This window comes from Pan troglodytes, chromosome 4 (genome assembly GCF_028858775.2).
Source record: "Pan troglodytes isolate AG18354 chromosome 4, NHGRI_mPanTro3-v2.0_pri, whole genome shotgun sequence".
Lineage (NCBI taxonomy): Eukaryota > Metazoa > Chordata > Mammalia > Primates > Hominidae > Pan > Pan troglodytes.
In genome coordinates this window covers 57,918,828-57,990,916 of record NC_072402.2, presented here as the reverse complement: position 1 = coordinate 57,990,916, position 72,089 = coordinate 57,918,828, and positions in this window count along the sequence as shown.

Sequence of the window (72,089 nt, the reverse complement as noted above, 5' to 3'; positions counted from 1 at the left end):
AGCTATGCATGTGTGGGGGCAGGAGGTATACGGGAATTCTCTGTACCTTCCTCTCAAAAAAAGCATTTTATGTGATAATAGATTATGATTAATGAATGCTTGTTCTATGCTAAATTTTCGAAAAACTAATTCTGACCCTCGGCATTGGTACGGCATCCCTCAGGAGGCAGGACAGTGATGTGTGCTCATCTTCTACCTGCTACCTACAGCCTGGGTCACGTTTCACCCTGAACTGGGCTTTTCAGGGCTTGGCCAGGTTCCACCTGGAATTTCACCCTTAAAAAGTGAAGGGTGGATGAAGAGGGGGTTCACTTTTTACTCCACATATATTTATAACTTGGAATTTTACAAGAATACCTCCATGTATTTCTTCTATAAAAGTAAAATAAAATAAAATAAATAGAACTTTGCAATATTAGTTAAGCCTCTGATTTCAACTATAAACCAGATGTCTGCTTGAACATTTCCACTGTCGTGGATCCCTTATACTTGGTCTGTACCCCGCATATGATGCCTAAGATGGATGAATCCCCTCCTTGTGATTTTCCTGCCTTTATTCCTCTTCGTCCTCTGCCTTGGCCCTGCTGCCTCAATGGAGCCCTGTACCAGTGTGTTGCAGACTCCATCCCCTTCTCTGTTTCTACAGGAAACCCAGGCTCACTCAGCTTTTCATGAGTTTGGTAACTCCATGGGGAGTTGTGAGAAGGCATCGCAGGACTCCATCCCCAGCTCCTGCTGCCCCTATCTCAGCCCCTTGGGGAGTAAACTCCACACCCTCCCACTGCCTGCCTTCCTTGACACCCCCACCGGAACTCTCATGAATCCATTCCTTTCAATCTTCTTCCAAAGTAACAGAAGCTAACTCTAGCTAACTTAAACCAAAAGGGGAAATATGTTAGGATGAGAGGGTCTCAGGAAATCCAGATGGACCATAAGAAGATCTGTAGAGCCCTGGCATCTCTGGGCCTCTCCTCTCTATGAAATGGAGATGGCTGCCATCCACAGGGTGGCTGTGGGTAGGGGATGCTCTCTTTACCTGAAGCATCCAGTTTGCAGTGGGTTCTCAGGAAATATTGATTCTCTTCTTCCCTTACGTAGGCCCTTGACCCCATGAGAGTGATCTTTCTACAACACCATGTGGCCATGCCACTTCCTTGCTTAAAACCCTCTGTGCCTCCCCAGATCCCTCAGCATAAAGTCCTAGCTCCTTCATCTGCAGTGTTTTCTCTCTGCAGTTATCTATCTCTGCTTCTCCATCCATGCAGTGGGCTGTAGCTGTCCCTTAGCACCCAAGTGTCCAGCTACACAGAAAGAAAACTGGCTCCTCAGTTTCAGACTGGAAAGGAGTATCAGACTGGCCCTTGTCTAACAATCTCAACCAGGAGGAAAGGGGTCGTAGAACAATGGGTCACACGAAAGGGGAACGATCCACAGCTAGGCATGCTCAGGCGTGATCACAATCTTGCAGATGGCTAAGTAAAATTCCTCTGAAGATTTGATATTTGGGTATAGTTTCAGAAAGGGGATTTGTTTTGTTTTGTTTTCATTGAAGGGAAACAAAGCACAGATTTTGAAATCAAATCCATTTGGTTTTGAATCTCTGCTTGGTCACTTAATAATAACTGGGCAGTGTTGAGAAAGCCACTTAACCCCTCCGGTCCTCAATGTCCTCATGTATGAAGTAGAGATGGCTGCTGATCACAGGGTGGCCATGGGTGTGGGATGCTCTCCCTCTTACCTGAAGTTTGTGGTGGGTTCTCAGGAAATATTGATTCTCTTCTTCCTTTACATAGGTCCTTGATGCCATGAAAGTGATCCTTCTACAACACCATGTGGCCATGCCACTCCCTTGCTTAAAACCCTTCTGGGGCTCCTCATATCCCTCAGCATAAAGTCCTAGCTCCTCAAGATAATATAAAAAGCCCTGAAAGCACTCTCTGCCCTCCTCTCCACTCATTCCCCACCACTTCTGTGCCCCTGCCATGGAAACAACTTACCGTTCCCAACACCCCTCGTGCCCTCTCTCCTTCCCTTTTCCTCTTTCCCCCACTGACTCCCCAATCTTGTCTGTCTAATGTCTACTCCTTTCTGGGGTCTATTTACTCAGGAAAATCTTCTTTGGCCATCACTTCCATCCATAATGCTGTACTGAGTCTCTTCCAGATGCTCCTGGTTAGAACCCTCCTCAGTGTTCCTGAGAACCAGCCTAGACAGTGAGAATGGCCTCAGAAACTCTACTTTGCAAGGCAGTCCAGTCCACTGCTATCTCCTAGAAGGTTCTACCACTCCCATCCTAACTGGCAATAGAGCCAAAAATGCCTCTCCATAATTTTCATCCAATGATCTTAGATTTTACCCTGGAACAGCGTTCAAATTACTTGGAGCTTGAATCTTACTACCCCTAATCTATCTTTCCACTCCTTTTACTGGACCTCAAGAGACGTGGTCCAGTGAACATCTATCATCCTGTAATATTCTTTAATTTGTCAGTATTCTTCTCAAACCCTGGCGCTCTTAGGTGAGTCCAACCACCACCTCCTTCATTATGGATCCTACAGACCTATGCAGCCTCAGACTTAGGGGCCTTTTTATCCAGGTAAGCCACCCTGCCTAGGTCCTGTGAGCTTCTGGTTAACCACGCCCCCTCCAAGCCCTTAGCATATGACCTGCTGCAGTGCCATGTCCAATCTCTCCCCACTCCCAGGCTCATGGAAGTGCCTAAAGTTACACAACAAGCCAAGGGCAGAGACTAGGAGATATCTCAAGATTTATAATCTCTAGTCTAGCATGGTTTAGCAATTCACTTGTCCACAATTCTTTGAGCTGATGGCCTTATATATGTTAATAATAATAAGTATGGCTAATACATATTGAAGGTTTACTCTGTGCCAGGATAGGCTAAGAAATATATGTGAGTTTTCTCATTTAAGCCTCACGACAAGTCCTTAGGAATTTTACAGATGAGGAAACTAAAGTTTAGGGAGATTAAGAAATGTAATCCACTAGCTTAATAGAATGAAGGCTTAGGTTAGACATCAAAGCAATAAGATCTCAGAGCATATTAAATATGACAGCTGTGAACTCCCATATTTATTTTCTAAAATTAGGAATTTCCTAATTTAAGCCCTCCCAATGACCAGACTTGATTTCAATTAAACACAGAGGAAGATAACTCACATCAATCAAGTGAAGTCTGGGGGTACAGAGTACTAGCACAGCCCCCAGGGCACAGTCCTCTCAAGTGTTCTTCTAGGCATGGACAGGCCCCTCCTTACAAAATGTTCAGAAGTCCTAGAGCTTTTGCCTCATCCACTCACCCTGTTTCTAACCCCGAATGTGGTGTGAGAACAGGTCTTGCAGCCTTGCAAAGCTTCTGTAGACATCTGCTGTCTCTCTTACATTTACATAACAAGGCTCATCTCTGATTAATTAATTTGATGACCTCCAGTCAATCTGGTGTCCGAACTTCAAACTGTGGTAAAACCTTATTTATCTATTTAACACAATTCCAAGCGTTCCTTATATTCCATTTTTAAAGCCAGTAATAACTTCTTTTTATAGCTAAACCATGAAATGAGAAACTGGCATTGCGTTAGATTGGTTCCTAGGTAAAAGAGTGCTCATAAGGCTAGTGGCTTTCTGGTAACACTGATCCACCTGGGACTGGTGGGTAAAGATGTCCTCAATCACATCCCATCCCTTGTAATCCCTGTACAATGAAGACAGCTTTGTCCACCAAACCTTTCACCCACTCCTGGAGCTCAGGAGGATGAGAGGCTGTCAGCCAATGTTCTGGACAAATGCTCCCCATGGAAATTTCTGCTAATTGAACTCAGATCTTGCCTTGCTTGCTCTGAAGCAGGATCAGAGATCTGACTGCTGACTGTGTGGGTTCCCAGAAGATTTAGAAACATGCTTGATGTGGGTATGGGATAGGGACAGGGGAATTCTTGTGGCCTGGGGGCAGAGGAGGGCTCCAAACACAACATCAGGGCTTGGCAAAACCCAAGAACACTATGCCAAGACCTTTTCCCTTCACTTGTAAGCCCATATGCATTTGAAAGGGAACTTAGTCCTCATTTCAGGAGTGAGTACACATTAGTCATCAGTGCACAGTGATAGTAGCACTGGGGACTCATACCTAGAATGCCCCCCCCTTTTTTTCCTATCCAATTTCTTCTTATCCACCAGAATCCAGTTTATTTTTACCAGGACTTCTCCATCAAGTCTAGCTCACAGTAACTACTAGCCTATGACAACATAACTCTTGTTGCTAGAAAGATATCTCTTGACATGTTCAGCCTTAAGGCATCTTTTGAAATTTTTAGACTATGTGTATTTATACACATATACATGCATGTGCATATTACAATTTTTCATGCACTTACTCAAAAACTGTTTACTGACAACCTACTGCTGCCAGACACTGAGCTGGGTACTAGGGACATGATGGAGAACAAGATAAGCAAGGTCTTGACCCTTACAGACCTCACAGTGGGGAACTCTATGGCTCGATGACTATATCCACAGGATTTTAATTTATGGAGGTGACCAAGTGATGACACAAAGAGCCTGATGCTATTAAAAGAAGATATTTATCACTTACATTTCCCCCAGAGAAGGCACACAACACCATGCAAGGCTACCTAGGGAGCACCCGGTTTTGGTCAGGAGGCAGAAGCAGGAGCAAGGAGGGGAAAGTCTAGGCTGGAGTTTTCATTGGGGTTTCTGCAGGAGAACTAAAACTGGGTAGAGTAAACAGTTTCAGGTTGGCTAGTTTGAATCATTCTGGCAGGCTTTGGGCTCTAGGAGTGTTCTCTAGTTGTCTGATACCTGGCCCTGGAATGAATTAGGGCAGATAAATACCGGACTGGTATATGAGAGTTAAAGGGGGTTACTGAAGGTATAGACTCTGTTGCTCTATTGGTTTGTTTGCCTATGAAAGGCGAGCCTTTTGTTATCTGTAAGACAGACCCTAGGAGGGTCAGTCTCTCCCCGAACAGCAAAATTTTCAAGATGTCAAAACATCATAAAATTCAAAACATTTTTAAAAACACTATTAATACACTGTATCCATCAGGGCTCAGAATGGACAACAGAACATACTCTAGATATTTGAAACAAAAAGGATTTAGTGCAGGAACAGAGTGTTTATGAAATTACTGAAAGGGCTGAAGAGGAAGTCAGGGTCCACCAGTGGATAATGTATTTTAATGGCATACGGTTCTAACTTGGATCTGGAAGTAGCAAAGATGCTGCTGCTACCAATACTGCTGTCCCCTCCAGAGTGACATATCCCCACAAAGCTGGTGACTAGACATGGAATGCTGGTACATCTGCCACAATTGACTCAACCATCTATATAACCTTGCTTAGCAGTAAGAGAACATTATGTGTATTTCTGAGTTTCGCAAGTGCAGGAAGGAGGGGACAACTGTGGCCACACATTTCTGTGTTCTATACAGTATAACACACAAATGAAACGTGATAAACACGCAAGACTGAACTGCCTCTCTGTCCTACAATTGATAGGTTTTTATGCCAGAAGGCTGTCCAGCTAACATTTCTATTCTAGGCTGGACTGGTCTGTCTGTCCCACACTTTTTTCAGCTGAAAACTCTCTACTCTTCTTTGAAGATACAGTTCAAGCGTTGCCTCCTTTGTGAGGCCTTTCTTCTTCCTGCTAAGAACTGGCCACTCCCTCCTCGATCCTCCCCATGGAAGCAGAGGTAGACTCTCATCGCAGTGCCCACCATACTTCTTTGCTCTTACACCAATGTCTCTCTGCTTGACTGTGAGATGCTTCAAGCCATTCCATGGCATGCAGTAGACACAGAATAAATGATCCTTGGATGAATGGGAAAGGCTGAGGCTCTTACCTCAGATCCAAGATGCAGGTAGGGATTCCAATATAGCCTGTTACCCAGTCCAGTCATAGAGGAGCTGAATGGATAAGTCCTGTTTTCATCAAGGCTAAAATCTTGGACATTGTTAAGGCATCTTAGCTCTGGTACTGTTTGGGACAAAACACTGTAGCAAATAATTAAATAAGAGTAGCCTGAGCAGGGATTAGGAAGCAGAAGGAAGTTTAATATCTCTGCATGACTCAGACATACCAGGTAGTTTCGGTTGCAGCTAACAGAAACACAGCTCAAATGAGACAAACGAATACAAAAAGAATATACTGACCAGCATAACTGAAAGGTCGGGGTGCTAGCTTCAGACATACCTGGGTCCAGTCTGTACCCTATGTCATCAGGGGTCTGTCACTTTGGCTCAGCTTTCCTCTATAACCTGTATTCTCACACTGACTCTCCCCATGTGGTAGCAGAAGTGATTATTTTTTCTTTTACTTTTCTCAACTTACACTGTACCCATTCATCAATCTCAGTAGAAATGGAGTCTCTTTCTCAATGCTTCCAGCAAAATATTTCAGGATTGACTGTGACTTGGACCAGTCTGGTTCCAAGTACCCCTCACCCAAGCCAGAAGAATAAAAGATGCAGGCTTCCACTGGCAGGTGCTGTGTTCACCCCTGAAACGGGGGATCCATGGGTCAGATCAACCCCACCAAAGCCCGTGGGCTGAGTACGGAAGGAGGTGGTGTTATCAGAAAGAGGCGTATAAATGGTAGACGTGAAATACAACAGCTGTTTCCCAGAGTGGTTAACTAGTATTTTGCTATCTCCAAAGCCTCATTCTTCATTTTGAAAGAGTCTTTCAACTACTCAAGAGCAACAGCAAAACTGCAGCCATTCTCAGGGTGCTTCTTGGATGGGATGCCCAATGGGATTGGTACAAAACAGAAAAATTTGACATCATTTCTAAGTTTCAGTTGAGACTGGGGAGAGAAAGGAAAAACCCATCAGTTTCGGGTCTTGAGTAGTAAAACCAGAGTGAGAGGGAAGGGGGGAAAACGCTTGGGATGTAAATGGAATGAACAACAGAAAATAATTAAAAAGGAAGTGGCTTCCTCTCGTTTGTCAGTCGGGCCCTGTGAGGAACAAGAGCGGTACCTTTTCTGGAGCCTCAGCTGCTCTGCTGCCTTTCCAGCCGCCTCGTTGGGAAGAATGAGGCCTTAACAACCAGCATGGTGTCAGGGCTGGCCTCCACCCAAGCCTAAACAGTGCCCCCATTGAGGGACCCCAGGGGCAGCCCTGGATGCCTCTCCCTTCTCCTGCTCCCCTCAATGGGCTATTTGTGGGACTAACAAGGACTGGGAGACACACTGCCTATCTCCTCCGAGGCCCCAACAGCTGCAGGATTCTGCAGGAACTCCACAGGGCCCCTGCACATCCCTGCAAAGACACCAACCGGAGGATGCCGGATTCAGAAAGGGTCTCCAGGCGCCTCCTGGATGAGGGAGAAAAATACTCCTCAGTTCTTTCCTTCCTCCCAGCCCTTTCTCCCGTCTCCTGGGATAGCGACTCTTCACCCCAAAAATATTTGGTAGCCTGCCTTCCTGCAGCTTGGATACCCTCCCTGTTCTATCCTTCTTGCTGGCTGGGAGAAAGAAGAAAAAGGAGAAATAATCTAAAGCTGAGAGTTTATGATTGTAGCCATGTCCAAATATTTCATCTTCATTTTCCACTTCCTCTGCTGAGACAAACTGACCTAGAGTGGAAAGTGGTAGCTAAAAAATTCTCATCACTAACCAAGATCACAGCTACTGTTCCCATTGATCTTTCAACCCCACAACAACACCAAGGAGCAGTAACAGGCCGGGCGCGGTGGCTCACGCATGTAATCCCAGCACTTTGGGAGGCCGAGGTGGGCAGATCACCTGAGGCCAGGAGTTTGAGGCCAGCCTGGCCAACATGGTGAAACCCCGTCTCTACTAAAAATACAAAAAATTAGCTGGGCATGGTGGCGAATGCCTGTAATCCCAGCTACTCAGGGAGGCTGAGGCAGGAGAATTGCTTGAACTCAGGAGGCGGAGGTTACAGTAAGCCGAGACTGTGCCACTGCACTCCAGCCTGGGCAACAAGAGCAAAACTCCATCTCAAAAAAAAAAAAAAAAAAAAGGAACAGTAACAGTTCCTGTATTCTATTTCTCCTGAGCCCATTAGGTAATGATTGCTAATTGCCTTGAGGAAAGAGACAGCATACTGTCTAGAACAGATAGGTGAGGAAGAATCATTCCTGACTTTCTACTTCTATAGGATATAAAGTCTTGCCTGTGTCTTTTCACTTAAGAGATGCAAGTTGACCCCCTCCCCAAATGTCTCCTTCCAGGAGTTTATTGTTGCACATGAAAATCCTATTCTCGTGATATTCCATGTTTGTTAGTGGAAGCAAGTGTATTCTGCATGAATAGAAGTATGTCTGTTTTGGTGGAACTTTGCTGAAGTGTAAATACCCATGGGCTCAAGACATCAAGCTTTACAGGTGATTAACTTTAGGGTGCTATGTAGTTGATCCTGTCCTTCCCAGAGTGATGGCTGTGATAAAGGGGAGAGGGAACAGCCCCAGGAAAAACCTGTACCTACTTTGCAATGAACAGAATCTGTAGGGGGATCTGGTACAACTTAAACTTTGTTCCCCCCACAAATTTTTGCCAGAAGGTTGGGACCTGGCCTCATTCTTCAGGGTCAGGGGACTGTTTCCCATGCCAGTCCATTCTACTTTTGAACAAATCTTAATCACTAGATCATTGGAGAATCCTTTCTTGCATCAATTTCCATTTGATTTCCCTTAAACATGCAGACATTCATCCTGGTCTTGCCCCACTACTACATGCACTCTAAAATCTATAAAATCTTCTAAAATCCATAAGCTCTTCAACCCTTCCATAGAGAAATCACTCATGCCTCCTTCTGAGCTTTTCCATTTTGGGCTAAATCATGGTTTCTGCAATTTCTGCAACAGTTCCAGATATGATACAGTTGCCTGATTTTTAACCAGCTGGTTGACTGTCTCCAAACTCTGCTTTTTTGTTTTTTGTTTTTTGTTATTTGTCTTTGACCCTATTAAGTATATGGAACTCAGCTGCAGTTTGACTAGGGTTAAAATGCAGACAGGCCATTGCCATCCTTTATCAGAGGATTCTACTCCTGTGAATGCACTCTAAGACTTGATGCTCACCACGTGGCAACCAACTCCCATTGGACTTCCTCGGTGATAAAACTCATGAGACTTTTCACATGAACTTCTGTTAAGCCAGTCATCTCCAGTCAATTTGTTTTTTTTAACCGAAGCTCTGATATTCATTCCTCATTTAACTTTATCCCCTTAGTTTCAGTCCATTGATCTAACATGTGGAGCTCTTTTAGAAATACCGATTCAGTTAGTAAAACCTCTCAAATTTATGTAATCTACAAACATCTAAATATGTCTTCTCTATTTTCATTCAACTTGTTGATGAAAGTGAAGATAAGACCAAAAAGCTCAGATATTTGAGACCAAATGTCAGAGACATCACCATGTCCTGTTCAGAGCCATGTTGATACAACAAAAGCAGATGCCAGATGCTGGAGAGTTCAGTCCTGCTTCCCAGTCCAGAGACACTTCACATAAAGGAATACCACATTTTTGGACATAAGAAAGTATTCTATTGTTTTCTTTGACTTGATATTGGTTAGGGGTGTTTGGTATTGCTTTTCATACTATGCACACATAGGATTCTATGGATGCAGAAAGAACAGCCTTTTATCCTACCTTACACATTACATAACAGGCCTCTGACCTTTAAAGAAGATTATTTTTTATTAAAACAGCCTTCTTGCCAAAGTCCTACGTGCTCCTTTCTAAGAGAGATTCCCAGATTACAGCTTATCCAATCAATACGACAATAAAAGACCATCAAAACCTTAGCCCTGTATTTTCCTAGGGTTCTCTAAATCCTGCCCAAAGAGGTGCTGTTTTCATTTCCCAAGAAAAATAGAACCATTCTACGAATTATTTGCGAAAACTAGCTGAAATTCTAAATTCAAGATCTTGCAAAGCAGATTTGAATGCAAAGTTAAGACAGCTTTCAAGGTAGAAGCTCTCAGTTTGAATACAGAAACCCGTTTTGGCAAAGTCATGTGAAAAATGCAAGCATGTCCCAATCAGAAGTTTTCCCAGCCATTTCCCAGCTTCATGTCTAACAGAGGTTGAGTGTGAGCTGAAGAATGGTTTGAATAATAACATGAGAATAAATAAGTCACTTATTTGGGGATTCTAATGGGGAAAAAAGTCACTAAGTAAAAAGTCACAACTAAGTTGAGATTTGAATTAGCTTCATCATGGAATGAACAAGAAAAACCCAAGTAATTCTATTTCTTTTGGAGTTCAAGCCCATCAGAGCATGAATTCCTTTCTTATAAGATTCTATTACAAATAAGTTGGATCATAGCTCACCTTGCCACATTTCAGCCTTATAAAAGAAGCCTTCCAGAAGGGATTAGCCTTTCTCTTTCCAAAAACCCTGAACAAATTTTCATGTACCCTTCTTGATCATTTTGCAGGAATTGTTCTGATAAAATAGCATTTCCCTCCTCCAGGTCTAATGCCCATCACCTTCTGACACAGTAAGTGACCAAATCTTTCCCTCATAATATGTCCCCATTCAACCCTTCCTCTGTTTTCCCTTATTTGCTGTCAGAATGACATAACAACTGAATCCTTCAGGCTCGGGGGCCTCTCTCTTCTTCAGTATTCAAATGTAATTATTTGAACTGCAGGAAGTCTGGTATCCATCTCAAGCTTCCAGAGGCTCTGCCATAGGAGGCTTCTGTTGGGTGGGTGCCGGTCACTCATTTCCCAACCCCTGCTCCTGGCTCCTGCTGAGCTTCTCAACCCTCTTGCTCACCCTCACAGCCCTCCTTTCTTTGCAGGTACACTGTTCCCCTTCATTCCGCAAGGCACCACTAATGTACAGCCGTATTGAATAGGACTTACACTGAAGGTTTGGAAATTTTGGAAAGGCACTATGCAAAATCGGACTCAGCATCACTGTAGCTAGTGTCTATCCATAAGGAGTCCCTTCCTGGCTAAGTTACTGGGCCTGCCCTCAGAATGGGGTCTCTGGCACCCTTTCCTCTCTGCCTCACTCACCAAGGGAAAACTCAATCTTCTTTAACAATAAGAAAGAAGAAGAAAGAAAACAAAATAAACAAATGACCAAAATCTTTAATAACCCAGCAATCCTAAAATGCAGACATGTCTGCAGTCAGGTTTTGTTTTTGTGGGTATTTTTTAGTAGCAATTAAAAATGTTTAGCAAGCAAAAAATTTAACGAGCAAAAAAAAATTTACGATATAAATGTGCAAAATCACTACAGCATTTTTAAAAATCATAGTACATCTATATGATGTAATAGCATTTGGTTATTTAAGGTTATTTGGCTTCCTGTATAAGGTGCAGCCTCCCAGCAGTTATTTGCAGTGTCTTTCAATGGTAGGAAAATTACTCATTATATAATGTTTAGGAAATTAGGATCCAAAATTGTATGAAGTGTGACTTCAACTCCATAAAAAATCTGGAGGAAAGCATGCCAGACTATCAACAGGAATTAAAGGAGCAGGGGTGATGGCTATTTTGTTTCAGTTTCCCTGGGCTTTTTATTTTTTTTTAATTTTTTAAAAATAATTCCAACTTTTATTTTAGATTCAGGGGTTACCTGTGCAGGTTTGTTACATAAATTTATGGCATGATGCTGAGGTTTGGGATAGGAATGATCCTGTCACCCAAGTAGTGAGCATGCTACCCATAAGTAGTTTTTTTCAGCCCTTGCCCTGCTTCCTATCTCTCCCCTCTAGTAGTTCCCAATGTCTGTTGTTCCCATCTTTATGTCCATGAGTACCCAATGTTTAGCTCCTACTTATAAGTAAGAACATGCAGTATTTGGTTTTCTGTTCCTATGCTAATTCACTTAGGATAATGGCCTCCAGTTGCATCCATGTTGCTGCAAAATACATGATTTCATTCTTTTTCTTGGCTGTGTAGTATTTCATGGTATATATGTACCATATTTTCTTTATCCAATTCACTATTGATGGGCACCTAGGTCGATTGCATGTCTTTGGAATTGTGAGTAGTGCAATGAATATGTGAGTACATGTGCCTTTTTTGTAGTACAGTTTATTTTCCTTTGGGTGTATACCCATAATACAGTTGCTGGGTTGAATGGTAGTTCCGTTTTAAGTTGTTTGAGAAATCTCCACACTGCTTTCCACAGTGGCTGAACTAATTTACATTTCCACCAACAACGTATAAGCATTCCCTTTTCTCTGCAGGTTCACTAGCATCTGTTTTTTGACTTTTCAATAATGGCCATTGTGACTGGTGTGAGATGGTATTTCATTGTGGTTTTGATTTGCATTTCTCTGATGATTCATGATGTGGAGCATTTTTGCATATGTTTGTTGGCTGATTGTATGTCTTCTTTTGAGAAGTGTCTGTTCATGTCCTTTTCCCACTTTTTCATGGGTTTTTCTTTTGCTTGTTGAGTTGTTTAAGTTCCTTATAAATTCTGTATATCAGACCTTTGTCAGATACATAGTTTACAAACACTTTCTTCCATTCTTTAGGGTGCCTGTTTACTCTTTTGATAGTTTCTTTTGCTGTGCAGAAGCTCTTTAGTTTAATTAGGTCTCACTTGTCAATTTTGTTTTTGTCGCAATTGCTTATGACTTGGGCATAAATTCTTTCCCAAGACTGATGTCCAGAATGGTGCTCCTAGGATTTCTTCTGGGATTTTTATAATTTAAATATAATCTTATATTTAAATCTTTAACCCATCATTAATTAGTTTTTGCATATAGTTAAAGGTAGGAGTCCAGTTTCAATTTTCTGCATATGAAGCTATTCCAGTACCATTTGTTGAATAAGGAGTCCTTGTTTATTTTTGTTGACTTCATCAAAGATCAGAAGGTTATAGGTGCACGCCTTTATTTCTGGGTTCTCTATTCTGTTCCATTGGTCTTTGTATCTGTTTTTGTACCCAGTAGCATGCCATTTTGATTAATGTAGCCTTATAGTATAGCTGAAAGTCGGGGAATGTGATGCCTCCGGCTTTGTTGTTTTGGGGGTTTAGGATTGCTTTGGCTGTTTGGGCTCTTTTTTGATTCCATATGAGTTTTAGAATAGTTTTTTCTAGTTTTGTGAAAATGACATTTGTAGTGTGATAGGAATAGCATTGAATCTGTAGAATGCTTTGGATAGTATTTGCCCATGTCTTTTAAAGCCCACTGGGTAACCATTATCTTTTATGACCATGAAAATCATTAAGATTTACTTACAGAGACACTGGCCTGGCAGATGCAAGTCTGTTTTCAGGCTGGAGTTTACCCTAATCCCAGGGAAATATCCCCTTGCACATGATTCAGCTCAAACCTCACTCATGTAACCCTCCATGCCCCTACCCCATGTTCCCTTCCCACTGTGCAGTTGATCGCGTTCTCCACCTCCAGCCTATAATGCTTCGTACAAACCTTTTTTAGTCCTTCTCACATCTGTATGAGTCAGGTTTCAGAAACCTCATACTGAAGAGTGTTTAAAACAGAGACTCTTTACAAAGAAGCAGAGTATAAGGAGACTACAAAAGTTAGTACATACCGCTGGGCAAATTAAGAGGAGCTCTATTACTATCCCTAGGCTGGAAAGGTAAGAGGAAGAAGTAGTTCTCAGAGCTTGGAGGGAGAAGAAGAGGGATGCTTCACAGGAACTGCAACCTTGAGTAGAGGAATGTAGCCAGTCTGGAGCAAACCCTCAGGAAAGGAGCCACTGGAAAAGCCCTGAGTTTGGCTCTTCCTCCCTCCTTCCAATTATCTGCTGGTGCTGGAGGGAACTCTAGCTGGAATCCAGGGTCAAGGGAGCCCTTTCCTGTGGTCCATACAGGGCAGCCTCCAAGGGAAGAAAGTGGACCTTTCCCTTGGAGGGACAAACCAAAGACTGGCCACAACAACGTACTGTCATGATTGATTCGCAGGCATGCCAAGTGTCTGCTGCCTAAGAGATTCCCTTTAATTTTACAAAACACTAGAGCTCAAGGCTGCACCCTCTGTACTTCAGAATATCCAGAGCGACCCACCCACGCAGTCCTCTCCCTTCTCCTGAGGCGGTCCTTGCTACATCCTTCCTGGTTTCTACATCTTTCCTACTCTCTCATTAGCCCACTTCCTGGACATGCTGGACAACACCCTTCTTCCGTCCTATTTCTCAACTCAGCATAAATTCAAGGGTTATTGTATGTATCAGATTTCTAACTGAAGGATAGTGGGTAAAGGGGGATAAAAGGCAACACAGAGTGAGGAACAACTTCAAAACCCTTATTAGATATCTCTTTCATAAATATTCACAAACCATTCTCCACTATGAAGAATTTCTCAGCTATGTACCACCATCTTCTAGAAACCCAGGCTCCTTCCACAGACTTCTTTTTTCCCTCTATTGACAGCCTTCTAAAACCCTAAATTCTGTTCTACTCTTTTTTGTCTAAAGTTTATTATTTTAATATTTATATTTTAGCATAAAATTTTATATTTCAATATAAAATATTAAATTAATATTAATATTAAAATAGTTTACTATTTTAATGCAATTGTCTTTAAAATCAAATTGGCAAGATTTTTTAATGTTCTTTTTTAAAAACTTTTTCATTTCAATAGTTTTTTGGGGGAAAAGGGGTGTTTGGTTACACAAATAAGTTCTTTAGTGGTGATTTCTGAGATTTTGGTGCACCCATCACCCAAGCAGTGTACACTGTACCCTATGTGTAGTCTGTTATACCTCGCCACCCCCCCATCCCTTGGTGACAATGGCTTTATAGTACAGTTTGAAGTTCAGTAATGTGATGCCTCCAGATTTGTAATAAAATTAACATTAATAAATAGTAATATTAAAATTAATTATACTAATTAATATTATTATTGTGATATTTTATATTTTAGTATAAAATATTCAATTATATTAATATTAAAATATTCTAATATTTTAATGCTATGCTTTTAAAAATCAAATTACAAGTTGTATAAAATTTTAATAGAACCAGGGCCAAGATTAGGGGGAGGAAAGTGAGGAAAGGGTATATACACATGCAGGATCAGATCCTCTCTTTATTTTAAATTTTCATCCTTTGTTCATCAGGGATTTTGTTTTCATTAATTTTGATTTTTAAAAGACTACTTTACAGTGCAGTTTATCTTAACCACTAAGTTTTTTGACATCCCCCCGACCCTTTTTTTTTTTTTGTATCCCAGGCAAGTGCCTCACTCAATATCACCTTAGTTATGGCCCTGCCAGTTGAGGGGGCTCAGGGAAAAAGACTTATCTTTCTACATTAAACATGTCAGTTTAGAAGCTCTTCCAAACCAAAAGGTAAGTTCTTTTCCCAAGCAGAATTTTGTCTTCAAACTCCTGCCAATTTTGAGAAGAATTTTTTTCTTGTGACCCCTCCCTCATTAGGCTATGAGATCCTTCAGAATAGAAAATGATGCTGTATCCGCTTCCATAGCCCCAGCACCCAGACTTGGTAGATGAATTATAAATATTTACTGAATACAAGGATCCAATGCAGAGCTTTGTAAATTCCATTTGTTATTTGTTGAATATATTCACAGGTTTTCTTTTTATGTTAAAATCAAACATCTTAGAAAACTAGCTGGCAAGTACCTGAAGACATCATTTAATCTAATCTTTTCATTTTGTACATTGGGAAGCTGAGGCCAACCTCCATGGTTATACTTGCAGGCAAGTTGCTTAGAGTTTATCCAAAAAAATGATATTTCTGATTGTCAGGGTACTAAATAATTTTGGTAGCATCCCAGTAAGCACAACAGAGTAAAATTCTCCCAGGGGTTCATGAAGCCCCTGCAATAATACAATGCTACTAATTAATTAATTAATACAATGCTGTTATTTCTGCCAACAGAAATCTCAGAATATGAAAAACACACAAGAGAGGCTAAATGGGAAAATTACTGACACCCAAGCCAATGACCTGAGTCAGAACAACTTTTATCAGAATGAAGCGCAGAAATATTAATATCAAGAAGCTGAACTTTTAAATCAAAGCCAGAAAATGTATTTGCCCAAGGTAAAGGCATGAGCAGAAGGTTTACAGAGAGAAGGACAATGATGATAAGGAAAGCTTGCTTCTTTACAATGAATGCATTGTGACAAACTCGTGAGGCACCAAGCAAGCTGACAAGGGTCCCTTCGTCCTTGCACCTAGGACAGTTTGGCCAAAGGACATCTAGGGTGACACGCCTCAGACAGTCCGCATTAATTTCACATCCTGGAATAGCCCGAAGAACCTGTCCAACCTGACTGTCAGCCTTTTCAAAATCACTTTTGGAATTCTTTGTTCAATCCTGCTTGGTTTACACTGGAACGTCTCTTCTGGGACTTCTCTGGTGACTTGATCTTTGTCCACAATGACATACCCCAGGAGACCCACCAATACCCAGATTTGCCCAGTGGGTGACACTAATATTAGATCCAATTAGAAGTGTCAATTCAAAACAGATGAAGGACACATTTACACACAAGCCAGGGCTGCCACAAATTCATTTCTTCCTCACAATATCCTCTAGCAGAAAAAAGGGCAAACTGACCTTGAAGAAACCTCCTTTTTTTTATCGGTTACCATGGCAGCACGAACCGTCTCTCCCCAGGGCACCTGCCCATGGGTTTGCACCTGCCAGCTGGTAGCAAGAGTGCACCAGCAGCCTTGGTTCCCAGTGGCTGTGCTCACATCATCAACAAAGGTACCAGCAGTGCCAATTGGCTTCACGATATGGATACCTGCCCGCAAAGCATTGGCCTGGAGCTCGGGGACTTTCACAAAGGCCAGCCAACAGCTGGCAGGCAGGAACCTCCAGGTCATTGTCATCCTGGGCTGAATTGGAACATGCACTTGGGAGACAAAGGCTCTGTCTGTAACCACAGAATCCCTTCCTCCCTGGGTGTTTTATTTTCAGCTCTGGGTCCCCTGCTATGGGAAGGCCATGTGGCTGAAGGTGTCTTTCTTGTTTTTTTGTTTTTATTTTCCCCCTCCTTTAGCATTGTCCTGCCTTGTGCATGGTGTAGAAAAGCTTTCTCTGTCCCATGTCTAGTTTTATTGCAAATCAGAGAGCTCACCATAAGTCATCCTGGGCCAGTGGGTTCAGAGGTGGAGCTGGTAACCAGAGGCCATGTCAAACTTCCTCCTCTGGCTCCACACCAAGGCCTCGGAGGATTTTTTGTCACATGAGGTTACTGTAGTTTCACATCCTCTAAAGCAAAGCTCTGTCGAAACTCTCTATTCTCACATGGCTTCAGCTCAAACAACCACCCTACTCAGCTGCCTTCCTAACCCTTTCAAGCCGTGAATCAGGAGACCTGGGTTCCAGTTTCAGCTCAGTCTGCGTGCCCCAGAGCAATGACGGGGCCTCAACTTCTTTATCATGAAAATTAAGAGGCCAAAGTACCTTTCACTCAGGTTCCTTTCAACTCTCTCTCCCCTATCTTAAAAAAAAAAAAAAAAACAGCTTATTTTTCCTGTTGCTTTTAGAAGAAACTCTTAACCTGAGAATCTCTAAAAATAAATAGAGATTATTTTGGTTTCAAAAATAAATGGCTACACACAGCAACCTGACTGTATCTCAAAAATATTATGGTAAATGAAAGAAGCTTTACATACAAAAGAGCTCATACTGTATGGTATTATTAACATGGAATTCAAAAATAGGCAAAACTAATCTACAGTTTTAAAAATTAGAATAGTGGTTGCCTCTGGCTGTGAGGTAAGAGCAGGGATTACCTGGGAAGGGGCAAAAAAGAATTTTCTGAGATGAAGGTTATATTTTATATCCGGTTAGGACTGGGTCACACAAGTAAGCCTTCATCAAAACTCACAGACTGCTACTCTTGAGACGATCAATAGAGGTAATAAAGCAATTATAGCAAAATATTAATTGCAGGATCCAAGTTGTGAGTAAATGGGTATACCCTGTTTAATTCCTTCAACTTTCCTGTAATTTGGGAATCTTCATACTAAAATGTTAGAAAAAAACACGTTCTAATACATTTCAAAATTCCCGTCTCACTCATTCTCTCCTTTCTTCCATCCCCTCCCTCTTTCTTGACATGTGACCTTCTTTTCCCATTAAATGAGTCAATGGAAATGGGAATATTTATTGATTTGAGCAGTTAAGTCACCAGTGCTCTGTGATGACTAACTACTTTATCATTCATTGCCCATGGCTTTCAAGGGAAGAGGACAAGCTCTGTGCATCTTTCTCAAAGAAAGCGTTCCTACCTGTAAAAGTCTGTTAGAAAGGACTGCAGATTTAATAAGCATCTTTCAAGAGCTCTGTCCCCATTCCAACTCACCCCAACCCTCCAGCCCCAACACATTTGTTAAAAATTAACATTCAGAGATGCAGGACCCTCAACCTTGGACTTCCCAGACTCCAGAACTGTAAGACATAAACCTCTTGTCTTTACTTTAAAAAATAATAATAACATTCAGTCCCTTTTGTGAAGGTTTTTATCAGGATATCTCAAACTTAACACTGAAAGGAGGTAGCAAAATTTCTGTTTCCTCCATGTCTTTGTACTTGTAGAAATGGAGGCACAAAGGTAAGACACAGGTGTGACCAGGCCCTTCGAGTGGTTCAGCTGACTGAATATACACCTAGAGACCCTAAAACAAGCCACAGGAGTGAGAAATCAGAGAATTAGGAATGCGCAATTTAAAAGTACTGCGGTTTCCAATGTGAATTGACTGGAACTGAGGTTAAAGAAGAATTTCAGCATTTTTTGGTCACCAGTTTCTCAATGGACCATTTCCTGTCCTCTCACTGTCAAGTTTAGAGAATAAAACAAACCTCAAGGATGTATCTCTGCTCCACACCCTGTCTCAAGGCAAAGTTAGTGGTCACCAATAGCAAAATAGCACACACTGCATCTACAAATGTATGTGACATATCTTCACATTGTGTGTGTGTGTGTGTGCGTGACCACAACTTCAAAGAAACGAACAAAAGAAGCAACCAATAATCATAATGAAGAGGTTAAATTTTACCAGAGCCAATTGGGCAGAGAAAAAAAATCCAAAAACACAATGAAAACAAAGAATATTAGACCTGTTAAAAAATAATAATAAAAACCTTAGAGTTCATTTTAGTCAAACTTTTCATTTTGCAGAAAAAGAAACTGGATCTCAAATTTCCAATTTAATGAAAGTTATGTCTGAGAATCTAAATCTGAGACCTGATCTCACCACCAGAAAATAGGGTTGGAATTGACCTTATAAATAATATATCTAAGCCCCTCAGTTCACTGGTGAGGAAACTGAGGTTCAAAGAAATTTCAGGGACTACTTCGAGTCCACACTGTTACTTAGTAGGACTAACTCCCATGTGTTTATGCTTCTGAGGAAGACAGCTTCGGTACCTTCCTTCCCTGTCCAAATCCTATCAGCAGCCTTTATCACTCTTTCGTTCTTTGAAATGAGCAGTTGATGTTTTTCTCATGTTCTTATACAAATAACCACCTTAATTCAGCTTAGAGACCCACATCTCCTTTCCAACCAGATTAGTATCCCTTACAGAAATTCAGGCACTGAGTCTCCCTCTGTCGCTCAGGCTGGAGTGCACAACCTCAGCTCACTGCAACCTCTGCCTCCTGGGTTCCAGTGATTCTCCTGCCTCAGCCTCCTGAGTAGCTGGGATTACAGGCACGCACCACCACGCCCAGCTAATTTTTGTATTTTTAGTAAAGACAGGGTTTCACCATGTTGGCCAGGCTGGTCTAGAACTCCTTACCTCAAGTGATCTGCCTGCCTCAGCCTCCCAAAGAGCTGGGATTACAGGCATAAGCCACTGCATCTGGCTACATCCAGGCAATTTTAAATACCTGTCTGTGTTTTATAACCACTCCAAGCTGGTCAGCCTCAAGGAAATCAACTAGGAGAGTTCAGAGTTTTTCCATGTTAAATTCTGACTCTATTTACCAAAGCAAACAAATTAAGGTACTGAAAGACTTTAGTAAACACAAATATTTTTACTTGTGGTTACAGAGGCTTTGCAAGAGCTCTTGTTCTTAGCAGTGATTATGTTGAGCCATTCATTTCATTCACTTAATAGTCTGACAAAATGTGAATGCCTACCATGTGTCCAGTACTTTCTAGGTGATGGAGACGCAGCAGGGAACAAAGTTTCTGCACTCTTGGATGTCATATCTACTGCAAGAAACAGACAAGCAATAAACAAGTATAGCCATAATATGTCAGATATTGATATGTGCCATGGGGAAAAAGAAAGTGAGAAAGTAGGTGTGTGGGTACCAGACTGCAGCAGTAAGGAAGGGTGGTTGCTAATGTCATATATAAGATGGACTCACCGATAAACAGACTTGAAAGAAATGAGGAAGCAAGCGTTGTGTACATCTGGAGGAAGCCGTTTCCAAGCAGAGGGGGAACAAAAGTAAAGGCCTGAAGTAGGAGTGGCATATTCTTGGAACAGCGAGAAGGCCAGGGTGACCAGAGCAGAGTGAGCGAGGAGACAGTGGAAGGAGATGTTGTCTTGAGGCCCAGTTGTGTGGGGCTTTGTAGGACATTGCCAGGGCTTCAGCTTTTTCTCAAAGTGAGGTGGAAAGGCATTAAAAACTGTGGAACCCAGGAGTGACATGATCTGATTTCCATTTAAAAGAATCAGTTTGCCTGTGTATTGAGAAACAACTGTAGCTATGATTGGCTACTACAAGAGTCCAGGGATAATGGTGGCTTGGAGCAGTGGTGGTAGCAGTGGAGGTAGTGAGAAGTAGTAAGATTCTTGGAGGTAGAGCTGACAGGATTTATTGATGGATTGGAAGTATGAGGAAAAGAGAACCAAGAATGACTTTCAAGGTTTTAGGTTGGAGCAATGATATGGTTTGGATCCCACCCAAATCTCTCGTTGAATTGTAATCCCCAGTGTTGGAAGTAGGGCTGGGTGGGAGGTGATTGGATCATGGGAGCAGAGTTCTCATGAATGGTTTAGTACCATCCCCCCTTTGGTACTGTATAGTGGTAGAGTTATCATGACATCTGGTTGTTTAAAAGTGTGGAGCACCGGCCGGGCGCGGTGGCTTACGCTTGTAATCCCAGCACTTTGGGAGGCCGAGGAGGGCAGATCACCTGAAGCTGGGAATTCGAGACTAGCCTGACCAACATGGAGAAACCCCATCTCTACTAAAAATACAAAATTAGCCAGGCATGGTGATGGGAGCCTGTAATCTCAGCTACTTGGGAGGCTGAAGTAGGAGAATTGCTTGAACCTGGGAGGCGGAGGTTGAGGTGAGTTGAGATGGCGCCATTGCACTCCAGCCTGGGCAACAAGAGCGAAACTGTCTCAAAAAAAAAAAAAAAAAGTGTGTAGCACTTCCCACCCTCTCTCCTTCTTGCTCTGGTTCCAGCCATGGAAGATGTGCCGGCTTCCCCTTGCTTTCCACCATGATAAGACGTTTCCTGAGGCCTCCCCAGAAGCAGCAGTCACTATGCTTTCTGTATAGCCTGCAGAACCATAAGCCAATTAAACCTCTTTTCTTCATAAATTAACCAGTCTCAGGTATTTCTTTATAGCAGTCTGAGAACAGAGTAATATGGAGCAACTCTTGGGCAGAATTGCCTTTTGCTAGAATGAGGAAGGCTGGAATAGATTCGGGTTGCCAGAGGGGTGAGGAGTGCTCGTGGGTTATGAATCAGGACTTCAACACTAAACATGCTGGGCTGGAGATGCCTGTTAGATATCCAATTAACAGAACTGATTGATACAAGTAATGAAACATTTTATTAGAGATATATCTCAAGAATGCAGTTAGAAACACAATGGAGATTTGTCTCTAGCCTAGAGACATAAATGTTTGTGTCATTAGCATATGGATAATATTGAGACCCCTGAGACCAGATGAGATCACCTAGTGAGGGTGGATAAAAAAAGACAAGGAAGGACCAAGTACACAATTATTTGCAGGTCATTGAGATGAGGAGAAAGCAGCAAAGAAGGCAGAGGAAGGTACCAGAGAGGCAGACAAAGATTAGAGAGCAGTATTCCCGAGTCAGGTAGGTGGTCAGCTATGCCTAATTCTGCTAATTCTAGAGGCAAGCTGAATTATAAGGGGAAAAGCAAAAAATAGCCACCGGCACCTCCTGCTATCATATCTACAGTCTCCTGTTACAACAATAATAGCAAGAATAGTAGGAATAGGCCGGGCGCGGTGGCTCACGCCTGTAATCTTAGCACTTTGGGAGGCCAAGGTGGGCGGATCATTTGAGGTCAGGAGTTCGAGACAAGCCTGGCCAACATGGTGAAAGCCTGTCTCTACTAAAAATATGAAAACAAATTTAGCCAAGCATGGTGGCGGGCACCTGTAATCCCAGATACTTGGGAGGCTAAGGCAGGAGAATTGCTTGAACCTGGGAGGCAGAGGTTGCAGTGAGCTGAGATTGTGCCACTGCACTCCAGCCTGGGCAACAAGGGCAAAACTTCACCTCAAAAAAAAGGAATAGTAAGAATAAAGAACTATCATCTATTGAATGTCTATCATGCCCCAAGGATTGTGCTTCAGTAAATATCACATGTCAACAGTGGTGGGTTGGTAGTGCCTACCTGGAGCATTGTGCTGAGAGGGATTCTGAGGCTGCCTCTTGGCTCAAAGGAAAAGGATTGAGCTGTGATATTTGCTATGTATACAATAAGGAATTGGCTTCACAATTGCCAGGTGTTTGTGGACATTGTACTAAGATTTTACGTATATCATCTGAGGAGCTCACAACGCCAGAGTAGTGATATAATTAGCCCCATTTTACTAATGCAGAGACCCAGGTCAGAGAGGTGTACTAACCTCTGCCCAGTGACACAGCTAGATGTGCCAAAGGGGAGGCTTGGCCCAGGTCAGCTGACCTTTGTCCCACACTGCACAGTTTCTCTCTCCTTCTTTCTCCATCCAATCAGAAAAGCACATGGAATTTCAGATCCCCAGGGTACCCCTTTTCTAATTTAAACTTATGACACAGAAGGCATATAATCAACAGGATCAACATCAAATGTGCTGATTCCTTTAGGCTCAAAGAAAACGTGGTAAGCTAGATTCATGAACTTATTTAGAGACACATGTTTGCAAGCTCAAATACAGGAGAAAAGAAACAAAACATGAAGTAAGAGTAATAAAACCATTCAAATAGCAAGTTTTTTCAGCCTAGAGCAGTTGAAGATGACACAGTAAGAGCAACCATTAAAATATGACTATTATTTTGTCTTCATCATTCCCATAGCAACCTAGTATTATTCCCTGCCAAAAACTAACTCAGTAGGCACCAAGAATTCACAGCTTCTCTTTTAGCACCAAGCCCTTCCCACAGTCATTTGTATTAACATTTGCAAAAGATTTATTTCCCTTTGATTCAAATAATTCCACATTCCCAAGAATATCTAGACTGGAGAGTGGCCAACTGCCTGCAGGGCCTGCAGTCATCTCCCTGGTCCAGGGTAGTTCCCTGGGTGCCTGTGAATGGCTCATTGTTCAAGACAAACCCACTGCAGAGAACAGAGAAGACACAGAAGAGGAATTAGTGTCATGTTCTAGAGACTGATCTGGACTTTGAGCAAAGAAACTGCATGCCCATGGCCATCACCTAAGGCTACTGTGAGTCACAGCTATCAGTGCCTCCCAGCCCAGGGCTCCCCTGAGATACAGCTCAGTTCATAATCAATAATCAACACACATCTGGAGGTTTCTAACCCACGTTATTCCATATAACTAAGCAGAGGGCTATTAAAGCAGGGCCCAAAATGAAAATCTTCATCATCCTCAAGTATTTGTTAAGTACCAACTATGCAGGATTAAACACGCTATTCAGAGAAAAGTCTGCTGGCACCTTCAAATAGTCTGCATGGCTTTAGCAACTGACCAGAAATCTAAGAAAGGTGTGATGTTTAGACTCTTATATGATGGAGGCTGGAAACCTAAATCCTGCTCTGAGTTTTGCTACTGAGTTTCTGAATCTATTCTGTATATTCAAACTAATAGAGTACTTCAGAGAAAGGTCTAACTACCCACTTCAAAGTCCATTGAAATCAAAGATAAAAGGACTATAATTTTAGAATTTCTTGGGATTAATCAACCTGTCACCAAATTCAATTGCAGAGTGCAAAAAATGTTTCCTGGTGTAGACTTTCTACATTTAGACCTTATTTATTATTTCAGCAATATATTAATGAACCACACAATTAATGCTTGATAAGTATAATTTAGTAGCCACAAGCTTATTTTTCAGAATATGGCTATTTTCAAAAAGTTACACTTCTTCGTACTTATTCAGGTCTTTTATTGTCCTTATTTGAGCCTTTTAATAGTCAGAAAACTACATTTCAAGATAAATTTCCATGCCACATTACTTCTCCCAGCTCTCAGAAACCCATCAAAATACATTAGAGAAAATCAATATGGTAATCCAGAAACAATAGCTTAATTCAGTTATGGTCCTGACTTACCCATCTGCAAAAAACAATAGCTATATCTGCCCAAGTGAATATATATCCGACTTTACGCCATGGAGAAAAATAAATCTAACTTGCCAAGACATGCCTCCACCCTTCAACTTCCCTACTTACTATCTACAAGTAAGGCAAAAAGGCTATATGGAGTCTGAACTTCTAACCAATGTACACATCTCAGTCTTCATTGAGGCCATTAATACATTAAAAACATGGATGAAGGGCTATTTGTTGCGTAAAGTCATTTTTCCCTTGACATTTATTATCAGTAGAAAAGTTTTTCTGTTTTAATACCCACATTCTGGCATATAATTACTGTAATAAAGTCTACTTCTGCACTCTGGGTGACTGCTGCCAGTATTATGAAATCATGGCAATGGTTGTAAAAATAAGGGAGGTCACAACCCTTCCACACACACACACACCCACTCTGCAGCTGATATTAAATAGCTCTGGTGGGAAAATGCAGACCTTTAAACTTTCTCTACCAAACTCAATGCATTCTGTATTTAACTTCTTTAAAACAATTTGTGTTATAAGAATTCAAAAACTGCATATGGCCATGTAAAAAAAAAGAAGGAGCTTGTACTTAATTAGCTACTAAGTCCAACTTGGACGAAGCACAATAACAACCATTTCTTTGTGCTAACTATTTTTAATGATATGCATTACATGCATTGGCCTGTCTACTGCCCAGACTGTTCCAGCATCAATCTTGCTTTAGTCTTATGCTTTTGGCAAAGAACAGCATTGGGAAAAGTCTTCATTGTGATGTTTTGCCATTTTGGGAGGGATAACTCCTAAAGCATGAATTCCCTCTGAACTTTAAACTACCAACATGGCTTCATGACCACAAGACAATCAATGTCCAAGCACATCAGAAGCTGTACAAATATTCTCCTTGCACCTCAAACAGTACTCAATATTTTGATTCATCCTCTCTGGGCTTAAGCCGCTTGAATATTTTAATCCAATTGCTTCCAGCTATTCTCTTACATAACTGTTGAATACAATTTTTCTGCTTCCAACCAAGAACCAAGTCAAGCTAATTCAAGATCATGAAAAGGACAGACAGGTCCAAGAGGCAGTGGCCTGTGCATTAAAAAATATATATATATTCTAGTTCTTTACATAATAGGAATTTCCTTAGAAAGGGTCTGTTTTTAAAAGTAGAATCTTGGGTTTCCAAATTAAAATAATCCTGAGTAGGGATGCTCCTTGAGGGTCTGAAGGCCAGGATCTCCTCTTGCCCTTAGAATGAGAAATCCATCATCCTCCAAAGCATCACAGAGAATATAGAATGTGGGAGAATAAGATGTCTAAGGACCACAAGAAAACATCAACAGAACACAGTACAAAGAAAACCAAGCCCTGAGAATGTCACCTCTGCTCTAAACACAGCAACTCCGCCGTCATCTATTTTATTTCCTGGCCTTATGTATCAAGTTTATGTTTAGGAAGTAAAAGAGCCACTAAAACCGTTTTAGAAAGCAGTTTGAGTTGTGCAAACCCTGCAACCAGCAATTCCACTCCTAGGTATGTGTCCTGGAGTAACTGGTACATATCTGCCCCAGAATGTATGTATGTGAATGCTCACAGCATTGTTGTTCATGATGGCTGCAAATCAGAATCATCCCATAGTACAATGGATAAATACATTGCAGTTAATTTGTACAATAGAAAACTATACAGCAGGAAAAGTAATAAACCAGAGGTTTGTGCCACAACATAAATGAATCTTACAAACACAATGTTGAATTTAAAAAGGCAAGATGTGAAAGAAAACATAGAATCATTCCACCTATATAAAGTCGGAAAGGAGGCAATACTAATCTATCTTGTGTAGAGATGTATATATGAGTAATAAAGCCAGGAAGAAAAGCAAATAAATGATTATCACAAAAGTCTGAAGAATATTTTCTTTGGAGGGAAAGCATGTGAGAGAAAGTTGTGATTCAGATTCAGGATGAGAAGTAGGGGAGACTTCTGGGGTGCTGGCAACATCTTATTTCTCACCCTTTAAAATCTTTCCGTGTGAATATTTTATCATTTACTTCACAATTGCAAAAATTAACAAACACAAAAAGCACCACCTAAAGAAAAAATGTTTGAAGAAATCACTGTTTCAATTTAATTTCTTCATGTTAAATAAGGAACTGGAGGTCAGGAAGATTAAGTCAGTTGCCATTTCTCCTGTTGCCCTGATGTGGGCTCTTGGATGCGGGGCTTGTTATGGAGCCTCTTCTTTTCTCAGAACCTGGGGACCTGCAGAGGCCAGGCCATCTGTAGTTAATGTCCTTCCCCATATTTTACTCTGCTGGTTCCCCAAGCACTTTACCCAGCCGAAGCTTCTTTGCCTTTCCTTTCTCTCCCTTCAAGGTAAGGATTTTTCTACTTTGAAAGGAGTTGTTAACGGATAACCTTTCTTCTCCAGTGGGTTTTAGGGGGTCAAGGGCCTGTCATTATTCCACTGGGCTCTTCCATCCAGCATGCAAACTGACCCACTCTTCTTCCTCCTAGACAGCTCCTCTTCCTCACAGGCAGCCCTCAACCTCTCTCAACTCTGTGGATCCAAACTGGACAGACACACGTACTATACAAACATCCTTGTATACACGCATACCACCACTCAGACCCTGTCTTGATTCCATGTCTGCCTGACTTACAGTCCTATGTAGACCGTATCTAATGCATAATCTATACCCTAAAACCTACTATACTTTGCATTTCATGGATGTTTAAAACTAAAATTTTAGCCCTACATGTTAAACTCAATGCTTCTTTAGATACTTTTTGATCATCATTCATATAAACAATTGAAAGTGGCAAGGTAAGTTACAGACATGTACTTTGGCTACTGCAGGGGTGTCATTCTAAACTCCTACTGCTTGAGCTGCCCAGTATATATTGCCTTTATAATCAGGTTTTAAAAATATTTGATTATCTCCTTCCTCTAAAAAAAAATGAGTTGCTGAGGAAACATCTAGCCAGAACATTGTTTAGAGGTAAAATTGTGCGTTAAGAACTTCCACATGAGGCATTTGTAAATAATAACATGATTTTCACAGCTTATACAGGAATCTGTTTACTAGATTTCTCCAAGTCAGTGGCATTCTTGGATTTTAAGAATCTAAAAGAAATTTAAGAAAAACCGAAGACAGAACCTGGAGAAGTAAATGAAAGGGTAACAGCAAAAATTCAGAAGTGCTGGTAATTGTGTGTGTTTGTTTCTTTTAGGCAGTTACACAAGCAAGAAATTGCAGGGCGGAGCTTGACCTTCCAACAGAAATCTCTACAGAGGCCACTACAAAGATTACCAAGCCCAGTGTATGTCCTCACTGTCAGAACAATACTCTTTACAGTTTGCAAATTTGGACATTAAAGAAACTGTATCATCCTTGAGTGTTCAGAGTAATGGAATTTCTGCTGCCTCTCAGCATTCATGTCATTGCCCTGAAGCATGGTGGCTTGATTGCAAAAATCTTCAAGGAATCTTCATTCCAGGACCAGAAATTTCAGGCTTGACAAAGTAAAGGTAGCAAAGTGAAGCTATGTCCCATAACTGAGAAACTCTATGATAAGTCTCTGAAAAATGGAATTACAGAGGGAACCAAAAATCCAATGTAGTCCATGCCACCAAGCAGAGCAAAAACACAGAAGAAAATGGCAAATAAAAATGTAGGCAGCAAAAGAAAAATATTATGTATGAAAATCCAAATAAAGCGATAGATTCTTTAGCCCCATGAACAACTCTCTCCAAATAAACTTGCTATCACTCTCAAAGAAGCTCATATGCATGTAGAAGTTTTCCAGCCATGGATAAACAAGAAAGAAATGTCATTTCAAGAAGAGCTGGCCATAAGAAAAAATGTTTTTGTCAGAAGAACAGCAATATTTGCAATCTCCCACCTTCTCTGCAGAAGGCCAATGTAACCAAAAACATCTGAAGAAGCCAAAATCTTCTACGTGTCATGTGGGCACAATGCCAGTACCAGATAAAGCAAAACAAGAGGGGTGATTATTTTTCTCTTCAAAACAACCCCATGTGCAAAGACTTGATTTGCCTCCTGCTGTGCACCTTCAACAAGATGAACTCATGTAGTTAAAATTCCAGATCACATCACTTCTTTAAAAATCGCTCCTAGGGATTTTGCTCTCTGGTTTTCTGTGCCTTGCTGTCCTCTACCCATCCTTCCCAGCACTGCTTGACCCCAGCAGCACACACAGAGCCTCCCTTGCCTTTGGATTCCCAAGGCATTAGCTGTGCACATCACTCATTCTGACCCAATGCATGGAGCACTGCTTCGGGACCAAACTGCCCCCAAGAGTTCGTGGTTTGTTTCCCCAACCAGATTCTAAGATCATGGAAAACAGAGAACTTTATTGTACTTTCTTATCCATCCCCTACCATAGTGCTGAGCTCATAGTAGGTGCTCAGACCTACTATGCTCCACGCTGCCTTCCCCACCACCGCTCTGGATCATCACGCAGAAATAAATACCCTTACAGCGCGAAGGCACCACCATCAGGGTGGTTGTGGCTTCCCTTCTGTTGCTTCAGTGTCTTCTCTTTCTCTGGTTTGCTTTTTAGACAAAGAGTGGGCAGAAACTAAAAACACCTGCAGGTCAGTGAGTGTCTACTTAACGCAAAATGATGGCTCTGAACACTAGAATACAGGTCAGGTCACCACTGAACTTTAACATAGCATGACGGTAACAAAGGTCATAACCACCCTGAGCAATAAACAATGTCAGGATCACTGAATAGCAAACAATTGTAGGGGACAGATAGAAGTTTTCGCAGTATTTGGAACTAGGTCCCTAAAACATCCAACAGGACCGTTCGTTCTGCTATAATGTGATAGTAGATTCTTAAATATTATGTTTTATCAAAAACTGGGATATTAAGATAGTTGTTTCAGTGGAAGGGGAAGATGATTAGGGTTAGGATTGGAAAGTTTCAGACATGATAACTAACAATAGAGGAGTTTCATAGTTATATGTTATTATCATAACCTAAAATATACATACCCCATTGGTCAAGGTTGACAGAATAAACCCAAGTGTTTCAAACCACACACTCAGTAATATCAGTCTTCTCCATCTCCTTTGGCTTTTATTTTGTGATTCTGCTGATTTGAACACCCAATCTTAAACCAAAGAGAGAAGAATATAAGCAAAAATTCAGAGCAGCTCACCAAGGAAACATGCAACAGTATCTTGCTAGGCTTTGCAGGGCCTTAATTTTCTCTTCCCCCTTGGGGTTCCCGTTCCTCAGTCACCCATTATAATCAAGAGAAGTTGTATAATGCAAAAATGCTCCGAATTAGTAGAATAACTTGTATTATTTTCCATTATGAAAACTCCCAATAGAGGGAAAATGGCTAAACTCCAGGCTTAAAATTCAATTTGGGATTTTCATATCAGTCACTGACTTCCTGGGACCACATCAGCGATGTTTCTGTCAGGAGTCTATGGCCATAGAGATATTAGTCTTGCCCGTTCCTGAACAGCCTCTCCAGATTGTTTCCCTCCAAAATGCAGGAAAATGTTCACTGTACAATTTTTTAAAACCATAAAACCTAGTAAAAAAGGACCAGAGGCATCTCCTTAAGGTATAGGCATCCTCCAGAGCAAGAATGATTCTAGGGGTAAGGCTGAAGGTGCCTGTGGCTGTACCTTCAGGGCAATTCTTCATGTCACGTGGATCATGGGGATTTGGTGTCTTAAAGGAATATTGTCAACAGGGAAAACTAGCAGGCCCCTTAAAAAGGTGAGAGTGGAAATCTAGTTTAAAAAACAAGGCATCTCGTTCATCTTCTACAGAATTTGCCAAATCCATCCTAGATGAGTGGATGAAAAGTCTTATTTCCATGCCATCAATTAAGGCCATTAATCCTTTCCAGCACTGACATATTGGTCTGGGCTTATTCAGGATTTTGACAAAAAGCTTACACAGCAGGTTTTCTGATTGAGTCATTCTAAGTAATTCTGAGGCCCTGGGAAAGTCAACTGCTGTATCATTATAACTGCCAGAATGCTAAGTGTGCCACCTGGATGATCTAGACCATCTATGTGACATTGCCAGGAAGCTTTTATAGCACCATCTCACAGATGAGAAAACCAAGGAATAGGGAAGTTAAGCATTGCTATGATCTGAATGTTTGTGTACCCCCAAAATTCTTATACTGGAATCTAATATCCAGTGTGATGGTATTAAGCGGTGGGGCATTTTGGAAAGTGATAAGTTATGAGGCTCTGCCCTATGAATGGGATTCGTGCCCCTATAAAAGAGACTCAAGGAAGCTCCCTTGCCCCTTCTGCCATGTGAAGACACAGCAAGAAGGCACCATTTTGAAGCAGAGAGAGCAGCCTTCACCAGACACTGAATCTGCTAGTTCCTTGATCTTGGACTTTGCAGCCTCCAGAACTGTATGCAATACATTTCTGTTTACAGATTACTGAGTCTAAGGTATTTTGTTACAGCAGCTCAAATGGACTAAGAAAAGTGGCTTCTTCAAGAACATGTGCCTGATAAAGTTGATGAAATCAGGATTCAAACCTAGGCTGTCTGATACAGGCCCACAGGCTTAACCACTACACCACACTGCCTTTCTCCATGTATGCCACAAGGACTTAATATGAGTGGCTTACAAGGACTCATATTAAGTGACTTCCCAGTCAACCCTTTGTGCTCACATCACATCCCCTCAGCCCACCTTTTTGTGCTCACATCACATCTCCTCAGCCCACCTCTGATTTCAGCCCTGGTTTTGGCATTGAGTTCTAGAAATCTCAGGTCATTTTCTTGCTTTCTGCCTCAGGACCTCCTGTGAAGGTGTGGGAGCCCAGGCAGGCCACTTTCAAGTCAGCTTGGAAATCCTCAAGCAATGAGGCGTGAGAACTGTGAAGAAGTGCCCCAGGCTCCAGCATAACAAAGGACAATCTGGAGACTTTCCATGCACTTCTTAGAACGCCAGTGTAACCATGCTCCCGTTGTCCACAGCATCAGCCTTGATGACATACCCTAATATTTTCCTTTCTGCCACATTCTCTCCATCCCCTCATTCCTGCTTCTTGGGTTCAACTCCTAAATAAACTACCTGCATGTGAGATCTACTCTCGGGCTTGCTTTTGGGGAACCAAACTTAGACATCCTGCCTTTGCAGCTTGATGAACCACACTGTTTCTTGGGGCTCCTTCCTAATCTGTTATTCAGATTTTTACATCCTACACAAATTTTCAGCAACCTGCCCTGAATGAAGTCCATCAGGGCATACATTCCAGAAGGAGCTACTGCCAGTACATGAGACAATTCTCATGTGTTAAAATTTACCTAAAGGTTCCGGGCTGTGAGTTGCTGAATCTGCATTTCCACCTAGTTTTCCCAGAAGTGGCTGTTCATCCAGGAAGACTTGTTCTGCTCATTAGTCTATACGGAAGCCTTGGCATAGTTCTGTACTCAGTTATCCAGAAAGACAGTTCTGGTCCTCATATAATTGTGTGGATGTGTTTAGAGATTCTCTAAGGTTAAAAAGCAATCCGCCAGTGCATTAATTTGGAGAAACTATGTATTTCTATTTTAAAACTGGAAAATTGCTTTTTAAAATTTTTCATTTCTCCAAATATTTTATTTTTCACTATGCTAAATGATCCAAATGCATTGTACATTCCCTATGCTGTAGGTACAATTATCATGCCCTCTAACCACTATAGATGCACAATAAACTCAGAGTAATAAATTAACCTTCAAGACAAATCATTTAATTCATGTTCACAATTCCCCCCATAGAGAAAGACTGTAAGCATCTCTTTAAAGGTATGTGACAGTAAGGTTATTTTGGCTTAAGACCAATTTTCAGTGCACAGATCAAGAATGTTACTTATTCTTTTATTTGTTTGTGTTTTAATTGTGGTGAAATATACATAAAATTAATCATGTTAGCCATTTTCACTGTTCAGTTCAATAGTGTTAAGTATATTTGCACTGTTGTACAATGAGTCTCCAGAACCTTTTCATCTTGCAAAACTAAAATTTTCTATCCATTAAACAACTCCTTGTTTCTCCCTTCCCCAGCCCTTGGCAGCCACCTTCTACCTTCTATTTTTATGACTTTAAATACTCTAGATATCTCATAGAAGTGAAGTCATACAGTATTTGTCCTTCTGTGACTGGCTTGTTTCACTTAGCATAATGTCCTTGAAGTTCATCCATGTAGTAACTTCCTTTTTAAGGCTGAATAGTATTCTACTCATGCAAATACCACATTTTGTTTATTCATTCATCCATCCGTATACACGTTGTGTGGCTTCTACTTCTTGACTATTGTGAATAGCTCTGCTACGAACATGGGTGCACCAGCAAGTTGCTGTTAATGAAAATGATTCATTCTGTAGTGTTCCTTCCAGCTCACAGTCTTACATTCCTGTTATCAAGAAAAGCTAACTTAAAGTCCTTCTTACTCAGTTATCCACATTTGGAATTAGCTTAATCTGTTGGCCTAACAGTCATGACCCAGTGTAACCACTCATGTCTCAGCACAGATGACAAAACGCAACTTGGCTAGGAGGAAATAGGCTCAGTGGAGGGCTGGCCTTGGAGAACTCATCTTAACAAAGTGGAGACAAAGTTATTTTGGGAGGTCATGTAAGCAGAGTGATTATCATCATGGGGTCTGGGATCAAAATCCCAGCTCCAGCCCTCACTAGCTGTGTGACCTTGAGAAAATTACTTAACCTCCCTAAACCTCAGTTCCTAATCTCTAAACAGAGGCAGTGATCATAATAGTATGGACATCTAGGAACATGGTGAGGAGTAAATAAAATAATCCATGTTAAGAATTTAGTGTCTGGCATACAGTAAGCGCCCAACAACTGTTAGCCCATATTCTGTAGTTACAGGTCACCGTTCCAAACCCCTCAATTTACAGAGGACGCTCAGCAAGTTGAAGGAACATTTACTCCTGCCTTCACACGTAGCCATATGCATACGCAGACACAAAGCCACAGAGCTCCGTGTGTGCAAAGACCCCCTGTTTGATTTTAAAACCCTTGTGATCAGGGCTTTACTATCTAGCTATGAAAGTTTGGTTTATCTCAAAACTTTGATTTAAAAAACACGTCAATTAACCTAAGTTTGACCCTGAGAGCCCACAGGCTTAAAAACAAAAGCTAAAAAACAGGAACTGAAAAAGTTAAAAAAAAAAAAAAAGTGAGCAAAACTAAGTAAACAGCCTGCACACTTTTTTACTTTTCTGCTAAGAAAATCCTTAACTTTGTATTTCTTGAATCCTGTTTAAAATATATTTGGCTTTCTTTTGCATCAAATGTGGACTATCATAACCATCATCCAAAGACCACTGCACTTTAAATAATGATCCATGCTTTTACTTGGCCTTTCACAGGCTGGAACAAATTACCAAATTTCTCTCCCCACCCCCCCACCCCCACCCACCAGCACATTTCTGCCTTTGCAGCTCTGATTACTAGAGTTGAACACATTTGAGCAGTTCATTAGACAACAGTCCAAAGCTTCAGGGCAACTTGGGGGCCACATTCACATAGAATTCAGAGTTTGCAGCCTGCCAGCCAAGCACGCTCCCTCATGCATGCTGCTGCTGAGCAACTCCCAGTCCCATAGAACAGCCTCCCAGCTACAGTGTCCTCTCTAAATCTCTGGCTCATGGTACCTTTCAAGTACATGGTGAGCTTCCTCTAGCATTCTGGGACACTTTAAGGAATCTACCTGGCTCTTTTTCACTTTTAGATTTTTAAAAAATTATTATGTATTATTATTATTGTTATTTTTTAAGCCAGGGTCTCACTCTGTCATCCAGGCTGGGGTGCAGTGACAGGATCACAGCTCATTGCAGCCTCAAACTTCTGGGTTCAAGCAATCCTCCTGCCTTAGCCTCCCAAAGTATTGGGATTATAGGCATGAGCCACTGAGCCTAGCCTTCTTTTTTTGATCAGATTTACATTCCTCAATATTCAAGGTTCACAATGCAAAGCAACATTAACGATTTATTTTCTTCTCAGATTTTGTGTGTGTGTGTGCACACGCATGTGTGTGTAATTTTATTTTATTTTCTAGCTGGAAAGAGGCTGTTTCTCTTGGGGCTAGTCAATTCTTAGAGATGGCAAAGGGCTCAGCCTTTCATATGAAAATGAGCCAATCCAGCCTTTCATAAGAAAACTACCCAGTCTTGCCTGTGCACCCAAGGAGGCAATATTCCTCTGCCTTAATTAACCCAGGGCCAGGTATCAGGCAACTAGGGGCCACCCCTATATCTTAGAGGCTGCCCCAAATAATTCAAACTAGCCAATCCTAAACTGTCTACCCTGCCCTGCCTTTCTCATGAAAACCCCATTTATTGGGGGCACTGGCCAAATCTTCCCCCAGTTCCTATCTTCTGCTTCCTACCACCCTGGTGTTTTTCCATGTGCCCCTGCATGGCATGACCATGCCTCCTGTCACGAGGACCTGTGAGCATAAACTTTGTTTTGCTGAGCTTCTCCTCTGTCTCCTTTTGTGGCCACAGCTAACTAAGCATCTCATAAAAAAGTGCAAAATATCAGGTCACCCTGCCTTGCTCCTGTTCCTGCCCAAGAACCACCCAGCACATGAGGGGTTAGCAACACAGGCTGGGCATTAAAATCACCTGATTTTTGCACTTTTCTATAAAACTATGGATGTCTAGATATCACTCCAGGCCATCTGAAGCTGCACTTCTGAGGATGCCTCGCAGGGCTCAGCTGTTCCTAGGAACTACTCAGGTGATTGTGATGAATGGCGCGGGCTGAGAACCTCTGCCCAACCAAAACAGGATGTCAGTGTACAGCCCCAGGCCCCACACTCCAAGGGCAGGCCATGTGCAAGATGAATTGCTGCAGAATCCTTCAAGGCATACCAAAAATTCCCATAAGGAATGACCCCAATTCACCATTAAAGGGGAAAATGTCCTTCCTCAGCTCATCTAGAAATAAAACCTACAGGACTCATTTCTACTTGGGGTCACTGAAGGCCTGATCTTACACTCCAGCCAACATAACACCCTGAGTGCACATGTTATCTGGCTGAACACTGCTTCCAGCCTGTCCTCATGAGTACACCCACATAACTCCAGTTCACTGCAGATTAAGTCAGAGAGAACCTTGCTATGGTTGGAGCTCTGCAGGAGAGCTCAGGGGCCACCAGCAGAGTTCTCTCTAAGCAGCAGGACCAGTCCATGTCAGATGACCATGACCCAGGGAGCAGGCAGACCCCTGAGCATCATCAGCAAAAGATGAGGGAGGCAGACAATGTAGAAGGTATTCAATGGCTGGACTAAAAGCAGCACATACAGGAGGATCATCCCAGTGTAATCAGGGCTGCAAAGAATTAGGGCAGAGATTGAATGTTGAAGCCGGTGCAGGGTGGAAAGACACTGACCAGAGCACTGGGCTCTGGGGGTAAAATGCCTGGATTAAACCCTGGCTCTGATCCATAATTTGTGTCAAGGAAGAAAACAAAAACTCTGTAAGCCTCAGTTTTCTTATCTATCAAGTGGGAATAATTGCTTTACTCATAGGGTTATTGTGAGGAACAGATGAGATAGTGAGGTTGAGTGCCAGCACAGTAGCCAGTACTCAATCAAATATAACTGTGAAACAAAGGGGCAGTTCCTAAGGCCCAAGATGGAGTTTTAGTCAAAAGGAAATAAGGCAAAAGGCCAGTTACAAGATGGAGCAGGCCCTGCAGTGGAGTTGAAAACCCAGGTCACCATGATGACTGTGGACTATAACTTTGGGTTCCAGTTTCTTTGCAAAAACAAGATTGTCCCCCAAGTCCTTGACAAATTGGGCAGCCGTGGCCTTAGCTACAAAGGTTAGAAAGAGCCAAGCAACCATTACCCTGACTGTCTTGGCACAGGTTCAAAGCTGATGATCACTCACCGGGACTTTGAAAGGCCACTTTCCTTTCAATCCACAGGTCCTTCCCAGTATGGTCCTTCAAGAATTATTTCTTTTTTTGTTTTTTCAACTAACCCCTGGTATTTTCCATGTCCAGTGCCATGCTTCTATCCTCATTCTGGGCAGGGGCCTCCCTCCTGTCTAGCTCTCCAGCCATTTAAGTTTCTCCATCCGGCACTGCCCCAGTTTTGCTCTGTTTCCCCATCAGCCTTCATTCTAGACCCTTCACACAGGCAGCTCCCAGCCCACAGAGTCCAAAAGCAGGCTTTCTTCTCTACCCTTTCTCCCCACTCTCACCCAGTCCCATCCTCTGCCCTACCCACCCATCCCCAACAAGCTAGGATTTCATTATCCTCCAACTGAACCATATAAAGCCTCCATTTAGGAATTCTCATACATATTTTCATGTTAGCAACACCCACCATCTTCCCTGGAAAGTTCCCATTAGCTTTCCTTTAAGCACTCAAAATACAGTGAGACTTCACATTAACATTTTAACACAGAAACCTCTGTCCTGGCTTTTCGGTTCACTGTCATTCAGGGGGAGGGAAGCACTTTACCATACTCTGAGAACCAATTCCTGAGGTGGAAAAATGGGGACATTTTTCTAAACGTGTTTGTCTCTGATCTTCCTTGCTGTCCTCCCCCAGCCTCCCATGAAGCTGATACCCCCATCGGATTGGACCTGCACTCTTGGTGAAATGTTGCTGCTGCTGCTGCTGCTGCTGCTCATGAGAGCAGAGAGATTTTTGTGATCTGTTTCTGGCACAGACCAATAGATCTGTTGTTTTCCATGGCCAAAGCTTGAACTTCTAATCTTGTCCAGCCATTTCATAAACTTGGTTATGAGACCTGTCCTACAGGGGACCAAGCAAGAGAACCATTCGAGAGCATCAGTGTGGCTAAAGATCAACAGGCCCAAGTGGTAGAAGGTGGCCAAGAGGGTACTGACCCATCAGGCAGCATGTCCTACCTACTACCTGTGCTACAGAATCTTGTCTTCTGCTTATTCTCTGCACTCACACAAAGGAACTCAGTGAAAAAAACAAATAATGATATGTGATCAGTTGCATTCCTGGGTTAGCCAGTATAGGAAGAACATTGCCTTTTTATAGAGATACCAATTCATAGACCATTTTTAAAGCTGAAAGAGAGCACAGGGATAACCTCTCCAACTGCCTTTTTTTTTTTTTTTTAACAGATGAAGAAACTGAGGTTTTAAGAAACAAATGGACCGACCAAGGATCACAAGAGCTGAACAGGAACTGATCTCCCTCTTTCTGTACTTTTTCCATTGCACTACACTATTTACAAATATTATTTACAAAATGCATTTTAAAAATATAAGCGTATGATCAGAGACAGAAAGAGGACGTATTTGTAGAACTTTTTCCTTGAAAATTATTTGTAATGCCATAATGTTTTTACAGGCAATATGCATAGCTGAATTGTTCTTGGAGAGTGATAAAGTACTCAGGATCAAAGAAGTTATTTGGTTGCCAGGAAGAAAAAAGGAAGAAAGTTAAGTTGGATACAGAAAACCAAGATGGGAGGTTTAAATATGTATTGGGGTGAATATCAGATCAAGGAGGGAAGAATAGGGATGAAAAAGGAAACACACAGAAGAAGGATATTAAAGATCAGGAGAGACAAAAACACTTCCAAGAAACCTAAAAAAGTAGTTTCAATGGTAAAGTGTGAGAATCCTTACTGTTAGCAATTTAAAAACCTGTGAGTCCTAGAAAAGGACAATGGGGGAATGACCTCTACTAAGCAGGTGATTTACCTATTTTCTCACTCCATCCTCACAAAACCCCATTAGAGGTTATTATTATACCTATTTTACAGACAAGAAACTATGTCTCAGAGAAGTTAGCTTGCCTATGTTCACAAAATGAAAATGTAGTAAAGCCAAGATTCTAATTCAAGATTGACACCAAAATCCATCCACCAATCTAGAAGTCATGGCTTTCTTTACATCAGTAGATAGTAACACAAGTAATAGTGCAGAGATTAAATCTTTTCTTAGAGTAACGTTTAAAAAGTAACATTAGCATGTCATATGTGTGCCTCTAACATCACAGCCTGGAAATGCTATGTTCTACTAACCTTTACTTTGGGTCAGAAGAAGTTACTGCCAGGCATTACAGGAACTTGGACTTGGGTTTTGGAACAATCAAAGAGTAACTGATGTGGGAAGTCCTTTAATTCTTCCAGTGATAAAAAGATGATTGTACCAAGGTCTCATGTCCCCATTTCCAAGTGAGACAATGTGAGTCCTCACCTGGCAACTATAGTTTATTTTTTCTACCTCATTTCAATTCAGAGTAGGCTTCAGAAGTCCTAGTAAGTATTCAGTTTCATTTCCTTCATTCTTATGTATTTTTTAAAGTTTGGTCATATTTTCAGTATAACTTAGCTCCAAAAATTCTAATAGCACCTCTATTTAAGAATATATCACAAGGTATCCATATGTTGGGGAAATGATAATTGACTAAAAGTTCAAATTCTCTTGATAATTTTCTGTTCCAAGGAAATTGAGTGTGTGTGTGAGTGTGTGTGTAAATACATATATATAGAATATATAGATACTCATTTAGGAGGTACATTTTGCTTTCTCTTAAGATTACAACACAGCTGGAAATTAATTTAATTTTCATCATCTCTTGTGTAGTTTCTTCTTCTGTTCTACATATTACTTCTTAATCTCCCTACCGGCAAAGGGGTTATAATAGCAAAGTAACTGAACTGATGCCATTTTTGAAGTCCTAACATGACAAAAGAATTTTAACAGTTATCAGAAGTTGATTTGATAGATTTTAATAGATTTAGTTGATTTCAATGGATTATGATTTCAAATGACAGCAAAAAGGGAGTGAGGAGATTGGAAAGGACGAGAACATCAAATTAACAGAATGGAGTTTCCTCAACTGAGATAACTTTTGTTAAAACTTTTTTTAACCCAAAGCTGAATTTACTTTTTATTCATTTCCACATTAAATTATAAACAACACGTTTTGAGGTGTTATATTTAGATGTTTTTAATTTGGCCAGTCTAATACACAACCTAAAAAGTTTCCATTAGGGTGTGACAATGCCTAAAAACAAAACCAAACAAAACCTTTTCCTGTTCTGCTTAAGGTGGGTGGATCAAAGAATGTTTAGGCAGATAAGAGGGTTTCAGAGGTCGTACAGTCCCAGTTACCGAGAAGATTATAAAGAAGGATTTTTAAAATCATGGCTGTCAAGAGTTTCTTGTCCAAAAAAGCAAGAGAATTCTCCAAACAATTGTTGGTTAATGTCCAACGCAGTTTGCTACATTTCACATCTTCTCTGTCTTCAAAGGCTACAAATTTGAAACTTTACTGGGTAGGAAGGTTTTGAAACTCAAGTTCCATTTATTCTTGGCCAAGCCCAGCCGTCTGGTTCCCAAGATGGGCATGCGAGAGGGTCAAACTGTTGAAATAGTTATTTCCCCATCACCCAAGCTCCCCAGAGAATGAGTTAAAAACAACTTTTAAACAAGTATAGATCTAAAACACAACGAAAAAGGTATTTTGGGTTTTAACAGCCAAGGTCCAAGGTGTCCTGGCTCTGCAGATTGAGCCCCACCTGTCTTTGTGAGTAACTTCTTATTTCCTCCCCAGAGTGGTGGAAAGACATGTTCATTGCCATTTGGAAGCAAGACATAAAAGAAATCACAAAGGGCAAATTAGGACTGCTGCACCACACAGGAACTTAAAGGTTGATTTAATGTTTTTTTGGCTTTGGGGAGTTTTTTGTTGTTGTTGTTGTTGTTGTTTTGTTTGTTTGCTTTTATTATGGTACTCTCTCATAAATATGAACTGAACTTGCCTTTATCAGAGTACAAATAAGAGAGACATTCTGAGATCTTCGGCTTGACTCCTGGGTGAGTCATCCTGCACCCCCACCGCTCGTCCACCAGTCCCCAGGCTGCCATTACATTTGAAAAATAGCAAGCGAAGAATTATCAGAGGGAAAATCTAAACTATAAAGAAAAATCTAGGCCAGGGACAGTGGCTCATGACAGTAATCCCGACACTTTGGGAGGTGGAGCCCAGGAGTTTGAGACCAGCTTGGGCAATATAGTGAGACCCCATCTCTACAAAACACTTAAAAAAATTAGCCAGGCATGGTAGCACACGCCTGTGGTCCCAGCCACTCAGGAAGCTGAGGCAGCAGGATCACTTGAGCCCAGGAGGTTGAGGCTGCAGTAAGCCATGATCGTGCCACTGCACTCCAGCCTGGGTGACAGAGCGAGATCTTGTCTCAAAAAAATAAATAAATAAAATAAACAAATAAATAAACGAGCAATCTTCCTTTTTGTCCCCTACGCTGCCATACACAACACAGGATTGAAAGTGGATACCTCAATGGTTAATCAACACTCTGACCTCAGTTTACACATGCTCTGGGAAGGAAGCCCCTTTATGAGGAGTGCATTGTGGGAAAACAAGGGGAATGTTCTACATAAATCTCAGGGCAAAGTGCCTGTCCTGCAGCTGCATAACAAAACAGTTCCATACACACCATCCATCCACCCATGCCCTAAATAAGATTCCCTCTAGATAAACGTAGGGCATCTCCCACATTTTTCATCCCCTTTCTCCAGTTTTAGGGCTCATTTTCTTTTATACTCCCCGCATGGTCCCCAGTTCTTTTTCCCTACATCATTCTCCTTCATGTTGAAATTAAATAATGTGTATAAAACACCCAGTGCAGGGCTTGATACTCTGTGGACTCACAATAAAACTGTTTGTTCCCTTCCCTTTTCAAGTAGTGGCTCTGATGCACCCTGCTTCCAACTCTAAAGCTTCTCTCCCTACCCCTTTCACCTTCTTGTCTCCCCATCTCCTTATCCCCCCTACCTTACTGTGCTGATCCTCATCCTTCTCCTCCCTCCCCCCACCAAAACAGACCCAAGCACATCTGCTTTCTCCTCCCAGTTCAGTTCCAACGACGTTAACTGAGCACCTGTGTCAGTGCTTGGCAATCTCTAGTGCCACCTTCACAATTTTTACCTTGTGCCTTTTCTACACATGACCTGGGCTGTCAGTATTTCTATTTAAATCAACTCATTTCTTAAAAAGTAAAGAAATGTATTTTTAAAGGAAAGCTTATCCCTGCTATGGACAGAAACTTATATTCCTTTCCCTAATTAAAGAGAGCAAACACATAACCATTAAAATTATTTTACATATTTGTGAAACATCAAGCTGGAAAAAGTTTATAAAAAATATGAAATAAAACAATATATGATCCCTGCCCTCAAAGGACAGTTTCGAAGTGGGTAGGACAAGAATAAAGTACAGCACAGAGGCAGACGCAAAAACTAGACCTGGGAAGATATCAGAGGTGTTTACGGAGAGGACATGACCTTATAAAATGGCACACTGCGGGCCGGGCACGGTGGCTCAAGCCTGTAATCCCAGCACTTTGGGAGGCCGAGGCGGGAGGATCACTAGATCAGGAGATTGACACCACGGTGAAACCCCGTCTCTACTAAAAATACAAAAAATTAGCCGGACGCGGTGGCGGGCGCCTGTAGTCCCAGCTACTCAGGAGGCTGAGGCAGGAGAATGGCGTGAACCCAGGAGGCGGAGCTTGCAGTGAGCCGAGATTGAGCCACTGCACTCCAGCCTGGGCGACAGAGTGAGACTCCATCTCAAAAATAAATAAATAAATAAATAAATAAAATATGGCACAGTGCCGTGAAAACAGGACACTTCGAGTGAAGTGCTTATTTATTTTCTCATGCTCTCTCTCACCCTACCCTCCCATCTACCATCCATCAGAACACAATTTTCTGTAGTTCTTAGCATGTGAGCACATTCCCAAAAGTGAGAAGTATCAACAATCAAACTGAGAAGTTCGTTCTTTGTAGGCGAGACATCATCCAGCTTTGCCCCAGGCAAAGTTTGGCACTCACAGTGCCAGGAGACACCATTCATGCTACAATATACATACAAATCAGCTCTGCTCTAGAGGTAGATAGTGGAGAGAAGGTATAATAGATTCACAAAACCATTAGGGATGGAGATTTCTTCTGGCTTCTTGCTGCATTCTCCTAACCATGTGGCTTTCATTCTCATAGTTGCTTCATGGTTACAAGAGGGCTGCTCCACTACCAACATCACATTTATATGACAGGAAACAAGAAGAGCAGGAAGAGGGTGGTGCCTGTACAGGGAAACCAAAGCTTTCCTAGAAACCTTCCAAGTATAACACTGGCCAGGAGAGGAGAAACTCCAGGAGAGGAGATGTGATTTTGTTGCAGTTGTCATTCTGGTTTTGTTTTTGGACACATTGCTGCTTTGAAAGAAACTGGAGACCTATTAGCAAGGATGAAGGGAACAAAAGACTTTTGGATGGAAGTCACGGCCTTTATAACCTAATCTCTGACGTGATACTCCATCACTTCTGCTGTATTCTGTTGGGCACCCTGACTCCATTACATAAGGGTGTGAATACCAAGAGTTGGGCATCTCTGGGGCTGTCTTGGAGTCCAGACACCACAGAAGGCAACTAGCAACATCTGCCAGACATCGACCCTCTAACTTTTATTTCATACACCTTTATGGAACTTTCACACAGCCACAGTGCCAAGGGCACTCGATAAATGTTTATCAAATAAAGAAGTTGAAGAATGAACATTTCAAACTATTGTGCCAGGCTATCTTCTAGCAAAAAGTTGGCAGTATAACCATTTTATTAGGATTCCAGATTTTCTTTCTGCACTTGTAGGTTGGTGCAAAAGAAATTGTGGTTTTTGCCATAAACATAATGGTAAAAACCACAATTACTTTTCCACCAACCTAATATTTGGATATTTTGTTAGAGTGATTTTCAAACATAGCTCCAACGGGTCCCAAGTGGAGCCCCCAGAAGGTATCTCTTCACTTCTTCCTGGTTGAGTCAGAGAAATTCCTCTGACATCTATTTTTACTTACTGGGATTCCCTTAAAAAAACAATACTTTTGCAAAAAAAAATTGAAACTTTCTTATTGCATTTGCCTATGTAATTTTAAATGAAAACATGAGACAATGAATACATGAAAACTGTGGATAGTGTTAAAAAGTACAGGTTGCTAGATTTAATACAATTAAAAGAAAAATGAGAATCCTCAGAAAAGCCATAAGCAATGAGCCCTTAATCCCAATTCAGACATCAGATTAAGCTGGTCGACTTTGGATTCAATTATACAAAACATAAAAAGAAAAAAGATGAGAAAAAAACATGCAGAAATCTAGATATATACGATTGAAGATTATGTCTTAAAAGGGAGGTAAAATTAAAATTTTCTAGCTCTTGAGGAATAGGAACTGTCTCAGAACATACAAACCTATCTTTTGACCTTTCTGTCTGATTTTCCTATTAGTTTTTGGATACAAATTACACAGAGAAGTAGACTCTTTCCTGCCTGTGTGTGCCTAAATTTACCTTGACTGCCTCTCCGCTGTCCTCAGCAGGGGCTCTCAGGCTGGCACTGGCCTTGAAGACAGGTTTTATTTGGCTGTTTTTTTTTAACTTGATTTTGTCTTCACATGTAAAGTTGGGAAATTCCCTCTTAAAATCTGGACTCACTGCTTCTCTTGAAAAGTCAGAAAATCTGGCAGCAAACTCAAACTTGGCAGGATTCCAGGCCTCCTTTGTGCACGTGAACTCATCTGCCTTGAGTTATAGTTATTTTTATACTTGCTTTTCCCTCTTACTAACTTAAATAAGTTTCACTTATCTACTTATTCCCTACAACAGTGGTTCTCAAACTTCAAGGGGCATCAGAATCACCTGGAGGACTTGTTAAAACCCAGATGGGGCCGGGCGTGGTGGCTCACACCTGTAATTCCAGCACTTTGGGAGGCAGAGGCAGGCAGATCACTTGAGGTCAGGAGTTCGAGACCAGCCTGACCAACATGGTGAAACCCCCATCTCTAATAAAAATACAAAAAAAAAAAAAATTAGCTGGGCATGGTGGCAAGCGCCTGTAGTCTCAGCTACTCAGGAGGCTGAGGGAGGAGAATCACTTGAATCGAGGAGGTGGAGGTTGTGGTGAGTGGAGATCATGCCACGGCACTCCAGCCTGGGCGACAGAGCAAGACTCCATCTCAGAAAAACAAAAACAAAACAAAACAACCAGATGGTTGGACCCACCCCAGAGTTTCTGATTCAGTAGGACTGGGGGAGGCCAATGATGTGCATTTCTGACATTTTCCAGGCAACGCTGCAGCTGCAGGTCCCAGGACCACACTTTGAGAACCGCTCCCCTACAACACAGTGCAGGGCCTTGCAAATAAATTGTTGAATTATTATAGGTATTGCAGAGATTAAGAGTTCACAAATGTCTTTGGTAAATTCCCATTTCACTGCTTACTCTATCTTCGCACAAACTATTTAATCTCTTTGTACATCTCTCTTTACCTGTATAATGAAGAAAATAATAGAACTCATGTATTTCAAAGGATTGTTATTAATATTCAGTGAGATAATATATATATAAATACTGCATCTGGTATAGTTAGTGCTAAGTAAACATGGTTATTATTATTTTTAATTATCTCCTTTCCTAGTCCGTTAGTTTGAAGTCAGGGTCTACCTCTAGTTTTTCTTTGTGTAACTACCCCTTAGAAACCCCACCAATATCTAAAGCTCTGCCTTACACAAAGCAAATACTAAATAAATATTTCCTGAGTGAATAAATAAAGAAAAAAACTAATACGCCCTCAAATTTCGTGGATCGAATGCTGAATAGGACAACCAAGTTCAGTCTACATTTTTATAGAGACCTTTTAATCATAGCATAAAGCCAATTACAATGGATATTTCTGCATTAAAGTGTAAACTCAGAGATGATTAGTAAATGTAACAATTTTACTAATTTACAAATGCTAGTCTTTATGCACTCAATGCCAGCATTGTTCTCTGTACTCTGTGCAAATTAACCCATAGAATCCGGCCTCAGTTAGTGTTAAACCTCAAGTTGATCTATCAGTTAGAAATTGCATTTGGCTACAGAGGACCCCAAAATAGTGGCTCAAACATGCAAAGGTATTTTCTCTCACATAAAAATGCATTTTAAGGTAGGCAGGTCAGGGCTGTGCCGTGGCGCAGCAGAGTCTCCAAGGACTGAGACCTTCTGTCTTTCTGCTCCAGCCACTGACACACATAGCCTATCTTCGAATCCACCTCAGAGTCCAGGATGGCTGATGAGGGCATTAGCTTCCTATCAGCTTTCCAGCCAGGAGGAAAAGGAAAGGATTTGGGACAAAAGTCTCCTCCCTCCCTTTTAAGAAGCCTTCCTGGAAGTCCCACAAAATAAATCTAGTCTGCCGGAGCCGGGCCACACAGCCACACCCTATCTCAAGGGAAAGGCGATCTTTGAACTGAGCACGTTGCTGGCCTGAGAAATCAAGCTTCTGTTGGTAAGGAGAGCAGGGAGAATGGGTGTTAGTTTAGAGAATTTGCCCCGTCTGCAATAACTAGCATACACACACACACACACACACACACACACACACACACACACACAGTCTTCTTTCTTGACTTCCAATGAACAACAAATCACAGGTTTCAATATTTGCTAAGTAAGCTGCCGTGAGTATGGGTTTCACTCACACATTTTTGCTATCACATTTTTGATAAGGCAAAACTTGAAACTTAACCATGCCTCAGCCTTAGGGAAAGCAGCTGGCTCGGCAGCAGGGCCACATGCTGTGTATATGCAGAGTGTAAATTTGGATCACACACACTGTGATGATGCTGGCAGTTGGGATAAAAATAAATACCTCCCAACACTCTCTGCACCGTGATTATTGTATTCAAACCTTGAGTGTGAGAGTGATGAAAGCAAACAGTGGGAGAATGAATACACTATAACACCTCCTTCAAGGAAAGCTGATGGGATCTGAAATAACAGAAGACATCATTTAGTAGGAATCTCTCTCTCTCTGTCTTCGCTCTTCCCACCATCTACACTGTATCACAGCTGCAGTTTTACTTAACTTTTGCAAGCTAAATTGTAAAGCACCTATATGCCAACCTCCAAAAAGAGCCTTCTGCATTGAAACACTCCAAGCCATCAGCTAACCTTGATCCGCAGCTCCTCCATGGTTGGAGCCTCGGAGGCAGACAAAAACTCCTTTATAAAGAAGCTCGGAAAGAACTAAACTCTGAAACGGTAGGGTCTCTGTGTTCTTTGTGTAGGCAGGCAATTTCCCAGCAAGGTTTCGGGTTTTGCAGTTAGCTTTTGTAATTACAATAAAAGAGAGATAGTAACCTTTAGAGTGAGTGGCAGCAGCACCCTAACACTAGGCTGTGTGAAAACAGATCACATTACTCCGGAGCCTCACATTGCTGCCGGGGTTATTGTGCAAAACTGGGTTCTGCTGTAGGCACCCGGGGAGCCTTTCTTCATCAAGGGAGGTCATTGCACCTGTGCAAAGAAGATTTTTTTTTCCTTTAAGATTCTTTTTTTTCTTTTTTTTCCACCCCCAGTTCAACTGATATTGAAAGTCACTGCAAAGTGGATTTGTGTGAGGACATATCAGGGGATGGGCGGTAAAGGAGGAAATCTTGTAGGGGTCAGGGGACAGTGTCCACAGGCAGAGTAAAGTGTTGGGTGAACCACGCCGGGGATGAAACTGTTCTGCAATTCCTTTGGATGCTGCTTGTGACTTGCTGGGGCAGACAGAAACTCAGGTGTTTGGCTATCTTGATCAAGCCACCGCATCAACAGAGTTTAGAAGCTGCTGGTCACCATCACTTGTGCTTTCCTGTGATAAGAATGAATATTAGTAAATCAGGAACTGTTTTCAGCTCTGAAGACTTTCTTTTAACTTTTTTCACGACATATGAGCCTTGCATATAATGATAATCTATCTAATAGATATCAATTAAAAAAACATATCCTAAAGGAAAATCATTCTTCAAGCTGAGCATCTGCTAGTGGAAGGATTTCAAGGGCATGGTTCTCATCTACTCATGGTAACGACTCCCTCCGCATCACGATAGCAGGGTCGGAACTGTGTGGAAGAGGCAATGAACGGTGGAAATTCATTCCCAGTCAAGGCGGCTCAGTGGATCAAAGACATAGAAAATGTGAAGTGAGGAAAGCAGTCAGTCATTCGTTCATTCAACAAGTACTTATTGAGTGCCAGCTGTATACTACCGTTTGACCCTGTTCTAGTGTTAATCATCATTCTAGGAACTAGACAGACCAGATCCCTGCACTTGTGAAGCTCAAGTTCAACCAATGTTTCTTGTGCAGGATGTATGGGCAAATTTTCGTACTAGGCACTGTTGGGGGACAAAAATCAGTAATTCACAGCCATCAGAAATCCCCAGGTTTCTTACGAGCTTGTGAGGGAGATACCAATGCCATGTTAGGAGCTTATACAGGACGTGGTCAGGGCTCAGAGAAGGATGTGTATGGGTAGGAAGTGCTCTGAGCCTAATACACATGAAAGAGCAAAACAAAATTAGCAGAAGCTGGGAGGAGCTGCAGAAGGGAGCACGGTAAAGTGAGGCCTACACAGGGAGAGGGATCTGGACTGGGTTAATTTTGAATTTGGAGTTTAGGGCTCTTCGCTCCATGTCCCTTGTCACAACCTGTAAATTTCTGTTAGACCTAATCAGGCCATTCATGGGGCTTCAGAGCCCACCCATTCTGTAGCCCAAGTGGCTAGAAGTAGGGCATAAGGGTTAGCAGGACATTTTAAGCATGTGTATGTGTCCCTCCCTATCCTTCAGGCTTCTTGGGGGCTGAAAAGGGCGTACTGAAGAGGTTACAAAGCAATCAAAGAAGTATTTTGTTCAGCATGCAAATTATTTGAAAAAAAATTTTTGAGCCAATATTTAAAAATCAAAAGATTTCCATTTCGTAACGCAGCTTTCCAGCATGTTTATTAGAGATCAGACGCTATGGCAACACTGGGCCCACACTACTGCAATATAAGAGGAGGCCAGAGCAGAAGTTTCCACTGACCCCTCCCTCCCGGATAGATGAGCCATGCACCCACACACCCAGTCCCCACTACTCCCATAGGTCTGCCCTACTCTGAAGTCAACGATCAGTTGCCATTTCTCATGAAAATTACAATGTTGGTATTTTAGCATAAAGAAATATCCTTTTCCCATGTTGCTATCAAATATGGGGACATGAAAGACCTGAGGAATGGCATATCTTTCAAGAAGCAAAAATCATTCTTTCCTTCATTTTACAAATATTTATTGAGGGCCTACTATGAGTCAGGTACTGTTTTAAACACTGGGGATATAGCAATGAGAAAAAAAAAAGACAATGCTCTCCTCTACCCCCCACTTGAGGAGCTATTTTTTATTTGCGAGAGATAGACAATAAACAAATGCATAATATATCATCAGGTAGTGGTATGAAACATGAGAGGAAAAGGTAGGGAAGGGTAGGGTGAGAGAAGAGGATTAGTTAGGATGGGGTGAAAGGGGCAGATGTGTCATTGGTCAGGGAAAGCTTCTCTGACAAGTGATGTCTGAACAGAAACCTGAGTGACTAGATAGGTGAGTGCTGAGAGGGTATATTTCCTTGTAGAAGAAAAAAATATTCCTATGTATCTAATACGCAACGAGCATTTGAGTCAAAAGAATTTAAGGCCGTTAGGAAATAAATCAAGGTTAAAAAAAAAAACATGGAATAGTACACAGAAAGATCAGGGTCCCATCTTCAAGAATCCTGCTTTTGCAATTAAAAAAAAAAGATTTGAATTTTTATAGTAATTTTACTGCATGGGAGACCAAAGTCAAGTTTAATATTAGCAATCTAATTACATTTCAATCTTTGTGACTGTGTGAGATAGGTAAGAACATCTCTCCATGCTTCAGTTAGAGAAATAAGGCTCAGATCAGATCATCTAAGGTCTCTGCTTGCAATAACATGGTTACTAAGTAGTAGAGACAAGATTATCCTAACTCCAGTCCGGCATCTTTCCAAGGTTATGCTTCAGTAACTTCCTCCAGAGCACCCGGAACAAGAGTAGAGTGAAAGCAAACCTAGGGAGAGGAGGTAAGGAGGACAGAGGCAGAGAGGTCCAGGAAGCACTTCAGAGCAACCAGCTCTAGATGTGGAATTTCTTCACGATGTCATATTATCTTGGAAATGCATATACATTTTGCCTCTATTCTATAATATATCCATATTTGTGCATTTCAATCAAATAAAGAAACACATTACAGGAAAGTGTACCATGTTTACTACCCAGCTTGCCAATCCCCCAAATGCACTCAGGACCTCAGTTTTGAAAATGGTGCCAGGGGTCTGCAGAATGTTACAAGCAGACTAGCAGAACAAGAGCTAATAGGGAATTGACCCAGAAATGCTACAGAACATAATATTCTCTATCAAATGCATAATTATTAAGATGTATCAAATTGATTAAAATAGTCTCTACACTACAAATATAAGCAAGCATGTATTACCAAACGGTATTCAAGCGTCAACCCTTTGTTTCTATCTTGAAGTTTAATTTGTAAGATGTTGTGCACATCTGGAGAGAAAATAACACAATCCAAGAAAGGTGGAGGTGGTAAAAATCCAAGAATAAAGTCATTGTCGTTGAGTGCAAATAAGTGCTTTTCTGAGACAATTTTCCTTTACTGTATAATAATTCCTTATTCATTAAGGGAAAAGTATAACATTACTGTTCTGGAATGTATCATATAGATGTTGGTATCTCTGCACTTTTCTAATCATAAACTGTTACAGATGGGTTTCCAGAGTTCTGTAGGTCACAGGATGAAAATCATTCTCCCTTGCCCTATCTCTCGTTCTTTTATAATCGCAGGGTTTTTTTTTTACCTAGTTTTTTGTCCATCTCTAGTAGAGATACTCTTCTTTCCGACTTTCCCCTAAAGGGCTATATTTATATTGCACCTGATATTTTACCCAACCTCTGAGTAGGAAGATGAACCTGGCAAGCATCTTTCTTCAAATCATTTATCATGCTTGCAAATGGCTGGCATGAGTCCACATTATTTCCTCCGCATTCCAATGCATGTTTTAAAGGCATCTTTTAATGTACCGTTTAGGAAAGAGCTCCATACATCAAGAAACAAAAAACAGCCAAGGAATCTAATATTCTGTCCAAGACCTGTGAAGGAGATGCTGATATTGGTTCATTTGAATCAAGCCTTCTAGAAATGAATCTGGATATGAGTTAGTAGTGGATTTCAAAAAAGGAGTGTGGCATTGTCCTTCTGGGGCCTATTTCAAGAGAGGGGGAAAAAAAGACTTCATCTGTAAGCCATTTGAGAAAAAAACTGATGGGGCAGTTCTCTCCAAATGCTTTGCTTTGGCCTCTAACAAGAGAAAAGCTGCCACTTCCCTCCCATCTCTTTTTCCATCTTCTAATTCATGTCCTTTAAAAAACTTGATTGTGTAAATCACTACAGTCCCCACTTGCTCAGTTGTCCTAGTTTAGGCTGTCATTATTGTTCTCCCTTGCTGGAATGGCCTCCTAATTCATCTGCCCACCTCTGCTTTCTTCCCACCACAGTCTACCCTTCCCACTGCCCCAGAGAAAACTTGGTAAAGGACAGATCTGGTCATGTCCCTCTTGTGATTAAAAGTCTCAGAGGCTCCCACTGCCTGCAGGGGAAAGTCCACACACACTAGCGTAACACACCAAGTCCTTCCTGTTCCACCCCGCTCACCTTTCTCCCTCATCTCAGGAGCTCTGTGCCCCATGCCGTCCTGGCCCAGCCTCAGTAGACTGCTCATCTGCTCTCCCTTTGGTGCCCTACCCTCTTGCCTGTTGGCCTCTCAGAATGAAAACCCTTTTCCTTTTCTCTGCTGGTTTGACTTCTACTCAACCTCCAGGATTTAGCTCATATGTCTCCTTCTCTCAAGGTTTCCCCAGCTCCACTCAGCACACCTCCAATATATTTCTAATTTAGCAGGTATATTTTAATAATTTTACTTTACCATCTCTACTCAGCCCCACCAGCTCTCAGAGGATAAGGACTAGGTTTTCATTATCTATAATGCCCCCCAGGGGCACTAACTCCTATGAACATCCAATCTGCCCTGCTTTGAAAAAAAAATCTCAAGGAAAGAAGCTGAGAGATGTTGCAGCAGGTGCTTGAGGTAGGCTCCTGGTGGCAAAACTGGATCTGTTCACCATAGCTGCAGCTGAAATCAGGTGAGCAGAATGCATGTAGCCCGGGGCACAAAATATGTCTGCCACAGGCAAGTTGATTTGAATAAGCATGGAAATGCAGGGTAGGAGGGCACGTCACAGGCCCCAGCCCAGCTGCCCATGCAGCATAGGAATGCTTTTACAGATTGCTTCAATGGGGAGCTTCCACTGCTCTCCCTCCTTTGATATGAGCAAATGATATCACCAGACAGCTCACTGATGGGCATTTTTGCCAAACATAATTAATCTGATTTTAATGATAATAATAGTAACATTATCAAGTGCTTATTTTATGCCAAGTAGTGTCCTAAGAGCTTTGCATGTACCGTTTGATTTTCATAAGCACCATCTGTGGTAAATACATTCATTAATTATACCCCCATTTTCTAGGTAGAGTGTAGCAGATGCTGCCTGTGCCCTACCCACCTCCCCTCAAGCCTCCCCATTTTAGTGCAGGCAAGCAGAACTCCCCAGTGCCTGCACCTGCAGCTCTTGGCCAGAGATCATTCTCCAGTACAAAAGCCCACTTTCCTGCAGTATGTTTGGTCAGAAGTACCAGAGAATTAACACCTCCTAGAAGCATTCCTCAATCAATGACTGAGAGGATTGCTTCTCAAGTGGGTTGGCTCTGAGTTATGTGGTCTACACTGGCTCCCAGAGTTCCCTAGAGGGGTTAAGCTCTGGTTGTCTGCAATTGTAACACGCTTGATAATTCACCTGTTATTGGCTGCCTTACCTCTCCCTGCTCACTTCCCCGCTCTCTTACCAGTGTTTCCTGGAATACCTTCTAGTATTTGCATTTTGAAACCTGATCTCTAGGTCTACTTCTGGAGGAACCTAACAAAGATAATGGGGCCAAGGCACTAAGAAGATCCAGGACTTGCCCAAGATGATTTCTCACTCTAGGGCCCACACTCTTATCCACTACCCCGTACTGTTAACTTATCCAGGTTTTCCCGCTGTAAAAACAAACAGCCGTCATTTCCTTCCTCTATGCCCAAATATGTGAAGACAGCCAAAGACTCTCCAATTCCTTCTGCCATGACTGTTACAAACATGGTTTCCATACCAATCATCCTCTCGTGAGGCAACCTCTCCCCTGCACAAATTCTCCACTTTAAATTAAACACATGAATTTTTTTCTGCTTTTTACCTTACATATTTCATCCATCTGCTTTTTATTCCTGTGTCATTATAGAAGTACAGAATTCAAAATATGGTATGGTAGACTATTCAATTTTAATCCTATTTTAATACAAAAAATAAAGTTCCTGGAACTAGTTCTATGTTCAAAATAGCATCCATGCAAACAAAATGTTGAATTGGTTACAATGAATCTTACTAATATAAGTAATGCTTACATTAATAAGGTCTTACAAATGTAGCAAGATATGAATATTGATGTATTTATTAGGTATTTATTAACAGCAACAACAAACACTCTGATTTCTTCTGTGTATTTTAGTGAATTGCACCCTCATCCAGAGGTCCTGAATTTATCTTTGACATGCTTCCTTCTCTATCATCTATGTCAGCCATAAACAAAAAGTCAGGCATCATAGATTAGCTGCATATAGAAAGCATTCCCAGAAGTAAGCACCACAGTGGGATGCACAAAACATATTGTTGATGAATTTAAGGTTCTTGAACTGCTATCTGGAATCAGTCTATATACAACATAGTCAAAGTAAAATAATAAATTTAGGAATTACAACATGTCATAAACAGATCCTAAGATGAAGAGTCACAGAATGTTATGGCAAGAGGCTGGGTATGGTGGCTCATGCCTATAATCTCAGCACTTTGGAAGGCCAAGGTGGGTGGATCACTTGAGGTCTGGAGTTTCAGACCAGCCTAGCCAACATGCTGAAACTCCATCTCTACTAAAAATACAAGAATTAGCTGGGTGTGGGGGCACACGTCTGTAATCCCAGATACTCAGGAGGCTGAGGCAGGAGAATCACTTGAACCCGGGAGGTGGAGGCTGCAGTGAGCCAAGATCACACCACTGCACACCAGTCTGGGCAACAGAGCGAGACTCAGTCTCAAAAAAAAAAAAAAAAAAAGGAATATTATGGCAAGTGAAACTCTAGAGAACAACTATTTCGGGAGGAGCCAAGATGGCCGAATAGGAACAGCTCTGGTCTACAGCTCCCAGCGTGAGCGACGCAGAAGACGGGTGATTTCTGCATTTCCATCTGAGGTACCGGGTTCATCTCACTAGGGAGTGCCAGACAGTGGGCGCAGGCCAGTGGGTGCGCGCACCGTGCGCGAGCCGAAGCAGGGTGAGGCATTGCCTCACCTGGGAAGCGCAAGGGGTCAGGGAGTTCCCTTTCGGAGTCAAAGAAAGGGGTGAGGGACGCACCTAGAAAATCGGGTCACTCCCACCCGAATATTGCGTTTTTCAGACCGGCTTAAAAAACGGCGCACCATGAGACTATATCCCACACCTGGCTCGGAGGGTCCTATGCCCACGGAATCTCACTGATTGCTAGCACAGCAGTCTGAGATCAAACTGCAAGGCGGCAGCGAGGCTGGGGGAGGGGCGTCCGCCATTGCCCAGGCTTGCTTAGGTAAACAAAGCAGCCAGGAAGCTCGAACTGGGTGGAGCCCACCACAGCTCAAGGAGGCCTGCCTGCCTCTGTAGGCTCCACCTCTGGGGGCAGGGCACAGACAAACAAAAAGACAGCAATAACCTCTGCAGACTTAAATGTCCCTGTCTGACAGCTTTGAAGACAGCAGTGGTTCTCCCAGCACGCAGCTGGAGATCTGAGAACGGGCAGACTGCCTCCTCAAGTGGGTCCCTGACCCCTGACCCCAAGCAGCCTAACTGGGAGGCACCCCCCAGCAGGGGCACACTGACACCTCACACGGCAGGGTATTCCAACAGACCTGCAGCTGAGGGTCCTGTCTGTTAGAAGGAAAACTAACAAACAGAAAGGACATCCACACCGAAAACCCATCTGTACATCACCATCATCAAAGACCAAAAGTAGATAAAACCACAAAGATGGGGAAAAAACAGAACAGAAAAACTGGAAACTCTAAAACGCAGAGCGCCTCTCCTCCTCCAAAGGAACGCAGTTCCTCACCAGCAACGGAACAAAGCTGGATGGAGAATGATTTTGACGAGCTGAGAGAAGAAGGCTTCAGACGATCAAATTACTCTGAGCTACGGGAGGACATTCAAACCAAAGGCAAAGAAGTCGAAAACTTTGAAAAAAATTTAGAAGAATGTATAACTAGAATAACCAATACAGAGAAGTGCTTAAAGGAGCTGATGGAGCTGAAAACCAAGGCTCGAGAACTACGTGAAGAATGCAGAAGCCTCAGGAGCCAATGCGATCAACTGGAAGAAAGGGTATCAGCAATGGAAGATGAAATGAATGAAATGAAGCGAGAAGGGAAGTTTAGAGAAAAAAGAATAAAAAGAAATGAGCAAAGCCTCCAAGAAATATGGGACTATGTGAAAAGACCAAATCTACGTCTGATTGGTGTACCGGAAAGTGATGCGGAGAATGGAACCAAGTTGGAAAACACTCTGCAGGATATTATCCAGGAGAACTTCCCCAATCTAGCAAGGCAGGCCAACGTTCAGATTCAGGAAATACAGAGAACGCCTCAAAGATACTCCTCGAGAAGAGCAACTCCAAGACACATAATTGTCAGATTCACCAAAGTTGAAATGAAGGAAAAAATGTTAAGGGCAGCCAGAGAGAAAGGTCGGGTTACCCTCAAAGGGAAGCCCATCAGACTAACAGCGGATCTCTCAGCAGAAACCCTACAAGCCAGAAGAGAGTGGGGGCCAATATTCAACATTCTTAAAGAAAAGAATTTTCAACCCAGAATTTCATATCCAGCCAAACTAAGCTTCATAAGTGAAGGAGAAATAAAATACTTTACAGACAAGCAAATGCTGACCGATTTTGTCACCACCAGGCCTGCCCTAAAAGAGCTCCTGAAGGAAGCACTAAACATGGAAAGGAACAACCGGTACCAGCCGCTGCAAAATCATGCCAAAATGTAAAGACCGTCGAGACTAGGAAGAAACTGCATCAACTAACGAGCAAAATCACCAGCTAACATCATAATGACAGGATCAGATTCACACATAACAATACTAACTTTAAATGTAAATGGACTAAATTCTCCAATTAAAAGACACAGACTGGCAAATTGGATAAAGAGTCAAGACCCATCAGTGTGCTGTATTCAGGAAACCCATCTCACGTGCAGAGACACACATAGGCTCAAAATAAAAGGATGGAGGAAGATCTACCAAGCAAATGGAAAACAAAAAAAGGCAGGGGTTGCAATCCTAGTCTCTGATAAAACAGACTTTAAACCAACAAAGATCAAAAGAGACAACGAAGGCCATTACATAATGGTAAAGGGATCAATTCAACAAGAGGAGCTAACTATCCTAAATATATACGCACCCAATACAGGAGCACCCAGTTTCATAAAGCAAGTCCTGAGTGACCTACAAAGAGACTTAGACTCCCACACATTAATAATGGGAGACTTTAACACCCCACTGTCAACATTAGACAGATCAACGAGACAGAAAGTCAACAAGGATACCCAGGAATTGAACTCAGCTCTGCACCAAGCGGACCTAATAGACATCTACAGAACTCTCCACCCCAAATCAACAGAATATACATTTTTTTCAGCACCACACCACACCTATTCCAAAATTGACCACATACTTGGAAGTAAAGCTCTCCTCAGAAAATGTAAAAGAACAGAAATTATAACAAACTATCTCTCAGACCACAGTGCAATCAAACTAGAATTCAGGATTAAGAATCTCACTCAAAGCCGCTCAACTACATGGAAACTGAACAACCTGCTCCTGAATGACTACTGGGTACATAACGAAATGAAGGCAGAAATAAAGATGTTCTTTGAAACCAACGAGAACAAAGACACAACATACCAGAATCTCTGGGACGCATTCAAAGCAGTGTGTAGAGGGAAATTTATAGCACTAAATGCCCACAAGAGAAAGCAGGAAAGATCCAAAATTGACACCCTAACATCACAATTAAAAGAACTAGAAAAGCAAGAGAAAACACATTCCAAAGCTAGCAGAAGGCAAGAAATAACTAAAATCAGAGCAGAACTGAAGGAAATAGAGACACAAAAAACCCTTCAAAAAATCAATGAATCCAGGAGCTGGTTTTTTGAAAGGATCAACAAAATTGATAGACCGCTAGCAAGACTAATAAAGAAAAAAAGAGAGAAGAATCAAATAGACACAATAAAAAATGATAAAGGGGATATCACCACCGATCCCACAGAAATACAAACTACCATCAGAGAATACTACAAACACCTCTACGCAAATAAACTAGAAAATCTAGAAGAAATGGATACATTCCTCGACACATACACTCTCCCAAGACTAAACCAGGAAGAAGTTGAATCTCTGAATAGACCAATAACAGGAGCTGAAATTGTGGCAATAATCAATAGTTTACCAACCAAAAAGAGTCCAGGACCAGATGGATTCACAGCCGAATTCTACCAGAGGTACAAGCAGGAACTGGTACCATTCCTTCTGAAACTATTCCAATCAATAGAAAAAGAGGGAATCCTCCCTAACTCATTTTATGAGGCCAGCATCATTCTGATACCAAAGCCAGGCAGAGACACAACCAAAAAAGAGAATTTTAGACCAATATCCTTGATGAACATTGATGCAAAAATCCTCAATAAAATACTGGCAAACCAAATCCAGCAGCACATCAAAAAGCTTATCCACCATGATCAAGTGGGCTTCATCCCTGGGATGCAAGGCTGGCTCAATATACGCAAATCAATAAATGTAATCCAGCATATAAACAGAGCCAAAGACAAAAACCACATGATTATCTCAATAGATGCAGAAAAAGCCTTTGACAAAATTCAACAACTCTTCATGCTAAAAACTCTCAATAAATTAGGTATTGATGGGACGTATTTCAAAATAATAAGAGCTATCGATGACAAACCCACAGCCAATATCATACTGAATGGGCAAAAACTGGGAGCATTCCCTTTGAAAACTGGCACAAGACAGGGATGCCCTCTCTCACCACTCCTATTCAACATAGTGTTGGAAGTTCTGGCCAGGGCAATCAGGCAGGAGAAGGAAATAAAGGGTATTCAATTAGGAAAAGAGGAAGTCAAATTGTCCCTGTTTGCAGATGACATGATTGTTTATCTAGAAAACCCCATCGTCTCAGCCCAAAATCTCCTTAAGCTGATAAGCAACTTCAGCAAAGTCTCAGGATACAAAATCAATGTACAAAAATCACAAGCATTCCTATACACCAACAACAGACAAACAGAGAGCCAAATCATGAGTGAACTCCCATTCACAATTGCTTCAAAGAGAATAAACTACCTAGGAATCCAACTTACAAGGGATGTGAAGGACCTCTTCAAGGAGAACTACAAACCACTGCTCAAGGAAATAAAAGAGGATACAAACAAATGGAAGAACATTCCATGCTCATGGGTAGGAAGAATCAATATCGTGAAGATGGCCATACTGCCCAAGGTAATTTGTAGATTCAATGCCATCCCCATCAAGCTACAAATGACTTTCTTCACAGAATTGGAAAAAACTACTTTAAAGTTCATATGGAACCAAAAAAGAGCCCGCATCGCCAAGTCAATCCTAAGCCAAAAGAACAAAGCTGGAGGCATCACACTACCTGACTTCAAACTATACTACAAGGCTACAGTAACCAAAACAGCATGGTACTGGTACCAAAACAGAGATATAGATCAATGGAACAGAACAGAGCCCTCAGAAATAACGCCGCATACCTACAACTATCTGATCTTTGACAAACCTGAGAAAAACAAGCAATGGGGAAAGGATTCCCTATTTAATAAATGGTGCTGGGAAAACTGGCTAGCCATATGTAGAAAGCTTAAACTGGATCCCTTCCTTACACCTTATACAAAAATCAATTCAAGATGGATTAAAGATTTAAACGTTAGACCTAAAACCATAAAAACCCTAGAAGAAAACCTAGGCATTACTATTCAGGACATAGGCGTGGGCAAGGACTTCATGTCCAAAACACCAAAAGCAATGGCAACAAAAGCCAAAATTGACAAATGGGATCTAATGAAACTAAAGAGCTTCTGCACAGCAAAAGAAACTACCATCAGAGTGAACAGGCAACCTACAACATGGGAGAAAATTTTCACAACCTACTCATCTGACAAAGGGCTAATATCCAGAATCTACAATGAACTCAAACAAATTTACAAGAAAAAAACAAACAACCCCATCAAAAAGTGGGCGAAGGACATGAACAGACACTTCTCAAAAGAAGACATTTATGCAGCCAAAAAACACATGAAAAAATGCTCATCATCACTGGCCATCAGAGAAATGCAAATCAAAACCACTATGAGATATCATCTCACACCAGTTAGAATGGCGATCATTAAAAAGTCAGGAAACAACAGGTGCTGGAGAGGATGTGGAGAAATAGGAACACTTTTACACTGTTGGTGGGACTGTAAACTAGTTCAACCATTGTGGAAGTCAGTGTGGCGATTCCTCAGGGATCTAGAACTAGAAATACCATTTGACCCAGCCATCCCATTACTGGGTATATACCCAAATGACTATAAATCATGCTGCTATAAAGACACATGCACACGTATGTTTATTGCGGCACTATTCACAATAGCAAAGACTTGGAACCAACCCAAATGTCCAACAATAATAGACTGGATTAAGAAAATGTGGCACATATACACCATGGAATACTATGCAGCCATAAAAAATGATGAGTTCATGTCCTTTGTAGGGACATGGACGAAATTGGAAACCATCATTCTCAGTAAACTATCGCAAGAACAAAAAACCAAACACCGCATATTCTCACTCATAGGTGGGAATTGAACAATGAGATCACATGGACACAGGAAGGGGAATATCACACTCTGGGGACTGTGGTGGGGAGGGGGGTGGGGGGAGGGAAAAAATAATAATAAAAAAATAATAAAATAAATAAAAAAATAAAAAAAGAGAACAACTATTTCAATTTCATCTTTTACAGAATTTAAGATCTTACAACTAGGTAGTGACATAATCAGAAATAGAACCCAGATTTCTTAGCTCTGAATTCAGTGCTTAGTCCACTTACCACAACCTGTTACAAATTGTGAATAATTCATTTTTCATCCTAATCACAATAGAGTATCTTTGCATACCAAGTCACTAATTCATCTCCTATGATGACCGATACCTGGTTTGAAGTAATACATGAAACTAATTAAATGTTTGTCACAGAAATTTAGAATTAAGGACAATGAGGGACTGAACCAATGAGGGACTGAGCCAGTGGATGGCACTTGAATTGAGATGTCATGCTAAACAGTAAATTTAGAATTTAAATTTAAATAAGATCGATGTAAGTGACAACACAGAGCACCCAAGAAACAGAGAATAGTCTGAGCCTCACTTTCCCAGACCAGTTCTTCTGAGAGCTGGTGATATTTATACTTCATGAAGCTTATTTGTTTTTCGTTTGTTCGTTTGTTTGTTTTTTGAGACGGAGTCTCGCTCTGTTGCCCAGGCTGGAGTGCAGTGGTGTAATCTCCACTCACTGCAAGCTCTGCCTCCTGGGTTCACGCCATTCTCCTGCCTCAGCCTTCCGAGTAGCTGGGACTACAGGCGCTCGCCACCACACCTGGATAATTTTTTCTATTTTTAGTAGAGATGGGGTTTCACCATGTTAGCCAGGATGGTCTCAGTCTCCTGACCTTGTGATCTGCCTGCCTCAGCCTCCCAAAGGGCTGGGATTACAGGCGTGAGCCACCGTGCCCGGCTGCTTATTTGTATTTTTAAAGTGATATCCTTTAACACATTTACTTGGGCTAGTTTGAGTATGTATCTCTTCCTGTAACCAAAAGTCCTGGATAGAAGACTCTTCCCTCTTCTTGCTACTAAGCTAAACAACTACTTTTAAAAAAATGGGTGTCAGATAATGGAATAGTAAGAATGGCCATTGGAATTAGCATGAAGAACTGAATCAGAATGAATGAAGTAGGAGACTAAGTTTAACCAAATACCAGCTGTGGTTGGAGAATGTTGTTGTATGGGGAAAAGAGGCTGATATTCCTCTCTAAGTCCTTTAGCAAGTTTAGAAGCAGGCCCTTGATAGTAGAAATGTACGAGAGTCTTCGAGAGGCCCATCTGCTGTTGGCTGTCTTCAAGAGACCCATCTCACATGGAATTATACCCACAGGCTCAAAGTAGAGTTGAAGAAAGATCTATCACATCAACAGAAAACAAAAAGGAGCAGGGGTCACTATTCTTATAACAGACAAAACAGACTTTAACAGTGAAAGGGGACAAAGAAAGGCATTACATAATGATAAAGGGTTCAACAAGAAGACTTAACTGTCCTAAGTATTATACACCCGACACTGAAGCACCCAGATTCATAAAACTACTACTTTTACGCCTATGAAAAGACTTAGCCACACAATAATAGTGGTGGACTTCAACACCCCACAGATAACATTAGACAGATCACTGAGGCAGAAAACTAACAAAGAAATTCTGGACTTAAATTTGACACTTGACCAATTGAACCTAACAAACATCCGCACAATACTCCACCCATAAGTCACAGAACATACATTCTTTTTCATCTGCACATAGAACATACTCCAAGATCCATATGCTCAGCCATAAAGCAAGTCTCGATAAATTAAAAATCAAAATCACATCAATCATATTCTCTGACCAGTGGAATAAAAGTAGAAACTAATACCAAGATCTCCCAAAGCACACAATTACATGGAAATTAAACAACTTGCTCCTGAATGACTTTTGGGTAAACAATAAAATTAAGGCAGAAATCAGCAAATTCTTTTAAATAAATGTAAATACGAACATAACACAGCAAAATCTCTAGGATGCAGCAAAAGCAATGTTAAGAGGAACGTTTATAGTGCTAAACGCCTACCTCAAAAAGTTAGAAAGATCTCAAAGTAATGATCTACTGTCACACCTAGAGGAACTAGAAAAACAATAATAAACTAACCCCAAAGTTAGCAGAAGTAAAGAAATAACTATAATCAGGGCAGAACTAAATGAAATTGAGACCCCAAAATCCATACAAAAAATCAATGAAACAAAAAGTTGGTTCATTGAAAGTATAAGCAAAATCAATAGACCACCAGCTAGATTAGCATGGAAAAAAAGAGAAGATTCAAATAAGCATAGTTGGAAATGACAAAGGTGACATTGCAACCAATCCCACAGAAATACAAAAGATCCTCAGAGACTATTGTGAAAACCTCTATGCATACAAACTAAAAAATCTAGAGGAAACAGATTAATTTCTGAAAACACACAAGCTCCCAAGATTTAATCATAAACAAATTGAGACCCTGAACAGTCCAATATCAAGTCCAAAATTGAATCAGTAATGAAAAAAAAAAACCTACCAACCAAAAAAAGATGGATTCATAGCCAAATTCTACTAGACATACAAAGAAGAGCTGGTACCAATTCAACTGAAACTATCCCCAAAAAATCGAGGAGGAGGGACTCCTCCGTAAGTCATTCCATGAAGCCAGCATATCCTGATATGAATACCTGGAAAAAACATAATGAAAAAAGAAAACTGCAGGCGAATATCTCTGATGAACATAGATGCAAAAATCCTCAACAAAATACTAGCAAACCAAATCCAGCAGCACATCAAAAAGTTAATTCACCACAATCAAGTAATCTTCATTCCTGAGATGAAAAATTGGTTCAACATATGCAAATCAATAAATGTGATTCACTACATAAACAGAATTAAAACCAAAAACCATATGATCATCTCAATGGACGCAGAAAAAGCCTTCACTAAAATCCAACATCTCTTCATGATAAAAAACCCTCAACAAAGTAGGCATCAAAGTAAAATACTTCAAAATAATAAGGGCCGTCTATGACCACAGACAACATCACAATGAATGGGCAAATACTGGAAGCATTCCTCTTGAAAACTGGAACAAGAAAAGGATACCCACTGTCACCACTCCTATTCAAGATAGTACTGAAAGTCCTAACCACAGCAGTCAGGCAAAAGAGAGAAATAAAAACATCCAAGTAGGAAAATAAGTAGTCAAACTACCTTTCTTTGCTGACAATATGATTCTATACCTAGAAAACTAAGGACTCTGGCAAAAGCCTCCTGGAACCAGTAAATAACTTCAGTAAAGTTGCAGGATACAAAATCAATGCACACAAATTAGTAGCATTTCTATACACCAATAATGTTCAAGCTGAGAGCCAAATCAAGAATACAATCCCTCTTACAATAGCCACACAAAAAAGGAAATACCTAGGAATACGTCTAACCAGGGAGGTGAAAGATGTCTATAAGAAGAACTATAAAACACTGCTGAAATAAATCATAGATGACACAAACAAATGGAAAATCATTCTGTGCTCATGAATTAGAAGAATTAACATTGTTAAAATGGCCATACTGTCTAAAGCAATCGACAGATTCAACACTATTCTTATCAAACTGCCAATGTCATTTTTCACAGAATTAAAAAAAAACTATTTTTAAATTCATATGGAACCAAAAAAGAGCTCAACTAGCCAAAGCACTCCTAAGCAAAAAGATCAAACCCCAAGGCATCACATTACCAGACATCAAACTATACTATAAAGCTACAGTAACCAAAACAGCTTGGTGCTGGTACAAAAACAGACACATACACCAATGGGACAGAACAGAGAACCCAGAAATGAAGCTGCACACCTACAACTGTCTGTTCTTCAACAAAGTCAACAAACATAAACAATGGGGCAAGAACTCCCTATTCAATAAACAGTGCTGGAAAAACTGGCTAGCTACATGCAGAAGGATGAAACTGGATCCCTACCCTTCACCATATACAAAAATTAAATCAACATGAATTAAAGATTTTAATGTAAGACCTCAAACTATAAGGATCCTAGAAGAAAACCTAGGAAACACCATTCCGGACATAAGTCTTGGGAAAGAATTTATGACTAAGTCCTCAAAAGCTAATGAAATGAAAACAAAAATTGACAAGTGGGATCTAATTAAACCAAAGAGCTTCTGCATTGCCAAAGGAACCATCAATAGAGTAAACAGACAACCTACAGAATGAGAGAAAATATTCACAAACTATGCATCCAACAAAGGCCTAATATGCAGAATTTATAAGAAACTTAAATAATTCAACAAGCAAAAAAGCAACCCCATTAAAAAGTAGGCAAAGGACATGAACAGACACTTCTCAAAAGAAGACATGCAAGCAACCAACAAACATATGACAAAATGCTCCACATCATGAATCATCAGAGAAATGCAAATCAAAACCACATGAGATACCATCTCACACCAGTCAGAATGGCTATTGACTGAAAACTCAGAAAAGAACGGATGCTGGTGAGGCCGCAGGGAAAAGGGAATTCTTATACACTGTTGGTGGGAATGTAATTCAGTTCAGCCACTGTGGAAAGCAGTGAGATCTGGAGATTTCTCAAATAACTTAAAACAGAACTACCATTCAACCTAACAGTCCCATTACTGGGTATATATCCAAAAGAAAACACATTTTTCTACCAAAAAGACACATGCACTTGTATGTTCCTCGCAGCACTATTCACAATAGCAGAGACATGGAATCAACCTAGGTTTCCATCAGCAGTAGATTGGATAAAGAAAATGTGGTACATGTACATTATGTACCACTCAGCCATAAAAAAAAACAAAATCATATCCTTTGCAGCAACGTGGATGCAGCTGGAGGCCATTATCATAATAAACAAATTAACACAGGAAAAGAAAACCAAATGCCACACGTTCTCACTTATAAGTGCGAGCTAAACATTGATTATTCATGGATATAATGATGAAAACAATAGACACTAGGGATTAATATAGAGGGGGGAAGAAGGAAGAGGGCAAGGGTTGAAAACCTGACTCTTGGGTACTATGCTCACTACCTGAATGACAGGGTCATTCATATCCCAAACCTCAGCATCATGCAATATACCTATGTAATAAATCTGCACATGTACTCCCTGAATCTAAAATAAAAGTCAAAATTATTTTTTTAAAGAAAGGCATGTGTTTTGAATGGTGAGTTTTCCCCACCCACTTCCTTACCCCACACTGCTTTAGACTTGCCCTGGTAGTTCCAACCAAGAAAAAGAAAGGAGCAGAGCCTAATATGTGACTATAAAAGGGCATGTTCTCAGGCCGGGCATCGGGGCTCATGCCTGTAATCCTAGAACTTTGGGAGGCTGAGATGGGTGGATCACCTGAGGTCAGGAGTTCAAGACCAGCCTGGCCAACATGGTGAAACCCCATCTCTACCAAAAACACAAAAATTAGCCAAATGTGGTGGTGCATGCCTGTAATCCTGGTTACTCTGGAGGCTGAGGTAGGAGAATCGCTTGAACATGGCAGGCAGAGGTTGCAGTGAGCCGAGATCGTGCCACTGCACTCCAGCCTGGGCCACAGAGTGAGACTCTGTCTCAAAACAAATAAATAATAAAATAAAAGGGCATGTTCTGTTTCCCACCAGCTACTCTTCTGACCATGGATTCATAGTCCTTCTGAGCTCTCTGATACTCCCAGCTTTGGGAGGTGGGTCAGCACCTTAAGTCAATTTCCTACTAGTCTTATTAGTTTCCATAGACCTAAGATAGTCAATATACCTCAATCAATAAAGCATGTCAAAATGTTTTCTCCCCAAAAACATTAAACACAATTGTATTGGCACTATTCATTTTCAATCAACAACGCCTCTCCCACTTCTTTGTTGACAGACCCTTATTATCCATTTCTCAGTGATCCCATCCCCACCTCATCAGCTCAGAAAAAAAGCTAAATGAATTTTAGACCAGTATGTGTTCTTATGGCTTAAGCCACTGTTCATCAGGTTTTCTGTTAATTACAAGTTAACCCTGGTAAAAGAAATAATGGATAGCACTTAAAGTTTGTATTATGTGCTGAAAGCTTTCCAAGTGCTTCACGTGGACTGATTCATTCAGTCTTCACAACAATCCTAAGAGAATGATGATGACGATGATGATTATCATCGTCATCATCCCTATTTTACATCTGAGGAAATGGAGGCACAAAGATGTTAACTTGTCCAGTGTGTCAGAGATAATATTTATAGAGTTAGCGTTTACATCTAGGCATATGGTTCCATCATCTGTGCTCTTTATCACTATATTAGACTACCCGAATATGATAGAATGATTTATAATAACATATAAAAATTATCAGATTGAGTTGCCTTATTTTTGACCACAAATTAAACATTAACACATGGATTAAGCAAAACCATGTAGTTGTCCATTATACCCAGGCTAAATTTTGTTACCTGGTCTGTGTTTTAGAAGTCATATGGCCAAGGGCTCTGCCATAAACCATTAAAACCTTTTATTCTCTGTCTGCCCTAGATTAGAGCTTGCCAGGAGAGCAATTTAACAATTGGTAACTGTTTAAACATTACCCCTGAAGGAAGCCTTCCATTCCTGCTTATCTCTTTGTGTAGCCTTGTTCTTGTAGCCTCCTACTCAGAAATCAACTGAGATCTATCTGTAGGAATAATGCTGTTCAAAAAAATATTTCCTTCTTGTATTCAGCACTGCTAGAGACTTGGAAGTGGGTGCATGGAGAGATATTTTTTTCTTGCCTATTGCCAGCCCTGCTAGACACTTAGAAGTGGAAGGTGTGAAGAGACATTTCTTTCTTGTGTCCATTCTTTATTTTTGTTTATTTTGTTGGCTATCGTTGTTTGGCTTTAGGTACCTAGATTTTAAACATACCATGGGCCAAAATCTGACCAAATTCTTTCCCAAAATGCATTTATTTTCCTGCAAGGAGTGAGGTTGCAGAAAGTAAAACCAGATATCTGAGTTATTATACTCAATCAGTAGCTCTGCTGGTCTGGTCCCCAGTGGCTGAGAAATTGTGTTTTTGAGAAGCATGTGTGCTCATCAACACAACTATATAAACAACTCACCAAGTTAACACAAGATAAGGATTGTCCCAGTGGCCAAGGTATTTCAGATAAGCTAAATAACTATGTAAAATGAACAATTAAACAAAACAATGTCATCATTTTTACACTGTTTTTCATTTGGATACCAAAATACACGCAAACACATATACACAGAGAAAACAACAAGAACAACAACAAAAAGAGTATCATTTGCAAAGTCCCTGTGTTGGGGACAGAAATCTTGATGTAGATTTTCAAGGCATTTCATGAAAATAAAGATATTGAAGTCTTCCTATTTCTGAGCCCCAACTTTCTCTTTGTGAGACAAGTTTTTGATAGACTAGAAAATTGTCTCTTAAGGTTCTTGTCAGGTCAAAAACCTTGCTCCCTCACCTCGATTCCCATGCTCTTTACAGCTCCTCCTTTTATGGTACTAATTGCATCCCATTGTTCTGTAATTAGCAGGGAGAGTTTCTTTGTGTCTCCTACCACTTGACATGAATGCAAAGTCAGATATTAACCCAACAATGGCCCAGGACTGAGGCTTTGAAATGAATAGATTGATGTCAAATCCTCAATCCAAATTTTGAATGCTATTGCTGTAAGAAAATTATCAAAATCATCATCATTCTAGAAATTCACAGGAAGCAATCAGGCAACTATTACTAAAAGCTATGCTTTGATAATATGGAGAATAAGACCCTTGGGCACTTATCTAACATGTGCTGACTATAATTACAATATGTGTACAATCTGAAAAGATGAGTGTTTTTAAAGATTTTTGAGTGCCTGTAATCCCAACACTTTAGGAAGCCGAGGCAGGTGGATCACTTGAGGTCAGGAGTTTGAGACTGGCCTGGCCAACATAGTGAAACCTTGTCTCTACTAAAAATACAAAAATTACCCGGGCTTGGTGGTGCACGCCTGTAATGCCAGCTATTCAGGAGGCTGAGGCACGAGAATCGCTTGAACCCAGGAGGTGGAGGTTGCAGTGAGCTGAGATCGCGCCACTGTACCCCAGCCTGGGCGACAGAGCAAGAGTCTGTCTCAAAAAAAAAAAAAAAAGTGAGTGACCAGCGACCACACAAATGCTCTGAGTTATTGGTGAAAGTAAGCTTTTTTGGTGAAAACAAAAATATTTTGGCTATCATAATCATGGTGCCATTCAGATGCAGTGGATTCTTTCCCTGGAGAATATCCTGTTCCAATGACAGAGAGAGCATGGGAGGCCTCAGAGAACTGTGAAAGAATCTGATGGGAAGATCTTCCCCAAAGAAAGGTTCACTGTGGAATAGTCGCTGCTCCGCATGTGCCTTTTCCAGCAGTGGGTGGGCACGTTCTGATTCACAGAACGAAAGGGATTTAAAGGACAGATTTTTTTTTTGTTCTATGTGATTAGAAATACGCTGCTATCAGGCCGGGCACAGTGGCTCACGCCTGTAATCCCAGTACTTTGGGAGGCTGAGGCGGGCGGATCACCTGAGGTCAGGAGCTCGAGACCTGCCTCAACATGGGGAAACCCCGTCTCTACTAAAAATACAAAATTAGCCGGGCGTAGTGGTGCATGCCTGTAATCTCAGCTACTCGGGAGGCTGAGGCAGGAGAATTGCTTGAACCTGGGAGGCGGAGGTTGCGGTGAGCCGAGATCGAGCCATTGCACTCCAGCCTGGGCAACAAAAGCGAAACTCCATCTCAAAAAAAAAAAAAAAAAAAAAAGATAAAAAAAAAGAAATACGCTGCTATCACAGAGAAGATGTTGAAACAAACAAAAAAAGGCAAAGAATGAATGAATGCAAAATGTGTTCCTTCAAAAGAAAAAACAAAACAAAAAATGTATAAGAAAGGAACAAAAGGAAGAGGAGAGAAAGGGAGGAAGGAGCCCCTAATTCCATTAGTTGGAAGAAACTGTTGTAAGAGAGGAAAGGAGGAAAAGGAGTGCATTTCAAGGCCAAGCAGGATATCGCGGTAGAGCTCTAAGAGAGTCTGCTCATTTCTCTACATCTCATGGATTTGGGAGAGCCTCCCCAAGCAGGTTCCTCCTGCCTTTGGGGAGAGCCTCAGAGAAGCAGGTTGGCCAAGATGTAAGAGTTTTTGAATTTTGCTTTTCAACTGCTAGATAACAGCCACATGAATGAAGGAGTTTACCAACTTAATCATGCTAATCCCCTCCACCCAGAGTGGAATTAAGTGTCTTCTTTCCAAGAGAGATAGGCGTCCTCCAATCCTCCCAGTGCTCAGATCCTTGTCTGCAATTGATCATCGCCAAGTCTCATATGCAAAAAACAAACAGAAAAAATTAAAGAACCTACTGAGTAGGCAAGAGGGTTTTTTTTGGAACAAAACGTCCATCTCATCAGGCCACTGGCCGCATTCCTCTGGCCATCTAGAGGAGATCTCTTAATTAAGCCCCATCTCTCTCTTTTTTTTTTTTTTCGAGATGGAGTCTCACTCTGTCACCAGGCTGGAGTGCAGTGGTGCAATCTCAGCTCACTGCAACCTCCAACTCCCTGGTTCAAGCAATTCTGCTGCCTCAGCCTCCCGAGTAGCTGGGATTACAGGCTTGTGTCACCACACCCAGCTAATTTTTGAATTTTTAGTAGAGACGGGGTTTCACCATGTTGGCCAGGATGGTCTCGATCTCTTGACCCCATGATCTGCCCACCTCAGCCTCCCAAGGAGCTGGCATTACAGGCGTGAGCCACCGTGCCCGGCCAAGCCCATCTCTTAATTAAGAGAAATTCTCTCCAGGTAGTTGTATAGTTGATTCGTTCCTTTAAGTTAAAAAAAAATGCAGAAATAGCAGGATGAGAGATCACTATGTACCACAATTTGTCTCCTATCCTTTCCCATCCCCCATTGCTCCAAGAGAAAATGTGCTTTGTAGAAAGCTCAAAATGTGAATGAAAGAAAAGCGCTGGAGTTGAGACAAATTTCTAGTTTGGAAACAAAAGCACCAATATCATAATGAAAATTGTTCTCTACCATAGGGGACACTGGCCCAGTGCTCCCAGCTTACAGCCCTAGGACTTTAGACAACCACAAGGAGTTAACATTTGCTGAGTGCTTGCGGTGCAGGCTGAGTGCTTATGCACATTATCTCTTTTGAAAATCTTTTTGGAACAAAGATTTGTTACTTTCATGCCTACAGCACAGAATCCATGATAGAGATTATTATTTTTGGAGAAATTATTTAACCGAAATAATTATAGCTACTTCACCAGCTACTTCGTAAGCCCTGATTTAAAAAAGAAAAAAATCTTGGCTCAGAAACAAGCCAAGAGAACATAACACAGTCCTCTAAACTCAACTTTAAAGTTGTCTTTGTCTCAATTTCACACTCTTGTCTGCAAACCCAGCCTTTACATAAGAGGCCGACCTCACTGGGTGTGGCTGGCATGCCCAGACAGGAGATGTAAACATTTCTCTTTGGGGATCAGCATTTGGGGCAACCTTAGAGCACTGTCACCATGTGGCCGGAGTCCTAGATCTCAGGAAAAAAGCTGAGGTTCTGAGTAAGTTGAATCAGAGAATATGAGGACAAAAAAAAAAAGGGGAGAACCTGACAACTGGTTAATGTGGAGCAATTGTCAGCTTTAGAAGCCCATTCAGGCTGGAGAGAGACCCATCCTCCTAATATGACAGCCATGGGTCATGACAGAATTAGACCTGGGTTTTCCAGGTGTCTGTAGGTGTACCAGGGAAAGCCAGGAGAGTCAACAGCAGCTCCACACCAACCCAGCTCAGGAAGGCGGACCGAACAGCGGCACAGAAAGCAGCTTGTACAGTCAGCAACCCTGAAACAAACGCTCCTCTCCAATGCAATGCCAATCGGACTCCTTCGCCAGGAGTAAACGTGATTCTTCTTGCGATTAGTTCAGAAACTTGCCTTCCAGAGATTAAAAGAAAGCAGCTTTGGAGAGGTTGGATGCAGTTGTAAAAAGAAAAATGCCTGAGCTTTGCAGAGAAAGCTGGACATGTACTTGACCCAGTTACAATCTTCCTTTCTCTTTTTTCCTGCTGGTTCAGGAGCATATCTCTTTCCTTACTTGAAAGAAATGTTTCCTTTGCAGTGGGATTTTGATTTTAAAGTTAGGTTATGTTCATTTTAATTTTCTTTTCTTCTGTGTTTTTTCTTTTAAAAACATTATATGAAAATTAACAGTTGCTCCTTATAGAAAATATGGAAAAATACAAAAGAGAAAATTAAAATCACACCTAATTCTACCATTTGGATGATCACTGTTAATATTTTAATTTTTCTTTATTATTTTCAAGTCTTTTAAGTTTTCATTATGTTTGTGTATGTTCATATGTGTGTGTATGCACACACACGCATATATATATATATATAGTTATTTTACAAAATTGGGATTTTCCAAAATATCGTTTTGTGATCTGCTTTTTTACACTTATTATAATGGAAACATTCTCAAGCAATTAAATGTGTTTCTTTGAAAACACATTTTTTAAATGACTACATAATTACTATTCCTTTTCAAGCTTTAACAGTCTGAGTGCAGTACATTAAATAAAATAATGTATCGATATTTTCCATTTTGATGTAACTTTAAGCCATTTGTGTTTGATTGCACTCATTTAATGTACTTCTCTATTGTTTTTGCAAGTTCAGACGCTTTAAGTGCAGCCAATTAAATTGAAAACACTAAGCACATCAGGAAAGATTTACCGATGGTATAAGCCACTAAAGAAACCTAAGCCAGCTGTTATTTCGCAAAACAGCTGTATCTATCTACAATCAAAGTCCACCTCCTATAAATAAGAGATTGCTTATTTGTTATGATTTTAGGTGCTACAGTAGGCTGGTTTCATTTTCTGGTGATGGCACTGTGTCTTCCCAAACATTCAGAAACCTTTTAACCCAATAGATGGCATTTAATATTAGACCATCGGCCATTTAGAAAAATCTAGATAATTGACTGCATTATTGGAAGGACTTAACTTTTGAACAGGTACTATTCCCAAAATCTGCTTTCAAGCTTGTTTGGAGCTCTCAGGAAACTTTCTCCCAAAGAAACGAGCTCTAAGAGGTGGGCAGCTGACAAGGAACCTGAGGCATCACATGCCATGCGAGGAGTTCCAGCCAACAGCTCAGTGATGACTCTGGGAGAAAATGAATTCCAAACACTTTGGTGGGATCAGTGACTCTTTCTCACCTTTCACCCCAGCTAGCCAGCAGCAGGAATGAGGATTCCAGAGGAGAAACATGGAAAACTCAAGAAGCAGAATTGGGAAAAGAAGGTTCCAGGGAAATCTGCCTCCTCCTCGGGGCCCTCTTGGTGTCCGTCAGCTTCTGGACACTCTTCTCTGAGCACCTCAGGGTGGCTCTACCTGCTTCGACTTTCTGCCATCATCACCTTTTCACATGCCTCAAGCTTCACACTCTACCCTGACCCACTTCCCAATTCTCTTAAGCCATCCTTTTCTTAAAGCAAGTTCAAAATCTTTTTTGAGGCTTTCAAAA